This window comes from Pithys albifrons, chromosome 31 (assembly GCF_047495875.1).
Source record: "Pithys albifrons albifrons isolate INPA30051 chromosome 31, PitAlb_v1, whole genome shotgun sequence".
Lineage (NCBI taxonomy): Eukaryota > Metazoa > Chordata > Aves > Passeriformes > Thamnophilidae > Pithys > Pithys albifrons.
In genome coordinates, this window is record NC_092488.1 from 1,575,682 (window position 1) to 1,638,581 (window position 62,900).

General features: G+C 54.1%; 3 protein-coding genes and 2 long non-coding RNA genes across 7 annotated transcripts; 2 read left to right on the forward strand and 3 right to left on the reverse strand.

Annotated features, from left to right (window-relative positions):
• Positions 1 to 19,334: 19,334 nt before the first annotated feature.
• Positions 19,335 to 25,794, reverse strand: OSGEP (O-sialoglycoprotein endopeptidase). Its single transcript, XM_071579631.1, has 12 exons — positions 25,554 to 25,794; positions 25,351 to 25,470; positions 23,895 to 24,070; positions 22,569 to 22,664; positions 22,401 to 22,450; positions 21,902 to 21,980; positions 21,722 to 21,787; positions 21,299 to 21,389; positions 20,632 to 20,707; positions 20,444 to 20,542; positions 20,294 to 20,354; positions 19,335 to 19,624 (listed from the first exon to the last, which is right to left on the reverse strand). Exons 1-11 carry the CDS (start codon positions 25,666 to 25,668, stop codon positions 20,315 to 20,317), a joined length of 1,008 nt encoding a protein of 335 aa, XP_071435732.1. The 5' UTR covers positions 25,669 to 25,794; the 3' UTR covers positions 19,335 to 19,624; positions 20,294 to 20,314.
• Positions 25,780 to 31,209, forward strand: APEX1 (apurinic/apyrimidinic endodeoxyribonuclease 1). 2 transcript variants are annotated; one of them, XM_071579632.1, is made up of 5 exons: positions 25,780 to 25,927; positions 26,557 to 26,642; positions 27,339 to 27,496; positions 28,248 to 28,440; positions 29,570 to 31,209. In XM_071579632.1, exons 2-5 carry the CDS (start codon positions 26,594 to 26,596, stop codon positions 30,136 to 30,138), a joined length of 969 nt encoding a protein of 322 aa, XP_071435733.1. In that variant the 5' UTR covers positions 25,780 to 25,927; positions 26,557 to 26,593; the 3' UTR covers positions 30,139 to 31,209. The 2 variants fall into 2 exon arrangements, with proteins under 2 accessions (XP_071435733.1, XP_071435735.1); XM_071579634.1 differs by having other exon boundaries at positions 27,339 to 27,439.
• Positions 31,210 to 37,985: 6,776 nt separating this feature from the next.
• LOC139684038 (zinc finger protein 397-like) lies at positions 37,986 to 41,984 on the reverse strand. The gene is made up of 3 exons (XM_071579648.1): positions 41,926 to 41,984; positions 40,998 to 41,070; positions 37,986 to 40,809 (listed from the first exon to the last, which is right to left on the reverse strand). Exons 2-3 carry the CDS (start codon positions 41,041 to 41,043, stop codon positions 40,028 to 40,030), a joined length of 828 nt encoding a protein of 275 aa, XP_071435749.1. The 5' UTR covers positions 41,044 to 41,070; positions 41,926 to 41,984; the 3' UTR covers positions 37,986 to 40,027.
• A 37-nt stretch (positions 41,985 to 42,021) lies between these two features.
• On the forward strand, positions 42,022 to 47,640 carry LOC139684045 (uncharacterized). The gene is made up of 3 exons (XR_011699850.1): positions 42,022 to 42,060; positions 43,826 to 43,992; positions 44,281 to 47,640. It is a non-coding gene; the product is annotated as an uncharacterized lncRNA (long non-coding RNA).
• Positions 44,045 to 50,538, reverse strand: LOC139684044 (uncharacterized). Of its 2 annotated transcripts, none has more exons than XR_011699849.1 (3): positions 50,277 to 50,538; positions 46,000 to 46,181; positions 44,045 to 45,608 (listed from the first exon to the last, which is right to left on the reverse strand). It is a non-coding gene; the product is annotated as an uncharacterized lncRNA (long non-coding RNA). The 2 variants fall into 2 exon arrangements; XR_011699848.1 differs by lacking the exon at positions 50,277 to 50,538 and adding an exon at positions 49,099 to 50,211.
• Between the last annotated feature and the right edge of the window lie 12,362 nt (positions 50,539 to 62,900).

A 62,900-nucleotide genomic window follows, 5' to 3' on the forward strand; every position in this document is an offset into this window, starting at 1 on the left:
GGACCTGGGGGTACTCATTGACAGGAAGCTCAACATGAGCCAACAGTGTGCCCAGGTGGCCAAGAAGGCCAATGGGATCCTGTCCTGGATCAAAACTAATGTGGCCAGCAGGCCCAGGGCAGTGACCCTTCCCCTGTACTCTGCATTGGTGAGGCCACACCTTGAGTGTTGTGTTCAGTTCTGGGCCCCTTAGTTCAGGAAAGATATTGAGGTGCTGGAGCGGGTCCAGAGAAGACCAACGAGGCTGGAGAAGGGACTGGAGCAGAAGTCCTATGAAGGAAGGTTGAAGGACCCGTGGTTATTTAGCCTGGAGAAGAGGAGGCTCAGGGGAGACCTTATGAGACTCTACAACTACCTGAAATGATGTTGTAGCCAGGTGGGGATTGGTCTCTTCTTTCAGGCAACCAACAGAAGGACAACAGGGCGTTGTCATAAGCTCTGCCAAGGGAGGTTTAGATTGGATATCGGGAAGTTCTTTACAGAGACAGTAGTCAGACATTGGAATGGCCTGTCTAGGGAGGTGGTGGATTCTCTGACCCTGGAGGATTTTAAGGTGAGACTGGATGTGGCACTCAGTACCATGATCTGGTCACCACAGTGAGGGTTGGATTAAGTGTTGGACTTGATGATCTTGGAGATCTCTTCCAACCCAAGAGATTCTATGATTCTCTTTAAGTCCCACACCCACTGTCCTTTTGAAACAGGCCCTAATGAATCCCTTCCCCATGTAATTCTCATAAATCACCTTGAAGTACTGGAAAGCCCCAAAAAGGTCTCCCCCCAGCCTTTTCTTCTCCAGGCTGAACAACCCCAACTCTCTCAGCCTGTCTCCACCAAAGAGGTGCTTCAGACCACTGCTCATCTTGCTGGCCTCCTCTGGAACTGCTCCAACAAGTCCGTGTCTTTCTTTTTCTCAGCACGCCATGAAGCTGCATGAGATGCAGGGGCTGGCAGGGAAATCAGCAAAATGATTCCCATTCAGAGCAGGTGCATTACAGAGACAGAGAGGTGCCCAGAGTTGGAAGCAGCACTGCAGGTGGGATGTCAGCTGAGCAGAGCAGAGGGGCAGAACTCACCCTCACCTGCTGCCCATGCTGTGGGATGAGCTCAGAACATGAGCGTTTTCCAGATTGTGAGCTGCCATTGCTGGGTCACATCCTGCTTTTTATCCACAAGCATCCCCATGTCCTTGTGTGCAGGTCTGCTCTGGATCTCCTCACCCCCAGCCTGTACTGGTATCTGAGAGTATTTTACATCCTCTGGATCACTTTATACCCTGTCCTTTTCATCCCAGGTCTGGGCAGAGGACCCAGGGCTTACAGGCTTCCTGTGGCTCCCTTTCCCCTGTGCTCCTTCGGGATGCAGCTGATGAAGCCCTGGCAAGAACAAGTTTTCTGAAGTGTTCCCAAACCCAGGTGCCCCTGGGGCTGCCCCTGTGCCCCTCACCTTTCCTAGCCGCTGGGGGGATACAACAGAGTACCCAAACCTCCCTTCTTTGTGGGCACATGGAGGGGATGAAGATTTCCTGTGCAGAGACCCCCAGGAGCCCCCTGAGAACTCTGCTGGTTGTTGGAGTGTGGGCAGAAAGGCACTGGGTGTGCAGGGGCTGGAGAGGGGAGGGAAAAGAGACATGGGAACCCACATGGACATGGGGACACACTCACTGACACAGGAGAACACACATGGACATGGGAACAAACACACAGACAGACTCAGAGAATTACTTTGCTGAAGGGGTTTATTGATCATTCCTGGCTGATTCCAAGGGCTGCCAAGGGATCAGAGGTGTCTTCCAGGGATTCTGATCTCCTCATACCGCTGGAAAGAGACAGGACATAGATGTCACCAAGAGTTCCAATCCTGAAAGGCAGAGCCCAAAATATCAGCCCCAGTGTCCACTGGGACATGAGAGAGGCCTTGTCCCTACCCCATCTGTCTGAAGGGACCTGGAGCAGAGAAAGGAATTAAATCCTGACATCCATGTGGCCCCCAGAGTACCTCAGCCTGGGAGGCTCTGAAATCTCCCAGAGCCCCTCAGTGCCTTTCTGGTGACACTGGGGGTCTGCAGAGCCCCCTGAGTGCAAGGAAAGGTGTGGAGGCAGCTCTGTCCAGCTCAGCTGGGACACAGGTCAGGGACAGCCACCTCTGTGTCCATTTGCTGTGCACAAGATCTGCCCAACCCAGAAGGTTCAGTGATCACCCAGAACCCTCCCAGAACCATTTTGAGGATCTGAGGAGCCTCTGATATTTCTCACCTGGAGAGGCATCCAGAGAGGCAACTGAGCATCACTGGCGCAGAAGCTTCACCTGCTCAGCCACAGGGGGCTGTGGGGAAAGGAGGGATTAGAGACACTGGGATGTACTGGGGCATACTGGGATGTAGTGGGAAACACTGGGATGCCCTGGAGGGTCGTGGCCATGAGAAGGCAGAGTCTGGGCCCAGCAGGACTCGGGGTACCCACCTCAGACCTCTTCACTCGACCGATATGGACGACTCCCTGTAAAGAGACCATGAGGTGTCACTGGTTCATTCCCACTCCCAGTAAAGGACTAAATTGCGCCCCCCCCGCCCCCCCCCCGCCGCCACCCCTTTTCCCACTGTGGGTGCCCCTCACATCCAGTACTTACCCCAATACATGCAAGTGCACCTGATGCCGTGGTTGGCTGGGGAAGGAGAGCACAGGTTTAAGCAGGATTGGCCCCTGTGGGGCTGTGGGTGACACAGGTGTCCCCAGCCCCCCACGGACTGTCCCGTGAACTGAGGGGGAAAATCCCTTCTGCTCCTCCCAATCCCAAACTGCCCAGTTTCACCTGGGATCCCTGATCCTGCAGGGACCAGGGTGGGGATGGAGACAAGGAGAGCCAGGGAAAATCAGGGTGTCCGAGGAGGATGGGGGTGAGAGAGAGGGGACCCAAAGATGGTGAACTGGGGGAAACTGGGGATCAAACAAGATGGGCATTGGAGTCTAGAATGGACGGGACTATAAGGGAGGTAGTTGAGGAGGAAGGAATTCCAGTGGAGGGGAAATGGGGAATGAAGCAGGGGATGGGTGGGGTGAGGAGAAATGGGCAAAGGGAAAAAACTCAAAGGGATTGGGAGGGGGTTTGGTACTGGGGAGTCAAGGAAGGGGATTTAGAGGCATCACTGTCAAGTGAAATGGGAAAGGGAGAGGATTAGTGGGGAAAGAGGGGAAGAAATGTTCTGGGAATGATGTCCTGTGTGTGTGTACTGGGGCGGACTGGGGTGTGTGCTGATACACTGAGGGCCATGAGGAAGGGGCTTCTCCAGGAAACACTGGGGTGGACTTGGAAGCACTGGGATGCCCTGGAAGGTTGTGGCCATGAGAGGGCAGGGTCTCTTCCCAGAACAACTGCTGGTACTCACCATGCCAGGCCCAGAAGTGACAGTGCCTTCCTGCAGAGAGGCCATGAGATGTCACTGGTCACTGGGGTGTCTCCAGTCTCAGTAAGGGATAAGAGAACCAAACTGCCCCCCAGTTCCCCCACTGGGTGACCCCAAATCCAGGATTTACCTCACCACAGCCTCCACCAGCAGCATTGATGGGGGCCTGCAGAAGGAGAGCAAAGACTTGGTTGGGATTGGCCCTTGCAGGGCTGTGGGGGGCACACAGGTGTCCCCACCCCCCAGCCCATGGCTACACGCCGGTCTGAGTGCTTGGGATTGAGGGTCTCATGGAAATGAGTGACAGAGGGAAAATCAAGGGGTTGAGGTGAAAGACTGGAGGAAAGCCCTTGGGAAACATCCATGGTAAGACATGTTCCAGTTCAGCCTGGCTATGCCTTGCCCCAGTTCAGCCCAGTCTGGAGCTTGGTCCTGATTGTCCTAATTTGCCTCAGTTTGGGTTTGGTCCTGTTCAGCCCACTTTGGGTTCAGCCATAATTCTTGGATGGGAAACAAAGGTGATCCTGAGGAGATGCTTGAGAGGACCAAGAGGATGGGATGGGGAGGCCCAAAATGGTGGGATTTGGGGGCGGGTAGACCAGAATCTGGTGGGACTCTACCAGGACTGAGCTGAGTCCAAATCAAGGCATGAGGAACCAGAGCTCCAGCAGCAGGAGTTGAATTGTGGGAAGGGCAAGGACAGAGGAAATTGGGGCAGACAGAAAGTGGCACTGGCTGGGGCTCGGAGTGCTGCACGGTTATGGCAGAGCCCCTGGATTGGAAAACAGGGATGTGGCAGATAAGGGGTGTCACAGGCCATGGGAACAGCCTCGCATCTCCAGTCTCTGGTTAGCTCTGGGGAAACTGGGGAGTACTGGGGAGTGCTGGCACTGGGAGAGGAGGGCTTGGCTTTGGCAAGTGCTGGGGTGGTTGCAGTGCTGGGTCCAGCCCTTTTTCTGCCACTGCAGCCCCAAACTGGGCCTGGCCCAGTCACTTCCTGTCCAAGCAGAGCCCAAAGGAAAAGATCCCCTGCCCAGACCATGCCCCTGTCTCACCTGGGGACAGTGTGTCATCCTGAATTACCTGGGTCCTATCTCTGCTGAGCTGTCCCAGACAGGGGGTCCCAGTGACTCCAGTCCAGCAGGGCCCTGGTTGCAGACTGGTCTGGGACTGGGACACAGCTCCCACAGACCCCCCTCTCCTCAGGGATGTCCCTTTCCTTTCCCTCATACCACCACTATTCCTGAGCAGTACAGAACTTTCCCACCTGAGTGTCCCTTGCTCCCATCCCAGCTCAGAGGCCCCTGTCAGGTGTGACCCCATGGGCAGAGATCAATGACAGTCACTGATCGGGGGCTCCCGGGAGGTGCCAGAACCTCAATTGTCCACTGACATTCAGTGACATTTCTGGGAGATGTTCCACCCTTACGGGACACTGACCATACAGAGAGAGCAGTTGTGGGGCAGGTGGGAAAACATTTCAGGTGACTGACTTGACTATTTGCTTTGGATTTTCCTGAGGAGCTGGCACTGACCTGGAAGGTTTCCCTTTCTCCTCTTTCTTCTTTGTGCCTCATTTATTGGATAATTGAGGAACGTTGACTGAGCAGAGGCTCAGGAGAGCTGAAGCTGCTCAGGTGGGGCACTTGGAGCCCCTAACACAAAAGGTACCCTTCTGGACAATCCCAGTGGTGCCATTCCAGACCTGCTCATGGTTGTGAATCAGCAGCTCGTTGGAAGAGGGAAATGTCTGGAGTTTGGTGTGGAATGTTGTGGGATGGTGCTCAGCATATACAGGACAGGCCCAGCCATGTCCTTCGGGCAGAGCCAGGGCCAGGGCTCCCTCATTTCCAACCTCCTGATGCTCCCTCAGGAGCCCAAATCGTTTTTTGGGTTTAGGTCCCAAACTGTTGGAGGGGAAAACTATCAGAGGTACCCGCCTGTGTTCTGCATTGTCCAACAAAAATAATAGCAGGGCACAGGCCAGAGGAACTGATGGTCAATGGCACAGAGTCCCAATGGACACAAGTGACCAGTGATGTCCCTCAGAGCCCATCCTGGGACCTGTGGTACTTTATAGCTTGGTTAATGAGGTAGAGAAAGGGATTGAGGGCACCCTTAGCAGGTGACACTGAGCTGAGCAGTGCAGGTGACACACCTGAGAGACACAATGGCATCCAGTGGGACCTGGACAAGCAAGAGAAATGGTCCCATGGGAATCTCCTGAGGTTTAACAAGATCAAGGGCAGCTGCTGCACCTGGGTCAGGGCAATCCACAGTATCAATCCAAACTGGGGCATGAAGAAATGGGAGGCCTCTGGGACAGGGATCAGGGGGTGCTGTCAGGTGACAAATGAGACATGACCCAGCTCGGAAAGCCCCCACATCCTGGGCTCATCCTGGGCATAAGGGAAGGAGGGGAAACTGCCCCTCTGCTCTGCTCAGGTGAGACCCAACCTACAGTGCTGCCTCCAGCTTTGGGGTCACCAGCACAGGAAGGACATGGACCTGTTCCAATGGATCCAGAAGAGGCCACAAAGATGCTTTTAGAGCTCGAGTTCTGGAGACAGGCTGGGTCAAATGGGATTGCTCAGCCTGCAGAAGAGAAGGCTCCAGGGAGATCTTCCAGTGCCTAGAAGTGCTCCAAGAAAGCTGGAGTGATTTTGGACAACGACCTGTAGTGATGGGAGAAGGGGAAATGGCTTCCCACTGACAGAAAGCAGAGTTAGGTGGAAGTTGGGAAGAAAGTTTTCCCTGGAAGGCTGGTGAAGCCCTGGAGCAGGTGGATGACTACGAATTTAATGTAAGTTTAGAAGGTTTTAGAATCATATAGTCTCTGCTGAGTTACTCTGATTTTAAGAGTGCCTTTCTCACCAGCTGGGAGCTGCTTTCAGGCCTTGTCAAGGCCAAGCTGTTTTTTGAGCAGACACCTGCAATATAACAGGAGAAGGACCAACTGCCTGCCCATGAAGGAAGGGGTAGATTGAGAGACCTTTTGGGTGGGCGTTAAAGAGAAATGAAAATCCTTGTTGGATGTTTAAAGAGAGTATAAAAACCCCAAAACTTCCTGACCTAGGGGTCAAACCCCCCTGGGTTTGAACATGGAAGCTTCTACCAATAAAACCCTATATCTTTCTCCATTAACTTGTCTTCAGTGTGTCTCTGTTAACAGGGAAATGCGATCTGGAGCCATCAAGCTTACCCAGAGAAGCTGTGGCTGCCCCATCCCTGGAAGTTTCCAAGTCCACATTTGATGGGGCATGGAGCAATGTGGTCTAGTGGAAGGTGTCCCTGCCCATGGGAGAAGGTGGTGTGAGATGAGCTTTAAGGTCCCTTCACACCTAAACCATTCCTTGATTCTGTGATATTATGCTGAGATGAGGCAGGTCACTGGCATGGCCTGTAAACCAGTCAGTTATCCCAGTCACAACCCGTACAACAGGACAGAGACCTCCTGCTGAGTCCAGTCCCCCCACTACACAATGCACAGGTACTGAGGGACTCTGGGAACCAGATGGCACCAGGAAGTTGGGATGCACAAAGTAGAAAGAGGACAAAGGCAAACCTTCCAGGTCACTGCCAGCTCCTCAGGAAAATCCAAAGCAAATAGTCAAGTCAGTCACCTGAAATGTTTTCCCACCTGCCCCACAACTGCTCTCTCTGTATGGTCAGTGACCCGTAAGGGTGGAACATCTCCCGGAAATGTCACTGAATGTCAGTGGACAATTGAGGTTCTGGCACCTCCTGGGAGCCCCCGATCAGTGACTGTCATTGATCTCTGCCCATGGGGGTCACACCTGACAGGGGCCTCTGAGCTGGGATGGGAGCGAGGGACACTCAGGTGGGAAGGTCCCATCCTGCTTGGGAGAGCAGGGGGCTGAGGGCAGGGAAGGGACATCCCTGAGGAGAGGGGGGTCTGTGGGAGCTGTGTCCCAGTCCCAGCCCAGTCTGCAACCAGAGCCCTGCTGGACTGGAGTCACTGGGACCCCCTGTCTGGGGCAACTCAGCAGAGATAGGACCCAGGTGATACGGGTGACACGGTGTCCCCAGGTGAGACAGGGGCAGGGCAAGGGCAGGGGATCTTCTCCTTTTTGGGCTCTGCTTGGACAGGAAGTGGCTGGGCCTAGCCCAGTTTGGGGCTGCAGTGGCAGAGAAAGGGCTGGACCCAGCACTTCAACCACCCCAGCACTTCCCAAAGCCAAGCCCTGTTCTCCAAGTGCCAAAACTCCCCAGTGCTCCCCAGTTCCTCCAGAGCTAACCAGAGACTGGAGATGCGAGGCTGTTCCCATGGCCCCTGACCCTCTTTATCTGCCACCTCCCAGTTTTCCCTCATCCTGGGTCCTGGTGCCCCAAGCAGAGGGGTCAGTGTCAGCCCCCCATTCAGCCAAGGGTCTGGAGTGGGAACAGGGGTAATTGTGCTCCGATGTGCCAGGTGTCCCATGCAGGGAGCTGGATGGATGCCAGGGAAGGTGGCTGGATCCATGCCACGGCTGGCTTTGTTGCCAGGGCTGGGGTGGGTGCCAAGTCAGGCTTTTGCCTCTTGGGGAGGGTGCAGGGAGGAGTCCCGGCAGGGATAAATGTGCTCCTCACCTTTTCCAGCCTCACCCAGTGCTCCCCACTGAGAGAGGAAGATGAAGGTCGCTGTGCTCAGCGTGGCCCTGCTCTTCACCATCCTGCTGAGCCATCCGGCAGATGCCCAGGTGAGATTCTGGTGCCACCGGGACAGGTTCAGGGATGGGCCCCTTCCCAGTCCAGGGGCTCCCCCAGGACTGCCCAGCACTCCCAGGCCTAGCCAGTGCCACTTTCTTCCTGCCACAATTCCCTCTGTCCTTCCCCTTCCCACAATTCTACTCCTGCTGCTGGAACTCTGGTTCTTCATGGTATGGTTGGACTCGGCTCAGTCCTGGTAGAGTCCCACCAAATTCTGGTCTCCTACTCCCAAACCCCACCTTTTTGGGCCTCCCCATCCCATCCTCTTGGTCCCCTCAGTCATTTCCCCAGGATCTCCTTTGTTTCCCATTCAACACAAAGGCTGAACCCAAATGGGGTTTAACTCGTCCAAGGCCAAATTGAGTCATATTAAGACTAACAGTACCAAAGTTCAAACTGGCCCAAAGCGGGACATGTCCTCCCATGGATGTTTCCAAGGTTTTTTCCCCTCAACCCCTTGCCTTTCCCCCTGCCCCCAGTTTCCAGGAGACCCTCAATCCCAAGCACTCCTGCTCAGACTGGCGTACAGCCGTGAGCTGGAGGGGTGGGGACACCTGTGGGCCCCCCACAGCCCTGAAGGGCCAATTTTAACCAAACCTTTCCTCTCTCTCTGCAGCAAGACGGCAAGGCAGGCTGCGGTGGGGTAAGTCCTGGAATTGGGGCACCCAGTGTGAAAACTGGGGCACAGTTTTTTCCCCTTATCCCTTACTGAGACTGGAGACACCCCAGTGACCTGTGACATCCCATGGCCTCTCTGCAGGTAGGTGCCATGGCTGGAGCACCTGGCCAGGTGAGTACCAGCAGTTGTTCTGGGAACAGACCCTGCCCTCTCAAGGCCAAAACCCTCCAGGGCTTCTCAATCCAGCCCAGTCCACCCCAGTGTTTCCTGGAGAAGCCCCTTCCTCATGGCCCCCACTGTATTACCACACACCCCAGTCCACCCCAGTACACACACAAAGGGCATCACTCTCAGAACATTTCTTCCCCTCTTTCCCCTCTGATACTTTCCCTTTCCCATTGCACTTGACAGTGATGCCCCTAAATCCCCTTCCTTGACTCCACAGTACCAAACCCCTCCCAATCTCTTTGAGTTTTCTTCTCTTTCCCATTTCTCCTGACCCCACTCCTCCTCTACTTCATTCCCCATTTCCCCACCACTGGAATACCTTCCTCCTCACTTGCCTCTATTATAGTCCCATCTCTTCTAGACCCCCATGCCCATTTCATCTGGTCCCCAGTTTCCCCCAGTTCACCATCTTTGGGTGCCCTCCTCTCACCCCCATCCTCCTTGGACACCCTCAATTACCCTCTCTCTCTTTGTCTCCATCCCCACCCTGGTCCCTACAGGATCAGGGATCCCAGGGGAAACTGGGCAGTTTGGGATTGGGAGAAGCAGAAGGGATTTTCCCCCTCAGTCCAGGGGACAGTCCGTGGGGGGCTGGGGACACCTGTGTCACCCACAGCCCCACAGGGGCCAATCCTGCTTAAACCTGTTCTCTCCTTACCCAGTCACTGACGGCAGCAGGTGCAGGTTCATGTGTTATGGTAAGTACTGGAGTTGGAGGGCACCAAGTCTGCGAAATTGGGGGCAATTTAGTCCCCCCATTATTTACTGAGAATGGAAATGAACCAGTGACACCTCATGGTCTCTCTACAGGAGGGTTTTGGCCCCGATCGAGTGAAGAGGTCTGAGGTGGGTACCCTGAGTCCTGCTGGGCCCAGACTCTTCCCTCTCATGGCCACGACCTTCCAGGGCATCCCAGTGTTTCCCACTACATCCCAGTGTGCCCCAGTACATCCCAGTGTCTCTAACCCTTCCTTTCCCCACAGCCCCCTGTGGCTGAGCAGGTGGAGCTTCTGCGCCAGTGATGCTCAGTTGCCTCTCTGGATGCCTCTCCAGGTGAGAAATATCAGAGGCTCCTCAGATCCTCAAAATGGTTCTGGGAGGGTTCTGGGTGATCACTGAACCTTCTGGGTTGGGGAGATCTTGGGCACAGCAAATGGACACAGAGGTGGCTGTCCCTGACCTGTGTCCCACTTGAGCTGGACAGAGCTGCCCCCACACCTTTCCTTGCACTCAGGGGGCTCTGCAGACCCCCAGCGGCACCAGAAAGGCACTGAGGGGCTCTGGGGGCCACATGCATGTCAGGATTTAATTCCTTTCTCTGCTCCAGGTCCCTTCAGACAGATAAGGGTAGGTAAAGGGCTTTCTCATGTCCCAGTGGACACTGGGGTTGATGTTTTGGGCTCTGCCTTTCAGGATTGGAACTGTTGGTGACACCCATGTCCTGTCCCTCTCCAGCGGTATGAGGAGATCATCATCCCTGGAAGACACCTCTGACCCCTTGGCAGCCCTGGGAATCACCCAGGAATGATCAATAAACCCCTTCAGCAAAGCAATGCTCTCAGTCTGTGTGTTTGTTCCCATTTCTGTGTGTGTTCCTGTTTCTATGTGTGTTCCCATGTCCATGTGTGTTACCATGTCTCCCCTCCCCTCTTCAGCTCCTGAACGCTCAGTGCCGCTCTGCCCACACTCCAACAATTAGCAGAGCTCTCAAAAGGGGGGTTTCTGCACAGGAAATCCCCTTCACCTCCTCCATGTACCCTCCAAAGAGGGAGGTTGGGTCACTCTGGTGTATCCTCCCTTGAACTAGGAAAGGTGAGGGGCACAAGGACAGTCCCTGGGGCTCCTGATTTTGGAACACGGCAGGAAACATCTTCTCGGCAGGGCTCCATGAGCACCATCCCAAAGGAGTACAAGGGAAAGAGAGGCACAGGAAGCCTGGAAGCCCTGGGTCCTTTTCTCAGATCTTAGATGGAAAGTACAGAGTATAAGAGGGAGCCAGATGATGTAAAATACTCCGATATAGCAGTACAGGCTGAGGAGTGAGAGGATCCAGAGCAGCCCTGCACACATGGAACATGGGGATGTTTGTAGATAAAAAGCAGGATGTGACCCAGCAATGTGAGCTTAGAGTCTGCAAATCCCCCATGTCCTGAGCTCATCCCACAGCATGGGCAGCAGGTGAGGGTGAGTTCTGTCTCTCTGCTCTGCTCAGCTGACATTCCACCTGCAGTGCTGCTTCCAGCTCTGGGCACCTCTCTGTCTCTGTAATGCACCTGCCCTGATTGTGAATCATTTTGCTGATTTCCCTACATGTCATGCTGCTCGATGGGGTCCTCAGCACAGGGACAATATGGACCTGTTAGAGCAGTTCCAGAGGAGGCTGCAAGATGATCAGAGAGCTGAACCACCTCTCTGATCGAGACAGGCTGAGAGAGGTGAGGTTGTTCAGCCTGGAGAAGAAAAGGCTGTGGGGAGACCTCCTTGGGTCCTTCCAGTACTTCCAGGTGGTTTATTAGAAATATGTGGGAAAAAGTTTCAGTTTGGCCTGTTCCAAAATGACAATTTAAACTAAAGGAGGGTCAGTTCAGAATACGGCTAAATTTTATGTTGAGAATGGTGAAAGATTGGAACTCATTTCCAGGGAGGCAGTGGATGCCCCATCCCTGGAAACATTCAAGGCCAAGCTGGATGGGACTTGCAGCAACCTGATGTGGTGAAAGCAGACCCTGTTCCGCCCTTCAGGTGAGCTCCTGCCCTCTGGTGTTGACTAACAGAGTGATAAACATCTCAGAAAGGATGCAAGTGCCCCAGAGAGTAGAGGGAACACACAGTAGCTGTGTTAGCAGGGGCATGTTCAGATGAAAATGGTGATATTTTGAATCAACACTCTCACCCTAGTCTGTTTTGCCTCTCTACATACACAGAACTATCAGCAGGCACTGATAGCCAGGAGACTGTACATTACCACAACGTCCAGAACTTCAAAGGAAAGTGCCTTATTGTGGCCTCAGTGGCAGAGGCACCTGCCAGAGCCCAGGGGACAAATCCCTGGGTGCCTTTGTGCTATTCAACCCTTCCAGAGCCCTTGGCCATCTCTCCTGCAGCCTGTCCTGCCTTGTCCCTGCTGCTCCTCTGGCCTTGCAGGCTGCACACACCCATCCTGCTTTCCCACCCAGCCCTCCCAGCAGCATTTCTGTGCCCTCACTGATGTCTGTGCACCCATCACTGCCTGTCCCTGGAACACAAAGCCATGGCATGGTCCAGACTCCCTCTGGGTGAAGTCTTGCACCCCAAGGCTCCCCTCTGAGTGACATTCATTATTAAATTTGATCCTGAGCCCCTGTGCCACAGGACATTCCTCACAGAGCCCAGGCCCTTCTCCTCAGGGTCACTCCAGAGCTGTTCAGGTCCCTGCCCTCAGCTCTGGGTCAGTGTGCCCCCAGTGAAAGACTGGACTCTGCCTTCCAAAACTCCATGAGGTTTGTATTGCCAGAGCCCAGAGCTCCTCAGGGCCCCTGAGAGGGACTCTCAGCTGGGGCAGCTCTCAGTGTGTGTGCACAGGGGGCTCAGCTGCCTCTGGGTGCCCAAGGCTGCTGCTGCCTGGCAGGGAGGTGACAGATGTCACCTGGCAGCCCCTTCCCAGCCACAGGCCCCCTGAGATGCTGAGGCACAGCTGACTTCTCACAGCATTGCCACCCATCTGCTCCTTGTGTCCCACAAGCTGATCAGGTCCAGGTCACCTCACATTCCTCTCCCAACACCTTGTGCCTGCTCTGAGCCCTCAAGGTCCTTGCCCAGCTCCCAAGGGCTGTGTGGGGGTCGTTAACTGTCAGGGGTTGGGGTTAGCCAATCGTTAAGTGCTGAGCCACGAACCTTGTGCATGAACCCTGTACCCAAAGGTATATAAGTGTTGTATGGACATTAATAAAACGTCTGATACAGCTAATTCATATTGGATCGTCTGTTCAGTCCAGACATGTCTCCCATACAGTCTAAATCTAACTTTGGTATCTCAAGAGGCTCCTGCAACTTTCCTCAAGGACTGATGTTCAGGGACTCAGCACCAAACCCCCCAGAGGGTCATTAAATGCCCTGGGCTGTTGCTGTGCTGCTGAGCTGGGCTGGGCTCCTGGCACACAGGGAAGCTCCTTCCCCGCTCTTCCCTCTCTGGATATGGCAGCACGGCCGTCAGGGGGGCGCGGAAAGTCCCCGTTAGTAAACACTCGTGGCTCCCTTTGTGGGGAGGCAAGTCTGTTGTTCGGGGGGCGTCTGAAAAGCAGGCGCTCACCGCCGATCCCTCGGCGGAGCAGTTCTGTGTTCAGGGGGTGCCCGGAGGGCAGGCGCTCACCACCGCTCCCCTGGGGAAGCAGCTCTGTTTGTTGAGCGGGGGCCCAGGAGGGGAGTAGCTTTGGGCCCATCCCGCCGCGGGTCCCAGGGCGCAGGATCCCGATGGCTTCCCTCGGGGGGAGCGACTTTGTGCCTTTCTGTGTCACAGCGTCTGTCTCACTTTCTGGCATCCTTTGAACCCACCCTAAAACAAGGTGTTTGTGTGACTGATAGTCAATCTCTTGGGGGTGGTGGGGGTGTGATGCAGATGCCCTGAGGTGAGGTGGGCCCTTGAAGATATTGCAAAAGAAGGCCATGCTATGTGTTAACACTCCATCTTTAGTTAATCTTATCAGTTTGAAAGGCCTTTGTCCTCTGCTTGGAGCATCTCTGCAGGGGGCTGAGGCATCTTCCTCAACCCATCAGGCCTTATCAGCTCATCACCCCACACCTGGCTTCTCAGACAGAGCACCACAATATTTTTCCTTCTTTCTCCACTACTCTGATACTGACTCTTGTTCTTTCAGTGAGGCTCTGGGATTTGCAGCATGAGTCAGGCACTGCCTTGTGATTCCTGCCATGCAGGTGTGTCCTTAGGAACGGAATGTTCAACCTTTCCTCTACGCTGTGGGCTGTGGGCAGTGTGTGTGACGGGAATGAGCTGACTCTCCCTTAACAAGATACCATCCTCAGTGCACTCAGGGGTCTCCTTGTAATGTCATTTCAAGAACTGAGCTGCAAATCCTGGATGCAAATCTCTCCTATAGCACATTTGTGCTTCCAGAATTCCCCATGGAGAAGCACAGAGATGTTATAACTGAGGAAACACTGTTGGGTTTGTCAAATGAACTGTGTCTTTGGCAGAATTGATTCTTCCCTAAAGACCTTAAGAAAGGCTGAGACATTCAGTGATCCCTCTGCTCTCAGCAGGGTCTGGTTTCTTCTCAGGGTAACATGGAGGAGGTGATTGTCCTCTGATCCCCAAAGGTGCAAACACAGGGCAGTGGGGAAGAAGGCTGTCCAGTTCTTTACCTTGCCCTGAGCTACAGGAATCCCTTTGCCTCCCACACCTCGCAGAGGCTCAGTCCAAATGCAAAAAAAATGCTGGAGATTTCTGATCTTGGAGAACCAGGCATGGAAAGTGGGTATGAAAAACATTCCGTAAATCCCCTTCCTGCCATTCACATGCTTTAGAACTGGGAGTGCAGATGGTAACAAGGATTTCTGCATTAGGAGTGATTCCATCTGAAAAATCCTGAATATCCAGACTACAGCCTCTGCCACATGGCCACAAACGCACCGCAGTGGGGCAGGGATGGCTCCTCCAGAGCCCACACACACAGGCCTGGCTGCTCTTGGCACACCCAGATGGCATAAAGGGAGCTCCAGTCAGGGACCTGGATGAAAGTTTTTCCCAGACAGGGAACAAGGGTAGATGAATCACATACAGTCTATGAGAAATGGCATCGGTTTAGCTCAAAGCAGCCTGACCTGACTTGTCCCTGTCTTTTTCTCAACGAACAGTTCCCCATATCCACAGGTAGCAAATGTCCAACAGCAGCTCCATCAGCCACTTCCTCCTCCTGCCATTGGCAGACACGCGGCAGCTGCAGCTCCTGCTCTTGTGGCTCTTCCTGGGCATCTCCCTGGCTGCCCTCCTGGGCAACGGCCTCATCATCAGCGCCGTAGCCTCTGACCACCACCTGCACACCCCCATGCACTTCTTCCTGCTCAACCTGTCCCTCATAGACCTGGGCTCCATCTGCACCACTGTCCCCAAAGCCATGCACAACTCCCTCTGGGACATGAGGGCCATTTCATAATAGGGATGTGCTGCACAGGTCTTTCTGCTTTTCTTCTTCCTTGGAACCGAATATTTTCTTCTCACCATCATGTGCTACGACCGCTACGTTGCCATCTGCAAACCCCTGCACTACGGGACCCTCCTGGGCAGCAGAGCTTGTGCCCACATGGCAGCAGCTCCCTGGGCCAGTGGCTTTCTTCATGATTTCCTACACATAGTCAATACATTTTCCCTGACCCTGTGCCATGGCAATGCCCTGGGCCAGTTCTTCTGTGAAATCCCCCACATCCTCAAGCTCTCCTGCTCACACTCCTACCTCAGGGAACTTGGTCTCATGGTGGTTAGTGCTTTTCTGTTACTGTTACTATGTTTCATTTTCATAGTTTTCTCCTATGTGCAGATCTTCAGGGCTGTGCTGAGGATCCCCTCTGAGCAGGGATGGCACAAAGCCTTTTCCACGTGCCTCCCTCACCTGGCTGTGGCCTTCCTGTTTCTCAGCACTGGCACATTTGCCTACCTGAAGCCCCCTTCTATCTCCTCCCCATCCATGGATTTGGTGGTGTCAGTTCTTTACTCAGTGGTGCCTCCAACACTGAATCCCCTCATCTACAGCCTGAGGAACCAGGAGCTCAAGGATGCTGAGAGGAAAATGATGACTGGAGGGTTTTCAGCAGACAGAGACTGCCTGCTTTGCTCTGTAAGTGACACACAGTGCATGTAATGAGAGACCAAGTCTATCCTCATTTATAAGTTTTCTTTTTTTTCCGTCTTCTGATTTTATCATTATTAAGAAGTATCATTATTTATTCCCTTCCACTTATTTAGGCCCCCCATCTTGTATGACCAAGCCCCAAGGGAACGGTGAAGGGGCACAGCTATCACTTGAGGCTCAATTATTTCGGTTTGATGGGAAATTTCTATGTAGTTTCTAAAACTTATACACAAGTTAGTTTCATTCACATTACAATGTATTTCTAGTTCACAAGGTGTGTTGTTTATCGTCTAACCACATGATAGAAGATTCTAAGGCATCTCAACAGACTGTAAGGGGTTAATCAACTTGAGGCAGTAACTAAAATCACTACTCCTAATAGGATATGAATTACCTGAGTACTGAAAGAACAATACAGGTTTTAAACACAGAAAATATCAAAGCTGAATAAGCTGAAAAATGTTACCAGGGGTTTATATTACACCCACTACTGTCATAATACATTGTGCTTGCTCCTCTGGGTAATGCTGGTGTCACTGGTAGTCTGTTTTCTCTTCTTGGCTCTGTTGCAGACCCTGGATTTCTGGAAGTGGAATCTGCAGCTCATTGTTTCACCTCATGATAAGGCCATATATATTTAGCTGGCAACTACCCAGGTCCTGTACGAAGAACACAAGCATACCCTCTTCTTCAAGTAATTAGCTCAACAGGTCCTTCCCACTGATGTGTCTCAGGATCTTTAAACCAGACCTTTGTTTTAGCTGCTGAAAAGGGATTTGAGGAAAAATGTTGTTGTACTGCAGTAGTTGGAGAGATATTGTCCTGAAATAATGAAAAATGTAGGAGATGAGACAGACATTGGGAGTTCAGCAGAAAACATTATAGCACCAAAGAAGGTAAAAGGAAAAATAACCAATATCCAAAGAGAGGAAATATCAACACCAAGTGTAACATTGAAACGGGATAGAATAGAATACAGAACCCCAAAGAGAACAGCAGTGCCCAGCCGAGAAGGAAGTAGTAGCGATAGCGATGAATCAGGAGAAGGGACCAGTCACCTGTATCAGACTAGGTCGACAAAGCAAAAACACCAATAAAGGGAGAACAGGAAAAGGAATCACCGCTCAGTCCCGAGTAATCACACCCCTCAGACAAGTAATGAACCTTAAAGGTGAACAGGGGAGAGTAAAAGTACCTTTCTCCTCTGGCGACATGGATAGATGGCAAGAGGCTGTAAAAGGTTTCAGGGAAGACCCAGAGAGTATAGCCCAAAGATTTGAACTAATAGACAAGAACCAAGATATCGACTGGGAAAATACAGATCTTCTGCTAAACACACTCACTCCTACTGAAAAGGATTTAGTTTTGAATGCAGCAAGAACATACGCACGGATCCTGCATGGAAATTTAGCAGATATTTTCCCAAGAGAAAATCCAGAATGGGATGTTAATCAGCCAGCACAACACGAATTGTTGAGACAGTATAGGGGTATAATTGCAGAAGGTTTAAGGAATGCAATACCCAAAGCGATAAATTGGGCTGCTTTATATGAGACCCAGAAAAAGGCAGGGGAATCGCCCTCAGACTACTTAGATAGACTTAGAATAACAATGAGAAAATTTACCCCCATGGATCCAGCTTCAGAGATAGGCACAGCACAATCAGTAAGATTATTTATACGACAAAGTAATCCAGACATTAGAAGAAAATTGCAGAAAATAGAACACCCAGACAATAAGAACCTGGAAAAACTGATGACTGAAGCCTGGAAAGTATAATAATAGAGAGAAAGAAGAAAAGAAGCCAATAAGAAAAACGCATTTAGAAGCCATAGCCCAGGAGGTCTCCAGAACATATAGTCAGTGCCCTATGGGACCTAGTGGGAAACTCCCTGGACCTAACATTAGGGGTGGGAGCTGTGGCAACCCTGTGCGAGGGAGAGGAGGTGCCCAAACACAGCCAAGAATAGGGATGAATCAGTGCTCCTATTGTTTGAAAATAGGCCACTGGAAACAAGATTGTCCCCTTTAAGTAGCGAACTTTGAAAATTCCCCCACCATTGCACATCAAAGTGATCAATGAGGTGGCGCCGTTATAGCCACGCCCTGAAGCCCTTATAAGGGAAGCCCCGCCCACTCAGGGCGGGGTTGTGCCTTTTTAGGGCATGGCACCGCCCACGCCTTAAGGGCAGGACACACCCGCCAAGTGATGTATCATGCCCTTATAAGGAAGGGCCACGCCCTCAGCGGCACCGCCCATCTCGCCCTCCCATCCCCAGACCTGCTCGAATTGGGTCAAAACAGCCCAAATTTGAGTCCAAACGGCTCAAAATTGCGATTTCCCTTCAAGTCTCCCTTTTCTGTGCAACTCCACCCCCCCCCCACCTTAGTTCGGTTTTTAAGCTGCTCCTCAGGGTCTTCTTTTAGTATTATTTTCTCTCTACTGCCTTTTTTTTATAACGTGCTTTTTTTACCACGGTTTTCTCTTCTTGTAAAGGTAAAATAGGTCAAAAATAAGGGGAGGGGGAAGGAAAGAATAGTTAAAAGAGGGGGAAAAAGGAGTACAAAGGTTTAAATCCGGGAAGAAGGTAATTTATAAGGGGGAAAATAAGAGGGGAAAGAGAAAATGTTTGGAAGTGAACAAACCCAGGGTGTAAAGAGAAGAAAACAGATGGAAAACAGTTTTAAAAGAAATAAAAACGATATAAAAGGAAAAAACCCCACAAAATAAGTGGGGAGAAGCAAAGGATAGTTAGGAGGGGAAAAAAGAGGAAGAAAAATGTTTAAATGCGGGAAGGTGGTAATTTATACGAGGATAAATAAGAGGGAAAACAGTTTTAAAAGAAATAAAAACGGTATAAAAACCCCACAATTTGCCCTATTTTACCTTGTTCCTTTTGCTACCACTTCTCGCCCTTTCCCTCATGTTTTCCCGCCTTTTTTACATAAAAAATATAAATTTGTATAACAGCCACTTTTTCCTTCCTTTAATATTCATTAAATTTCACTCTGAATTACTTTTTCAAGGTTTCTTTTAGTGCTTTTATTCGAACAAGTATTTTTAATAACCTTGATTTTTCCTTCTCAGAAAACACGCCACAAAACCTTCCCCAAACATAAATTCAACAACTAAATAGCAATTATTTTCCGATTAATAAATTACAATAATTAAAACATTAAAAAGGCGTGAAATAAATGGAAAAACGTTTTTAAAATAAAAAAGGAAAAACAACAGAAAAGGACTTCATGGATCAGAGGGGGGCAGTTTCTGTTCCCGAACTTTTAAAACGAGGTAAAAATCCACCACCACCGAATTCAGGAAAAAAAAGCCCCAAAACCTCATTAAAAAATATGGCACTTAATTAAGAAAGCGAAGAAATAATTTAATAGAAAATGAAAGGATAAAAAGTCGAGGTTTTGGTGCCGGAATCCTGCTGGTGTATTTTCCCAGAGTCTCGTGAGGAGAAACTTGACGAAAAAAAGATAAAAAACCACGTTTTAAATCGACTTTAAAAATTCGAAGGAAAACACGTTTTAAAAGTTTTGTAGATCTGTGTTTTATTGTATGTTTTAGGCGACATGATAAGGGGTGGACACGTGAGGGGGTGAAGGTGCGGGGACAAACCCTTTGGGTAAAACCCTGAGGTAAATAACACTCACATTAAGCCCAAAACTCCCAAATTAAGTGGAAAATCCCCAAATTATCGCTGGAAAAAAACTATTTGAACGTTTTTAGAAGTGAAAAAAACTAAATTAAAAGCATAAAAAGGCACTTTACGTGGGAAGGATCCTCATGGCGCCGTTTCCCACCGGCGGCTCCACCTGCGGGGAAGAGAAATGGAGTCAGTGCCGGGACTGCCCCCGAGACCCTCCCGGAGCCTCTTTGTGTGACACCCCCCCCTCCCCGACTCCGGCGGAGCCCCGAACGAACCCTCCGCTGTTCCTCCAGGAGGAGGCGACGCTGCGACCCCTCTGGAGGCTTTGTGCGACCCCCCAAACTCCAGCGGAGCCGCGAACGAACCTCCGGGTGAAGGAGGCGCCGCTGCCGCTGCTCTGCGGCGCCGCTAAAACCCCGCCGGCCCGCGGCTGGCGGCAGCGAGGGGAACGCGGATCGGCATCGCGCTCGGCAACCATGTCGCGATAGAAACAGGCGCCTCCCAGCCCCTCCCGCGCATCCCGCCTGCTCCCGATGCTGCCTCTCCGCAGGCTCCTCACAGACTGAGCCGATCCGCCCCTCGGCCGCGCGTCTCCCAAGCCGCACCACGCCCCCCGCGCTCTGATTGGCAGTCGCCCCCGCCCGTCAATCTTATTGGTCGAGACACTCCTGGGCGTGGTGAGTCTTTCAAAGAGGTGGGCGTGGCTTCCCCACTGACAGCCGAGGGCATCCCTTCCCCGAGGGGGCGTGGCTTGCCTGGACGGCAGCAGCCTCGTAATTAACATAATTAACCCACAGATAACGAGGCAAAGCCCAGAACTGGGAGGGGGCATAACCTTTACTGGGGCGTGGCCACCTCAGTCCCTCCAGGTCACCTCCACCTCGTCCGTCCTGTACCTGTTGGGGAGGAGGGGGTGGGGAAACAGAGGTCAAAGGTCAGGGTCATGCCCCACGCAGGTGTGCACCCCACTGGCCACGCCCCTTACCTCTGGGTGATCCCTGATTGGCTGAGCTCTGTCACCTGCCCCACCCTCAACATCTCCCACCCGGCCTGGGCGATCATGGCCCCGTTGTCGATGCAGTACCTGGGGCAGAGATCAAAGGTCAGAGGCCACAGATGTTTCCCCTCTTCCCCCACCTCCCAGGGCGCGTCCAGGTGTGGCCCCGCCCCCACCTGTCATCGGTGGGGCACAGCTCGGCCCCCCTGGCCCTGCACATGGTCTGCAGCATCTCCTGAAGCCGCCGGTTACCTGCGGGGGAGGCGGCTCTGGGGGCGTGGCCAAACCCCTGGGCACACCCTGTGCCCCACAGGTGGGGGTCCCACCCCCACAGAAGGAGCTCACCCCACACTGGGTGCCATTCACTGGTGTGGCCACGCCTCCCCCAGGTGTCCCCACACCCCTCCCAAGTGTCCCCACCCCCCCCCCAGGCGTCCCCAGGCCCCCCCCCAGGTGTCCCCACGCCCCCCCCCACGTGTCCCCACACCCCTCCCAAGTGTCCCCACCCCCCCCCCCAGGTGTCCCCACGCCTCCCCCCCAGGTGTCCCCATGCCCCCCCAGGTGTCCCCACGCCCCCCCCCAGGTGTCCCCACGCCCCCCCCCACGTGTCCCCACGCCCCCCCCCACGTGTCCCCATGCCCCCCCAGGTGTCCCCACGCCCCCCCCCAGGTGTCCCCACGCCCCCCCAGGTGTCCCCACACCCCCCCCAGGTGTTCCCACCCCCCCCCCCCCCCCAGGAGTAGCCCCACCCCAAAATCTGGGTTCCCCCTTGAAATTTGGGCCACGTCCTCAAAATATGCGTTCCCCCCCCAAAATTTCGGGGCCGGGGCCACGCCCACTCACAGGCCACGCCCCCAACGAGCAGCAGGTGTCGGGCCCGGGTCAGCGCCAGGGCACGCTCGGTGACCTCGGTGAGCATGGCAAACACCGTCTCCTGGGCCCAAAAACCCCCAGTTACCCCAAAATTAACCCCAAACACCAACATTAACCCCAGCACCCCAAAATTAACCCAAACTGACCCCAAAACTAATCCCAACACCCCAGAATTAACCCCAAAACCAACCCAAAATTAACCTCAACATCCCCAAATTAACCCCAACACTCCAAAATTAACCCAAATTAACCCTCAAATTAATCCTAAACTCCAAAATTAATCCAAACCCCAAAATTAATCCCCGAATTATCCCCAAACTGCCCTTGTCAGACCCCAACCCCCCTAATGCCCCCTAACTAACCCCCCCAGCCCTAATTAACCCCAGCAATTACCTGCAGGGAGAAGCAAAGATCCTCTGGTGTCGCCTCCCCTGACTCCAACAGTTTGGGGGTCACAGACTTTGGGAGGCACAGGGGGAGAGTCAGGGGGGAGTTGGGGTCCTCCCCGGGTTTGGGGGACTTTGGGGGGACTTTGGGGGACCAGGGAAGATGATTTTGGGGTTTTTTGGCTACCTGGAGATGGGAGAGGAGGCCTGAGAAGGACACGTCGAGACCCTTCACCACGTAGGGCAGCGAGAGCAGGCGGCGACCCCTGGAGGGGTTGGGGGCCCCAAACAGGGGTTGAGGGTCCCAGAAAGGGGTTGGGGGGGTTACAGAGGGCTTTGGAGGGTCCTGGGGGGGTTGGGGATCCCCCTAATGGTCCCAAAAAGGGGTTGGGGGTTACAGAGGGCTTTGGAGGGTCCTGGGGGGGTTGGGGATCCCCCTAATAGTCCCAAAAAGGGGCTGGGGGTCCCAGAGGAGTTTGGGGGTCCCAGAAAGGGTTTTGGGGTCCTGGGATAGTTTGAGGGGGTCCCTGAGGGTGTTGAGGGCCCCAGAAAGTGTTTGGGGGTGCTGGAGGGGTTTGGGGAGTCCCAGAAAGGGGTTGGCTGTCTCAAAGAGGTGTTGGGGTCCCTGAGAGGTTTGGGGGATCCCTGAGGGGTTTGGGTTGGATTTTGGGGTGGTTTGGGCTCACCTCTTGGCCAGCTGCTCCACATTGTACCCAGGGCTGGGGTCATTTGGGATCTGGGGGCAGGGGAAAAAAGGGGGAGTTGTTACGGTGGGTGTGTGGAGCCTCATGGAGAAAACTAATTAAACCTTGTAATTACCCCCCCATTAACCCCAATCAGCACTAACGAGGCACCTGCAGTAGCCTGGCCAGGCGGTCGATGCAGTTGCCCACGGCCACATCGAGGGTCTCGCCCAGGATCCGGTACCGACGCCGCGAGAATGAGATCACCTGGCACATCACAGACAGGACGTGACGTCATATGGGGGCGTTACGACATCTTACGGTGGAGTGTCACATCATATGGGGTGTGTCACATCACGGGGTAGGGTGGGGTGTGACATCATATGGGGGAACATGTAACGTCATGTGAGAACATGTGACATCATGCGGGGCGTGCGAGGTCACATGGGCAGGGTGTGACATCATAGGGGGTATGTGGTGTCATACGGGGTGCGCGATGGGGGTGTGTGACATCATACAGGTGGGTGTGACATATGGGCAGGGTGTGTGATGTCATATGGGCGGGGTGTGACGTCATACGGGGCGTGTGAGGGCAGGTGTGACATATGGGCAGGGTGTGACGTCATACGGGGCGTGTGAGGGCAGGTGTGACATATGGGCAGGGTGTGACATCATAGCAGTCAATGTTTTCACGTTATGGGCCCGAAAGCACCTGAAATCATCTAAAACCAACCTGAAATCACATGGCATCTACTCGGTATCCCTGTGGCAGCACCCGACATCACCTGTTCCCACCTGTGCCCCTCACCTGTGTCCACCAGCTGTGCCCACCTGGGTGTTGCCCCCACTGATGTAGAGCACAGCCGATCTCTCCTGTGCTCACCTGTACCCACCTGGGCCCACCCATGTGTTGCTCCTTCTGGCACAGCACACAGCAAGTCTCCTTGTGCCCACCCACACCCACCTGTGCCCCTGCCCTGCACACACCTGGGTGTTGCCCCCACTGATGTAGAGCACAGCTGATCTCTCCTGTGCCCACCCACACCCACCTGTGCCCCTGCCCTGCACCCACCTGGGTGTTGCCCCCGCTGACGTAGAGCACAGCTGATCTCTCCTGTGCCCACCCACACCCACCTGTGCCCCTGCCCTGCACACACCTGGGTGTTGCCCCCACTGATGTAGAGCACAGCTGATCTCTCCTGTGCCCACCCACACCCACCTGTGCCCCTGCCCTGCACACACCTGGGTGTTGCCCCCACTAATGTAGAGCACAGCTGATCTCTCCTGTGCCCACCCACACCCACCTGTGCCCCTGCCCTGCACACACCTGGGTGTTGCCCCCACTGATGTAGAGCACAGCTGATCTCTCCTGTGCCCACCCACACCCACCTGTGCCCCTGCCCTGCACACACCTGGGTGTTGCCCCCACTGATGTAGAGCACAGCTGATCTCTCCTGTGCCCACCCACACCCACCTGTGCCCCTGCCCTGCACACACCTGGGTGTTGCCCCCGCTGACGTAGAGCACGGTGGGCGCGGGTGCCGCCCCCAGCAGCCGCCCCATCTCGATGTGTCCCAGGCAGTGGTTCACGGCCAGCAGGGGCACCCCCCACAGCTGGGCCAGCGTTCGGGCCACCGTGGCTACCACGGCCAGGGGGGCACCCATACCCGGCCCTGCACACAGGGGGCACAGGTGAGCACCAACACCCCCTGGAGCCCCCACAGACCCCCAAACCACAGCCAGGGGCAGCCCCCACAGCTGGACAAGAATGGGGTGAATTGGGGGGGTCTCTGGGGGTGATTTTGGGGTCTCAGAGTGATTTTGGGGGTCTCTGAGGGTGATTTTGGGGATCTCTGGGGATGATTTTGGGGGGTCTCTGGGAGTCATTTTGGGCATCTCTGCAGACGATTTTGGTGGTCTCTCGGAGTGAATTTTGGGGGTCTCTGGGGATTCATTGCGGGTCCCTGGGGGGTGATTTTGGGGGTCCCTGGTGGTTCACTGGAGTCCCTGGGAGTGATTTTGGGGGTCCCTGGGGATTCACTGGGGGTTCATTGGGGTCTCTGGGGGTTCACTGGAGTCCCTGGGAGTGCATGGGGGGTCCCTGGGGGTTCATTGGGATCTCTGAGGGTTCCTTAGGGGTCCCTGGGGGTTTATTGGGGTCTCTGGGGGTGATTTTGGGGATTTCTTGGGGAGATTTTGGGAGTCTCAGGGTTATTTTGGAGGTCTCTGGGACTGAATTTGAGAGTCTCTGGGGTTGATTTTGGGGGTCTATGGGTTTGATTTTGGGGGATTTCTGGAGGTTTATTGGGGGTCTCTGGGACTGATTTTGGGGGTCCCTGGGAGGGGATATTGGGGGCCTCTGGGGGTGGTTTTGGGGATTCTGGGGGTGATTTTGGGGTCTCTGGGGGTTTATTTGGGGTTTCTGAGGGAGCTTGGGGGGTCTCTGGGGCTGATTTTAGGGCTCTCTAAGGATGATTTTGAGGGTATCCGGAGGTCATTTTGGGTGTCTCTGGAGCTGATTTGGGGGGTCTCTGGGAGGGGATTTTGGGGGTCTCTGGGGGTTCATTGGGGTCTCTGGGGGTCTCTGGGGTGATTTTAGGGGTCCCTGGGGGCTCATTGAGGTCCCCAGTGGTTCACTGGGGGGTGTCTGGGGGTGTCTGGGGGTTCACTGGGGTCTCTGGGGGTCCCTGGGGTGATTTTGGGGGTCCCTGGGAGTTCATTGCGGTCACCAGTGGTTCACTGGGGGGTCTCTGGGGGTCCCTGGGTGTTCATGGGGGTCTCTGGGGGTCCCTGGGGTGATTTTGGGGGTCCCTGGGTGTTCATGGGGCTCTCTGGGGGTCCCTGGGGTGATTTTGGGGGTCCCTGGGTGTTCATGGGGGTCTCTGGGGGGTCCCTGCCCGCTCTCCGGAGGTCCCGGGGGGGTCCCTGGGTCCGTGCCCTCTCCCCGGGGTACCCTTGGTGAAGGCCACGCCGTCGATGCCCTCGGGCCCCACTCGCGCCTCCCGCAGCGCCGCCTCCACCAGGCCGAGCAGCCGCTCCCGGTGGTGCCTCCCGGTGGGGCCTGGGGCGAACCCTGCGGGGGAGCGAGGTCTGACGTCACACAGGGCGGCGCGTGACGTCACCGAGGGGAGGGAGCAGGGGGGCTCATGACGTCACCGTGTCCCGGCGGTGTGACGTAGGTGGCGCGGCGGTTGCTGAGCACGGCGCCGTCCCGCACGATCCCCGCGCCCACCTTGTTGGCGGAGCCCTCCAGGCCTAGCACGGTCGGCATGACGTCACGGATGACGTCAGCGCCCAGCAACGATGCAACGAAGCCGCTCCCGAGGCCGCCGCTTCTCTTTTCCCCTCCTCAACGTCACTTCCGCCCTCCCCACCTTGGCTCCGCCTCTGCCACTCGCGTGTCCGTTTCCGGCCACGCCCACTTCCGGCGCACACGGCCCGATCGGTAGCGCGCGCGCGGGCGGCACTGATTGGCCGAGAGCGGAAAGGCTCCGGTACGGCGGGCGCTGATTGGCTGCGAGCGCTCTGAGGTACGGCGGGCGCTGATTGGCTGAGGGTGGAATTTGATTTGCCGGCGTGGGGAGGGTCTAACCGGGAGAGCGGCGGGCGCTGATTGGCCCCGCGGGCAGTGATTGACAGGCGGCGGGGCGGGTCTAACCGGGAGAGCGGCGGGCGCTGATTGGCCCCGCGGGCAGTGATTGACAGGCGGCGGGGCGGGTCTAACCGGGAGAGCGGCGGGCGCTGATTGGCCCCGCGGGCAGTGATTGACAGGCGGCGGGGCGGGTCTAACCGGGAGAGCGGCGGGCGCTGATTGGCCCCGCGGGCAGTGATTGACAGGCGGCGGGGCGGGTCTAACCGGGAGAGCGGCGGGCGCTGATTGGCCCCGCGGGCAGTGATTGACAGGCGGCGGGGCGGGTCTAACCGGGAGAGCGGCGGGCGCTGATTGGCCCCGGTTCGGCCGCCGCGGGCTCTGATTGGCCCCGGGGCCTCCGGTTGAGCTGCACGTGGGGGCGGCAGGCGTTGATTGGGCGGTGGCGCTCGGGGGGAGGAGGTGTCTGTGGCTGCGCGCGCTGTGATTGGCTGCTGGGGCGGTGAGGGGCGTGTCTAAGTCTCGGGCGCTGTGATTGGCTGCGCTGATGCCGTTGTGTTTCCCGGACAGGGGGCGTGTCCTGTGTCCGGTGGGCGTGGCCTCGGCGATGCCGAAGCGCGGGAAAAAGGAGGCGGCAAAGGAGGGCGAGGAGGGAGGTGAGTGACCAGTATGGACCAGTCTAGACCAGTAAGGCCTGCAGTGACACAGTGTGGACCAGTATAACACAGTATGGGCTACTAGGACCAGGTATGGACCAGTATAGACCAGTATGGACTACAATGACCCAGCATGGATCAGTATAACTCAGTACAGACCAGTACGGGCTACAAGGACCCAGTATAGACTAATGTAACTCAGTGCAGACCAGTATAACCAGTGTAGGGCAATATGGGCCAGTATGAGTCAGTATAACCCACCAGAGATTGACAAAACCCAGCATAATCCAGTCTGCACCAGTATAACTGCACATGCCCCAGCACGAACCAGTATAACCCCATGTAGTCCGGTATAAACCAGTATGCCCCAGTATAAGCCAGTATAGCCCAGTATGCCCCAGTACAACTCGGTGTACCCCTGTATATTGCAGTATACAGTAGTACAACCCAGCACCCAGTATAGCCCAGTACAATCGACTAAGCCCCAGTATAACCCAGCATAGGCAGTATGCCTCACTATGCCCCAGTACAGCCCAGTATGCCCCAGTATAACCTACTGTAGCCCAGTATAGCCCAGTATGCCCCAGTATGCCCCAGTATAGCCCAGTATGTCCCAGCATAACCAAGTATAGCCCAGTACGCCCCAGTACAACCCAGTACAACCCAGCATGCCCCAATATAACCTGTCCCCCCCAGGTCCTGCCCCTACAAAGGTGCCCCGGGCAGGGCCAGCCCCGCCCTACGAGGACCCTCCAGCGCGCGAGGCCACGCCCGACGGGCGGCGATGGACCCTCAAGGTGACCTCGTGGAACGTGGATGGGCTGCGGGCCTGGGTCCGCAAGGGGGGGGCACAGGTGGGTCTGGGGGGCACAGGTGGGTCTGGGGGGGCACAGGTGGGTCTGGGGGGGCACAGGTGGGTCTGGGGGGGCACAGGTGGGTCCGCAAGGGGGGGCACAGGTGGGTCTGGGGGGCACAGGTGGGTCTGGGGGGGGCACAGGTGGGTCTGGGGGGGCACAGGTGGGTCTGGGGGGGCACAGGTGGGTCCGCAAGGGGGGGCACAGGTGGGTCTGAGGGGGCACAGGTGGGTCCGCAAGGGGGGGCACAGGTGGGTCAGGGGGGGCACAGGTGGGTCTGGGGGGGCACAGGTGGGTCCACAAGGGGGGGGCACAGGTGGGTCCGCAAGGGGGGGCACAGGTGGGTCTGAGGGGGCACAGGTGGGTCCGCAAGGGGGGGTCACAGGTGGGTCTGCAAAGGGGGGGCACAGGTGGATCCGCAAGGGGGGTGTACAGGTGGGTCTGCAAGGGGGGGGCACAGGTGGGTCCGCAAGGGGGGGGCACAGGTGGGTGTGGGGACACAGGTGGGTCTGGAGGGCAGAGGTGGGCCGGGGGCACAGGTGGGTCTTGGGTACAAGTGAGTCTGGGGGCACAGGTGGGTTTGGGGACACAGGTGGGTCTGGGGGCATCCCAGATGGGAGTTTGGGGGATTTGAGGGTCCCATGGCTGGTTTTGGGGGGTCTCAGATGAGCTGTTTAGTGGTCCCAGACTTGTTTTTGGGGGTCCCAGAGCTGGTGTTGGGGTCCCCTCTCTGAGGGTCTCTCCCCCACAGTGGGTGCAGGAGGAGGCCCCCGACGTGCTGTGCCTGCAGGAGACCAAGTGTGCAGGGTCCGCAGTGCCCCCCGAGGTCCGGGCACTGCCGGGGCTGCCGCACCAGTTCTGGGCCAGCGCCGAGGGCAAGCCTGGCTACAGTGGGGTGGGGCTGCTGGCCCGGACCGAGCCCCTCAAGGTCACCTATGGCATAGGTGAGCCCCCAGATACCCCTCAAATACCCCAAAATATCCCCCAAATACCCCAAAATACTCCTAATTGGGAGAAATTGCCCCAAAAATGGGTGAAATCGCCCCAAATGCCCTGCTGTGGGGATGCTGGGCAGGACTGAGCCCCTCAGGGTCCCCTACGACATAGATGAGACCCCACAGCTGCCCCCAAATACCTCAAAATATCCCAAAATATGCCAAATGTGGAGAAATAGCACCAAAAATGGGAGAAATTGCCCCAAAACTGGGATAAACTCCCCCAAAATAACAATCCACACCCACTCCCTCCCAGTCCCTCTCACTCCTTCCCAATCCCCTCCCGGTCCTCCCCAATCCCTTCTCACTCACTCCAAATCCCTCCCACTCCCTCCCAGTCCTTCCCACTTCCTTCTACTCCATCCCAGTCCTTCCCAGTCCCTCCCACTCCCTCCCAGTCCCTCCCACTCCCTCCCAGTCCCTCCCACTCCTTCCCAATCCCCTCCCCGTCCCAATCCCCTCTCACTCATTGCAAGTCCCTCCCACTCCATCCCAGTCCCTCCCACTCCTTCCCAGTCCTTCCCAATTCCCTCCCACTCCCTCCCACTCTTTCAAAGTCCCTCCCAGTCCCCTCCTACTCCCTCACAGTCCTTCCCACTCCCAGTCCCCTTCCACCTCCTCTCAATCCCCTCCCACCCCCTCTCAATCCCCTCCCACTCCCTCCCAGTTCCCTCCCACCTCCTCAATCCCCTCCCACTCCCTCCCAGTCCCCTTCCACCTCCTCTCAATCCCCTCCCACCCCCTCTCAATCCCCTCCCACTCCTAGTCCCCTTCCACCCCCTCTCAATCCCCTCCCACTCCCTCCCAGTCCCCTCCCACCTCCTCTCAATCCCCTCCCACTCCCAGTCCCCTTCCACCCCCTCTCAATCCCCTCCCACTCCCTCCCAGTCCCCTCCTACCTCCTCTCAATCTCCTCCCACTCCTTCCCAGTCTCCTTCCACCTCCTCTCAATCCCCTCCCACTCCCTCTCAATTCCCTCTGAATCCCCTCTCACTGCCACCCACTCCCTCGGCTTCCCCCCCAGCTCACCCCGCCTTTGCCCAGTCCCCCCCAGCTCACTCCCTGTCCTCATGCCCAGGTGACCCCGAGCACGACTCCGAAGGGCGCGTCATCACAGCTGAGTTCCCGTCGCTGTTCGTGGTCAGTGCCTACGTGCCCAACGCGGGGCGGGGGCTGGTGCGGCTGCAGCCTCGGATCCGCTGGGACTCCTCCTTCCTGACCTTCCTCAAGGGCCTGGATGCCCAAAAACCCGTCCTGCTCTGTGGGGACCTCAACGTGGCACATGAGGAGATCGACCTGTGCCACCCCAAGGCCAACCGCGCCAGCGCCGGGTTCACGCCCGAGGAGCGCCAAGGCTTCTCGCGCCTCCTCGGCGAGGGCTTCGTCGACTCCTTCCGCCACCTGTACCCTGATGCCCGAGGGGCATTCACTTTCTGGACATACCTGGGCGGTGCCCGTGCCCGCAACGTGGGCTGGAGGCTCGACTATGTGGTGCTGTCCCAGCGGCTGGTGGGGAGCCTGTGTGACAGCAAGATCCGCAGCAAGGCCATGGGCAGCGACCACTGCCCCATCACAGCCTACCTGGCGCTGGAGGAGGGTGGGCAGGATGGGCATGGGACGGGCCAGATCATGGCAAAATTGACCTGAAATGGCCTGAAATTGGCTTGAAATGGTCTGAAATTGGTTTAAAATTACTTGAAATTAAATTAAAATGGCCTGGAATCTATTTAAAATGGTCTGAAATTGGCTTACCATGACCTGAAACCAGTTTAAAATTATTTGGAATTGGCTTAAAATGGCCTGAAATCCTTTTAAAATGGCCTGAAATCGGCTTAACGTGGCCGGAAATTGGTTTAAAAGGGTCTGAAATCAGTTTAAAATTACTTGAAATTGGCTTAAAATGGCCTGGAATCCTTTTAAAATGGTCTGAAATTGGCTTAACATGACCTGAAATCAGTTTAAAATTATTTGGAATTGGCTTAAAATGGCCTGGAGTCCTTTAAAAATGGCCTGAAATTGGTTTAAAATGGTCTGAAATTGGTTTAAAATGGTCTGAAATTGGTTTAAAAGGGCCTGAAATTGGCTTAATGTGGCATGAAATTGGCTTAAAATGGTCTGAAAACAGTTTAAAAGAACCTGAAATCTGTTTAAAGTGGGTTGAAATCTATTTAAAGTGGCCTGAAATTGGCTTAAAATGGCTTCAAATTGGTTTAAAATGGGCTGCAAGCAGTTTAAAATATGCTGCAATTGGCTTAAAATGGGCTGAAATCTGTTTAAAATGGCCTGGAATTAATTTAAAATGTCCTGAAATCTGTTTAAAATGGGCTGCAATTGGATGAAAATGACCTGACATTGGCTTAACGTGGCCTGGAATCAGTTTCAAAGAGCCTGCACTTGGCTCAGCTGTGGCGCCCACTCGCGAGGGCTCTGCCGCCTCCTTGCCCCGATGCCCAAGGGGCATTCCCCGATGGCTGTACCTGGGCAGGGCCAGGGCAGTGGCCACTGCCCCGGCACGGCGTTCCTGGCAGGGAACAGCCCCAAAATGGGTTGAAATGGGCTGAAAACCCTCAGCCCTTGTGGCCCTCCAGAGCTCTTCCTGCTCCAGGGCCCATCCCAAAGCTGGGGCTGCCGGAAAGCTGTTGTTATTTTGTGTGCATTCCTGCTCTGGTGAGGATGGATCTCAGACAAAAATAAATTGTTTTACATTTATTTTATTCCACACAATGTGAGTATCCTCATTCACACAAAGTCTCTGTGTCACAAAAGATGGGAGGATAATTAAATAGATGGAAATAAAACGGTTTTTAAAGGCAGCAAGAAGAGAAAAAACTATTACTAAGGAAAGACACACTTGGACTGTCATGTCACGCATTTCCTCAGGGCATCCTTGAGCTCCTGGTCCCTCAGGCTGTAGATGAGGGGGTTCAGGGCTGGAGGCACCACTGAGTAGAGAACTGACAGCACCAGGTCTAGAACTGGGGGTGAGGTGGAGAGAGGCTTGAGATTGGAAAATACGCCAGTGCTGAACAAATAAAGTCACCACGGCCAGGTGAGGGAGGCACATGGAAAAGCCTTTGTGCTGTCCCTGCTCAGAGGGGATCCTCAGCACAGCCCTGAAGACCTGCACATGGGAGAAAACAAAACAAAACAACCAAAAACTAAACAGACACTACAATAAGCCCAAGTTCCCTGAGGTCAGAGTGTGAGCAGGAGAGCTTGAGGATGTGGGGGATTTCACAGGAGAACAGGCCCAGGGCATTGCCCTGGCATCTCATCCTATTTGAAAGATGTTCACCCAAAATGTCGTCAGTCACTGAACAGGCTCCTCAGGGCAGTGGTCACAGCACCAAGGCTGACAGAGCTCAAGATGCATTTGGATGATACTCTGGGGCAGAGGTGTCACCCTTGGGGATGGTCCTGTGCAGGGCTGAGGGTTGGCCTCCATGACCCTTGTGGGTCCCTTCCCACTCAGCACATTCTGTGATTCTTTGATTCATTGAAACGAACATATAGACCTGTGGTGATGGTGGATGGCCATCATGGGCTGGTTTGGGCTGGGGTGGAGTTAATTTCCTTCACAGGGGCATCTCTGGGGCTGTGTTGAACCCTGAACACAGGGTTGATAATACAGAGATGTTTCTGTTATTCCTGAGCTGAGCTTGCACAGAGCCAAGCCTGCTCCTTGTGCTGCCACATTGGGGAGGGACAGGGGGTGCCTGGGAAATTTGGAGGGGACACAGCCAGGACAGATGACTTAAACTGACCCAAGGGATGTTCCAGACCATGTGACATCATGGTCAGTATATAAAGTGGGAGGAAAGAGAAGGAAGGGAGGAAGTTTGGAGCGATGGCGTTTGCCTTCCCAAGTCCCCAAGGCCCTGCTCTCCTGAGGGTGGCTGAACTCCTGCCCAGCCCATGGGAAACAGTGAATGAATTCCATGTTTTGCTTTGATTGCATGTGAAGCTTTGGCTTTCCCTGTTAAACTCACTTTATCTCAACCCACAAGTTTTCTCACTTACAGCTTTCCTGTTCTCTCCCTGATCCCACTGGTGGGGAGTGAGCGAGTGGCTGGGAGGGGCTGGGGGGCTGCTGGGGCTAAATCATGGCAGTGACCCCTTCTTTTAACCACGTACATCTCTCATTTTCCCAAAAACCACCAGACTCAAACTCATAAAAGTCAGGACTTGAATGTGCTTTAGAGATTTACCACTCACCACTGAGTCCTTCCTTACTCCACAGCTCAGGGTGAAAACCTCCACTGAGGGCAATTGGGATGTCTGGAGCTCAAAAGGGCTGGAAGGGGCAAGTGACCTCGTGTGATGGAATCATTGAATGGCCTGATTTGGAAGGGACCTTAAAGATCATCCAGTTCCAATTCCTAAACAGGGACAATTTCCCCTAGACCAGGTTGCTCCGAGGCCTGTCCATCCTGGCCTTGAGCAGTGACAGGGGTGGGACAGCCACAGCTTCTCTGGGCAAGCTGTGCAAGGGCCTCACCACCTTCATGGGGAAGAATTTCTTCTGTATCCCATCTGGGGTTCCAGGTCCCATCTGGGGTTCCAAATTGTGAAAGAAAATCTTAACACCAGGCTCTCATTCCATCTGGTGGGTTTATTGGCACAGGTCAATCACAATACCTGGCAGCTCCAGCTGGTGCCTCTGCAGAGGGACCTGAACAAAGAAATCCCTGGGCAACTCCACCCTTATGATCTAAACTGCCCATCCTGCACGCAACAGTCCAGACCAATAGAAACAGGTCTTGTCACTCTGCAATGGCTTTGCCATTTTGTTACCAAGTAGTTGCCACAGGATCACCTGCACACCTCCTGAGGTGGGTTTTGGTGGGTTCTGCTGTAATATGGTTGTTCCAGTTCACAGACCATGATCTCTGGTCTGTAAATTACAATTGTTAATTTTTAAATAATATTTCAGCTGTAGCTTTGTCCAGTCTATTATTTTTGTGCAGATTCTCTGCTCCAGATTCACTGTGATTCACTTTTGACTGCCATAACACAGCCATAAAATTCTGAAAAACTTCAATAATCTGTCTAACAATTCCAGACACTTCTGTCTACTCTCAAAGTACAGAAACTTTTGCACACCTCCTGTGGTCACAGCACGGACACACAGCAGGACACACACCAAGCAGGCAGAGAGCTGAGGGCAAACACAAGGGCACAGATGGAGAGTGAGGAAGTGGAAAGGGCAGCTCTGAAAGGACCAAGTGCTGGTACTGCCTGGCAGTGCTGCTGGGCTGGGTCTGTTTCTGTCCCTCTCTGCACAGAGGCTCTGCCCTTCCAGATTCACAGGGGCTTTCGAAGGAAAGATTTTTGATAAACCAGATGCTGCAGGATCCTTTATTTTGCTAAAGTGCACAGACAATTCCTCATTTACACAGTCTGTGGGTAAAATCTAAGGCATAAACTGGGAATTACAGATGAAATAAATAATCAAGTTTCATCTTCATGAAAAAGAAAAAGTAAAGCACATAGAAAACTGTAACGAGAAAAAATTCAGATGGCAGGCTGAGCCTCTGATGAATTCCAGTATATGCTATGGAGAAGAAATCAAGCAGTTCGTTGTTTCTGAAAAGCATCCAGTCATCGTGTTCCACAGGGAATCTTTGAGTTCCTGGCTCCTCAGGCTGTAGATGAGGGGGTTCAGTGCTGGAAGCACCATTGAGTAAAGAAAGAAAGCACCAGGTCTAGGGATGGGAAGGAGATAGAAAGGGGCTTCAGGTGGGCAAATGTGCCAGTGCTGACAAACAGGGAGGGCACAGCCAGGTGAGGGAGGCACGTGGAAAAGGCTTTGTGCCATCCCTGCTCCGAGGGGATCCTCAGCACAGCCCTGAAGATCTGCACGTAGGAGAAAACAATGAAAATAAAACAACTAAACAGTAAACCAACACTAACCACAAGAAGTCCAAGTTCCCTGAGGTAGGAGCGTGAGCGAGAGAGCTTGAGGATGTGGGGGATTTCACAGAAGAACTGGCCCAGGGCATTGCCTTGGTACAGGGGCAGGGAAAATGTATTGGCTGTGAGCAGCAGAGCAGTGAGAAAGCCACTGGGCCAGCTGCCCAAGGCTGTCACCTCTCTGAGCTGCAGGGAAAAGACACCCAGGTGTGTTCCCCTGAGCAGAAACTGGACAGTGCTGAGAGCTGATGACTCCAGTTTCCAAGTGCACATCTCCAAACTCCTCATCCTGTCTCCTCCTACCTGAGGGAGATCTCAGCTCTCCCCTCCCAGCCAGGGGCACACAGGGCTCATTGCAGCTGCCTGCACACACCTTACAGCCCCACTGCCATGGCCTCGGTGCTGAGGGGCTGTGGGGAACACAGAGCTGCAATGGCACAGCTGTGCCCTTCAGGAAGGCAGCCTGCAGCACAGCAGGATCATCCAGAGAAGGAACTGAATGCCCTGAAGATGTTACATCCTGAGCAAGAGTCCTGCAGACTCATTGCCAGGAGCTCCCACCTGAGCTGGGAAAAAAGGCAGCATGAATAGGAGGGGGAAATGGAGAAATTCCCTCCCACTCCTCTTGAGGCCCTACAAGAATAAGCAGATGGGCAAAAGGATTTATCCCTCATCAGGGGTCCATCTGCCAAGGATGTAACTCCTGCCTTGGAAGTAAAGCCTCTGCTGGGTGGTGGAAGAGATCAGGGGCTTCTTCTGGGCAGAAATCAGCAGTGCAGGGGTGGCCCAGAGCTGCCCTAAGCCCCCTCCCAGGGCACTTCAGCAGCAACTCCCTCTCACTCCCTGCCCAGGGCTCTGCTGCCTGGAGATGTCCCTGCCAGCAGCTGCTTCCCTGTGCCCAGGGCTGTGCCCTGGCAGTGCTCCCAAAGCCCATCCCGGCCCTGGGTGCTCAGCTCTGCCCTGTAGAGCCATCCCAGCACAGGGCACTGCCCAGGGGCAGTACTGGCTGTACAGGCTCTGGAGGCAAAGTCAGAGCAACTCAGGAGGCTGGAAAATCAACACTGATCTTGTGTGTATCTGGAGGATCCTCCCACATTCTTTCACTAGTAAGTGTAACAGATTTGACTTTCAGAGGTTGCTCTGGCTGTGCAGGGGCTTGGAAACAGCTCAGAACTGTCTTAGAAAGAACAGAGGTCTCAGTGGCTTCACTAAAATGGAGAAATACATTTTTATTTCTCACTGCCACCCAGCCAAAGTTGAGTGGAAAATTCAAAGCATTCTGCCTTTCAGGTAAATGCTGCCTTGATGTTTGTCTTAAAAGGACCCTGGGGTGGTGATCTGGAGCTGTGAGCAGTTCTGAGCCCACTGCACCCATTCACCTGCAGAAGGACACTGCCCTGCCAGGTGTCACACCTTCACTCAGAGCCTGTCCCTGGAACACTCTGGGGAGATCCCCAGGAAGGCTGAGAGTGCCCCTGGCAGAAGCAGAGCCCCTGCCCTGACACTCAGCCCCTGGAATGAAGAGACCCTGCTCTGATAGACAAGCCCTGGGCACCCCTGGCTGAACAGCAGGTACCTTCCCACCCTTGGAGCCGTCCCCACAAGGAAGATTTCATGCTCTGTCTCTCTGATGATACCACAGGGAGTCCCTGCTCTGCAGCAAGTCATTCCCCACAAAAAGGAACCCTGAGAGCCATCCTGCCAGATCTGAGCTGCGACAAGATATGTGAGCTCTGGGACAGCCCTCCAGCACACTCCTGTATCGCTCGGCCCCCCCAGACTGGTGGGAGAGAGGAACTCGAGGGCGGTGATGGGGTCGGGCGATGCCACCACTTCAGTCCCCAAGAGCTGCTCCTGGTGGGCAAACTGAGGCAGGAAGTGAGGGCGGATGGGCTGGGAGGGCATTTCTCGAGGCTCTGGTTGGCTGCTGCCCCACCACTCATGCTGGGACCCCAAAAGGAGGGAGGAGAGGCTTTTGGGGGACACTCAGCTCCTCCTGCTCCTGTGCAGAGGGGTCTGCAGGGACTTGGGGAATCTCACTAGGGAGCTTTGCCCCAGGACACCCTGCCTCGGGGTCTGGGGGTGGGGGGTGATGGGTGCTCTTGAGACCCCCTTTTTTACATCCCCCTTCCTTGAACACAGGATCTGGCATTCCAGGACCCGGAGCGGGGGGAGGGGGGTTCACCACAGGAACCTCCCTCCCCTGCCGCTGTCCCTGCTGTCTCCTCGGGGCCCTGATGGCCTCCCTGGTGTTATCCCTCATGCTGGGTGGGGAGTTGCCCCCACAGGCTTTTTTGGGGCATAGTGCCCCTTCCCACCCCATCCCTGATATCCCCAATGGGGCTCGGCATCCCCCTCTGCAGGATCCTGGTGGGTGGCAGAGAGGGGACAGCCTGGAGCTGCGGAGGACACTGTGCCCCCTGCCAGGTCACCCAGCCCCCGGGGTCCCCTCAAGGCAGGGACAGGGTCTGACAGCCCGGGGAGAGTCACACAGAGCCCGGAGAAAATGGGGTTGGGACAGACACTCAGGGGGGATGTGGGAACCAAAGGGATGGATGTGGGAGCTGGGAGGGGATGTCGCAGCTGGTGTTGCTGTCCCTGTCCAACAACCACCTGCACAAATGAATGAAGCCCTTTCCTGGCTCTGCTCTCTGGTGTCCTCAAGCACCTGAACAGGGAGCAAAATCCCCTGACACCCTCCCACGTCCCCTTCCTGGAGGTTTCTTCACCCCCTACCCACTTGGGGTTTGTCCTACAGCTGCTTCCAGGGTTGCAGCAGCACCTTTGGGAGTCAGGATTAGAGGGGCCTTGAGAACCCTCGATGCAGCCCCAGGTGAGCAAAGCCGCCCTGGGCACACCCAGGTGTGTCCCTGCCCTGCTGCAGGGACAGACCCCCGGCCCCAGCACCACCTCTGCTCTCCCCAGCTCTGCCCCTCCTGCCCCTTCCTCTGCACTGGGCAGAGGGCACAGGAAACATCTACATCCTCCTCCTGCTTTCCAGCCCAGGAACAGCTTTGGAGCTGCAGCTGCTGCTCAGCACCCACAGCTGGGGCTGCTTTTCCTTAACCTCTTGTTGTGGAAGAGAAGGAGCCTTTCCCTGGAGCAGAGGCCCTGCCCAGGGCTGTGAAATGGTTCTGTGTGGGGAAGGCTGGTGGGCTCCATCCCCCCTGACTCACTGCTAGATGTGGGTGGAGGGGCCCTTGGGAGGGGTTTGTGAGCTGCTGTCCCCCCACCCAGAGGAATTTACTGGAGCTTTGATCCAAAACAGGCCTGTGGGTGGGGATAGGAGTCAAAACATCTGGGAGAGAGGAAAGGAGGGGGAAAGCTTTGAGGGAGGGAGATTTCTGTGGCTCCCTCCACCTTTCCCCCCCACACACACACTTGGTTTTCACCCCAAAACACCCCAAGCTGCAGCCTGGAGCAGGAGGAATTTCAGGATTGGAGACAGTAACAAACTGCTGCATCAATGAAACCTTATTAAAAATTCAAGCATTTGGACAGAGAAAAAAACATCCTTTTGGGTCTTCCCTTTGCAAACACATGCAGGGGGTTCGCACCTGGAAAATATTTACCTGTGGGGGAAGTACCAAGTGCAGACGCTGGTAATAATTTTATTTACAGTAGTGATGACAAGAACACCTGCTGGGCATTGATGTGTGGAGTTTATATAGTTTTGGTAAGTATAAAAACTTTGCAGTGTCCAGTGACTCAACAGCAGCATCAACAGGTGTTTCTAGTCTGTGTCAGTAGATCCTTGATCTGGTTTTGGCATTGTTTTTCCTTATAAATCTTCCACAAATCGCTCCTATGGGACCAGTTTTGCTTTGCTGAGCAGAGCTGTGACTGCCTGGGGAGATTATAAGCTCTTTGCATTTTTATTTTAGGAGCACAGGAGCACCCTGGCAAAGCCCTGGGATGGAGCAGGAGCTGTGCAGGCCCTGGGAGCTCAGAGTGTTGTCTGAGACCAGCTTGTGGCAGGAGGAGCTGAGGGTGCCCCTGTCCCCTCTGTGCCCCTCCAGGGGAGGCAGAAGCCCCTCGGGAGGCAGATCCAGAGGCACCATCCCCTGTCCTGAGGGCCTCACGAGCTGCCCTGCACAGGGTGAGAAGACTCGGGGTGGGTTCAGGTGGGGCTGAAAGGCCATCCAGCATCTTCTGAGGTGACCTGGAGGGGCTTGGAGTGGGAACTGGGGCTGAAAGCACCAGGCAGTTGTGCAAGTCCTTGAGACAACACCTTTCCACGTGTGGTCGTGCATTTTCCCCTCCGCAGACCTCACTGTGATCTGAGAAATGCTCGTTAGACCTTGGCCTTGATGAACAGCCCTGGGCTGAGCTGATCCTGAGCTCACCAGAAACACTCTCTGCTCCAGCAACTGATGCTGTCTTAGGAGCTTCAGTTTGAACCAACAGCCTTGGAAACTTTCTTCTTGCCTGAAGAACAACTCAAATGGAATCCTACTTTTGTTCTCCAACTTTCAGAAAAAGTCACCAACCTAAACTGGGGCCAGAATCGACAATTCCTGTACCTAAAGCCCCCTCTGTGTGGGCCTCACAACCAGCGATGCTGAGTGAAACCATTTGAGTTCTCTGGGGCTGCAGCAGTTGCAGGGACTCTGCTCCAGGATGGGCTTCCCAAGGGCTCCCATCCTTCTTTTTAAGCATCCCCCTGCTCTGGGTGGGCTCCTCCTGGGGCTGCAGAAAAATCTCAGCTCTGGCACCTGAAGCAACTCCTGCCCCTGCTCCTGCACTGCCTTTGGGCTCTGCAGAGCTGTTCCTCTCCCATGTTCTCCCTCTGCTCTTCTCTGCACCCAATTCCATCTGCTCAAGGACATTTTCCTTTTTCATTACATTCTCCCAGAGGTGTCACTGCCATCTCTGTTGGGCTCAGCCTTGATCAGCGGCGGGTCCGTCCTGCAGTCAGCTGGCATTGCCTCTGCTGTACACGAGGGAAGGTTCTGGCAGCTGCTCACAGAACCCACCCCTGCAGCCCCCCCGCTACCAAAACCTGGCCATGCAAACCCAGTACACTGCCCAGCATGGATCACATGGAACATGGATTTACCAGGCCTGTGCTCAGCAAGGACGTGTTAGTTTTGGCTCTAGTTTTAGCTAGGTCTCAGTTCAGCAGGCCCAGAGAGTCTATGTAGATTAGAGGGGACACCTGACTTAAGCAACCAAAGAGATATGTCGTATCATTTGACATCAAATCAAGTATAAAAGAAGGCGTAAGAGGTGCCGAGCTCAGTCCCCTTCATGGTCATGTGCTGAGCAGACCTGCTATCACCATTGCTGGGGGTTTTGGGCCTCGTCACCACAGCTGTTTGGTTTGGGAAGTACTTTTTTTTCTTTTGTCGTTGGCTTTCTCCTCTCAAGCTGGGTGTTTCTCAGCTGGGGTGGTTGAATCTGCATTAACTTGGTGGGTAACTCCTGTGGAGTTTACATTTGTGTGGATATGTTATATTGTAGTTTGGTTTTTATTTTCTCTCTTCTATGCAAAATATAAAAACATTTCCATTTGAAGTGTTAGTTCTAGGGTTTTTTCCTCAGGGTTGTGGGGGGTTTGTCTTTCTCTCTGTATTGGGCAGTTGGCATTTTGCCAGCTCAACCTAACACACTGGCTCTTCCCTTACCGGTGGGTCTGTTGGTGTTTGGCCAAGGCAGACCTTCTGCAGAAGCACTTCCCACACTTGGGACACTTGTAGGGCCGTTCCCCAGTGTGGATCATCTTGTGGCGGATCAGGTTGGAGGTCTGGTTGAAGCTCTTCCCACATTCCAAGCACTTGTAGGGCCTCTCTCCTGTGTGGATCATCTGGTGGCCGATCAGGTTGGAGCTCTGGTTGAAGCTTTTCCCACATTCCAAGCACTTGTAGGGCTTCTCTCCCGTGTGGATCATCCAGTGGCGGATTAGGTTGGAGCTCTGGCTGAAGCTCTTCCCGCATTTCTGACACTTGTAAGGCTTCTCCCCCGTGTGCAGGAGCTGGTGGGCAATGAGGCTGGAATTCCCACTGAAGCTTTTCCCGCTTTCCAAGCACTTGTAGGGCTGTTGTTCTGTGTGCAGGCATTGATGGCTGCTGAACTTGGAGCTCTGGCTGAAGCTTTTCCCACATTCCAAGCATTTGTATAACTCCTCCCCTGTGTGTAGCCCTTTGTGGAAGAACAGTTTGGAGATCTGGCTGAAGCTCTTCCAACATTCCAAACACCTGTAGGGCTTCTCCCCAGGGTGAAACTGAACATGGACCACCAAGCTGGAGCGCCCTGGGCTGGGTTTGGAGCCGCTCGTTGCATGGGATCTCTGTGGCTTTTCCTCCCCAGTGACTTCCTGTGCTGTAGAGCTGTTCAAAACGGCCTCTGCCATGAGGTTCTCCCAGGGGGATTTGTCCTCTGAGCTCTCCATGCTCAGCTCAGGGCCTGGGGAAGGAAGGAACAAGGACAGGCAGGGCATTTGCCTCTGGCCCACGGGGAAGGCCAAGGAGATGCCCCCAAACCCGGCCCCAGCAGGACGGCGTCGGCAGCGGGGTTGTCCTGCAGCCGGGGCGATGCTCGGCTCGAAGATGCAGCACAAGAGAGGGGCAAAGGGGCACTGACTTCCTCCTCACCTGCCTGGGGGTCGTGGGGCATCTTCTTCGCAGACTCCTCTTCCATATGGCAAAGGTTTGGGAACGAGAAATCCTGGTTTGGGGGAAAAACAAGGTGTGAGCCCAATGAGTTGGGGGTTCTATCCCTGGAAGTCAACCAGGTGGCTTCTGGCCATAAAAACCTCTAAGACTCCAAGATTCAGCCCAGAAAAACCCAAATCACTGAGATTCAAGCAAAAATCTCCGAGAAACAAGATCAACCCAGCAAATCTACAAAACATCAAGACTCAGAGAAAAAGTAATCCAAACTCAGTCCCAAAAATTCCTCCCAGAAGTTCCCTGTCTCTGGTCTCTCCACTCTCAGGTTCTGGGCATCTGGTCAGGATGCTGGGGGTGTTGGGGGCCACAGAGATCCCTTCTCCCCTGACTCTACTCCAGGGTGCCATTTCCAGAGATCCCACCTCTCTGGGTTCTCTACTTTGTTGTCTCGGGGGTTCCAGGGGTTCCCTTGTCCAGTCTCCCCCTGACCTGGGTCCCCGTTTCCGGGTCCTGGGGGTGCTGGGGCTCCCCCTTTTCCACACTCTCCCCTCTCCAGGCTGCCGGGGATCCCCCAGCTTCGCTCTCGCCCCTCTCCGCTCTCCCCACCCCGGGGGTCCCCGGATTCCCACCCACCCCCGGCTCTCCCAGGGGTCCCCAAACCCGCTGTGTCCCCCCCGCCGGTCCGGGCTGGCGATGGAGCCGGCGGTGCTTGACCCGGGAACACCGACCCCCACCCGGGGGGGACCCGCATCCCTCCGCCCCCGGCAGCCCCACCGGAACCCCGCAAAAACACCTCCCAGGGACCCCCAATATCCCCCCAAGGGGCATTTGCGGCTCCGCTTTGGAGTCCTGCAGGATCCAAACACCCTCTCCCACCCCAGAAAAACAACAGCAGAGACCCCCAAAATACCCGGGCCGAGCTGACCCTGCCCGGGCACTCGCGGGATGGGGGAGCGATGCTGCTCCTGCTCTTTCTCCTCCTTCTCCTGTTCCTCCTTCTCTTCCAGCTCCTCCTCCTCTTTGTTTCCCCACGAGGAGCTCTCGGGTGAGCGGGAGGGACACGATGGCAAAGGGGGTGAGGGGGAACGAGGGGCTGGGACCCCCAAACTCCGCAGTCCCCGCAGTGCCCACAAAGGGCCGTGCGGGGTGTGCGATGGGACAGGAGAGCCGGGATGGGCCAGGCAAAGGCCGGGAAGGGCCCAAGGAATGTGCCGCTCCTTGGATCCCGCGCCGGGGCTGCCGCGGGGCGGGGCCGGAGCTGCAAACAGGGACGGCAAAGGGCCCCGAGAAAGCGCTGCGGGACCCCCGAGCCGAGCCCCGAATAGCCCGGGGGGCTCTGGGGGGGTTGGTTTGTGCTCGGGGGGATGTTTGGAGCTTGAGGGACCCAAAACTGAGCCACCAATGCTCCTTGGGAGATATTGGGGGTCCCCGTGTGGTGTTATTGGGGGTCCCCGGGTGGTGTTTTTGGGGGTCCCGGTGTCGGTTTCCGGCAGAGCCCCTTGGTGGGTGGGGGGATGCGGGGACCCCCCTTGGGGGAGTTGGTGTGCCTGCGTCAAGGCCTTAATTGGCAGCCCGGAGAGGGAGTACCCCCCTGGGACCCCAAAATAGAGAGCCTGAAGAGGGGGCACCCCCGGCATCCTGGAGACTGGGGGCACTTGGGAACCCACTCCCCCCCCCCAAGCAGAGAGTCAGGGGAGAAGAGACTCCTGTGGCCCCAAATCCCCCCCCGATATCCTTAAACCGGGGACCCCAGAGAGGGGGGAATCCCAATACATGTGGGACCCCTGAAAGCTCGGAAAGGAAGGACCCCCCCAAAACCCAAAGTGGAGAGACCAGAGAGGGGGAACTCCTATCAGGGTTTCTTGAGCTGAATCTTTGTGTTTTGGGCTCAGTCTTGGGGGTGCAGGGGACACAGTGCTGGGGAAGGGTTTTGTTTTTCAACAGGTCACAGGGCCAAGGAAAGGAGGTTGGAGGGGCTTGGAGAAGTGGGATGGGGGGCCCAGGGGGACCCTGTGTCCAGGAAAGGGGGGTCTAGGGGTCCTCAATGTCAGGGAAAGGGCGGTCATGGGGTAGGGGCACCTATAATGGCCAGAAAAAGGGGTTCAAGGTGTGCCCCAGTGCAGGGAGTCTGTGGTCTGGGAAATGTAGGAGTGGGGATCCTGAGGGTTGCAGAGTCAAGGAAAAGGGCAGCTCTGTGGACTGGAAGAGGTAGGATGGCCAGGAAAGAGGGTGCAGGGGGGTATTGGCGCAGGGTAAGGGGATGCAGGGGCATCCCAGTGCCTGAGAATGGGGGATCATGAGGGACCCAAGGTCAAAGAAAGGCAGGACTAGGGGTGGGGAGAGGTGGTTGGGGGGTCCAGGGGGTCCCTGTGCCCAGAAAAGGGGGATCCAGGGGGTGCCAGAGTAAAGGAAAAGGGAGTGTGGAGTCTGGGAGTGGCGGGATGGGGTGGGAAAGTGGGATCAGGGGGTGTCTTGGAGTCAAAGAAAGGCAACCTGGGGGTGAGGTGAGCCAAGGTTCATGAACAAAGACTCTCAGCCAATTAAAAATCATACGTGTGTGGACAGAGACAGAGAATATAAAGAGTTAAGGCTTCTGTTCGTGAGGGCTCTTTGGGGCTTTTGGGCCTCTGGGCTTGTTTGCTACTCGTAGTTCAGTTGTTAATGAAGTTGTTACTTTGCCAGCAGTTGGAGTTTCCCTTTTAATAGAGAGACTGCAGCATCACTATGCAAACAGGGCAGGGAGGAGGATTGGGAGAGTTACACACTGGACAGGCTCAGCAGGGAAATGAACATGGCAAATCCTCCTGCAGGCACCTCCGGGCATGGGAAGGACAAGGCAAGGATTGCAGAACCCATATGGGAGGAAAACAGAAGGGGATGTTGTGTGCCCAGACTTTAGCAAGGCCTTTGACATGGTCTCCCATAGACTTATTATGGGCAGATTGGTGAGAGCTGGACAGAAGAATTGGAACATGAGGTGAGTAGGAATTTGGCTGAATGAAGAGTGTCAAGTCAGATGCATGGTACAAAGTCCTCTTGGCAGCAACTTCCTGGTGAAATCCGTCAGTGATCAGCCCTTGACCACAAATGCAGAACATCTTTATTATCTCTCTGTACAATGGGACAAAATGCATTTTCAAGACCTTTGTGGATGATGTCAAACTGTGGGGAGCCCTGGAGGAACCTGTCTTGGCTTGAAGACAAATACTGGGGTGGGAACTCCAGTAAAATAAACTCACTCCCCTTCTTTTCCCCACCAATACAGGGAGAAAAAATATGATGAGATGTAAGTTAAAATCCCCCAGTTTACTGACAATACAGCAGCAGAAACAACACCACCAACTGAACAGTTCAAACCAACAACACAGAGAGAAATTGCTTTGTCTCTCCCTCCCTCTGCCCCAAATCCCTTTTGTGTACAGATAAAAACAGTGATCAACACATGTTTCTCTTTCCTCTTTTAGCCCTGGAAGAACAAAAAACAAAAAAATAAAACCATGGGAAAGAGGAGGCAAAGCAAAATCTGGTAAACTATCTCATCAAAGACAAGTTCTGCTGCCGAAGCAAACTCTTGACTCCAGAGGGGCCCAAGCGGCAGCAGAGCCGCAACTCCGCTCTGTACAGTGGCAGAGGGAAGGCAGCAGGTCTGCTGATCCCATAGAGTTCTGGAGTCACAGTGGCCCCTTAGTTCCTGAGGTTCTGAAATGCCTCAGGGTTCCAGGGTTCCTTTTCTTCCCTGAGGCCCTGCATGTCACAATGGCCCCTTGATTCCATGAGATTGCACATACTCCCCATATTCACTTGGTTCCACAAGGCCCTGCAGTGTCACAGTGGCCCTTTGAGTCAACAAGGTTCCTCAGTGATGCTCTGCTACATACAAAACCCTGATACAGAATCAGGTCATCTACCAGTGATTTAGGGCCAGGTGCCCCATGATCATGCGGTACGTGACGGGGGAGAGGCGGCGCCGCATCCGTCCGCCCCTCCGTTCCCGACCACAACCCCAACTGCACCATGGGGAAACATCAAAAAACTGGATAAAACAGAGAGCCTTTACAAAGGGGCAATATCTGCACTTCCAATGATTACTCAGTCTGGAGTGAGGGAAAGTAGCAAGGCTCCTCCTAGAGGATTTAGAGTCCATGACGTGTGACATACCACTCCAAGAGTTCACTCCCATAAAGATGGGAGTGACCTGGAATGCTTCAAAGCTTTGAGAGATTTCATTCAAAAGGACAGGCTGACAACAATGCCTTCCAAACCATGATCGCGGCAGAGGAAATTTCCAAGGACATAACGAAGATGACTAAGAACTCTGCTCCAGGTCTCAATGGGATTACACTGAGGAACCTCAGCAAAATGGACCCCAAGTACTCCCAGACCACGGAAATTTTCAACTTCAGGAATGATTCTGAACATGGTGAGGGGCTGCCGGACTGTTGATCCAAAGTGATCCAATGTCACTGCTCCTATTCCATCTCGCTCTGGATCCTGTGCTATGCAAACTCAAAGAATGTTGAAAAGGATTCCAAGAAGGAAGTAACACCATGACAGCCATGCCTTTGCCGATGACTTGGTACTGCTCAGTGGATCCTGGGAAGGAATGAAAAACAATGTAAAGATCCTAGAGACCTTCTGCAAACTTAGTGGTCTCTGGACACTGGATACGGCATCTGTATCAAGGCAACTAAAGAGTCTTATGCCATCAATGACTGTCCAGCATGGACAGTTAACAGCACACCCCTCAATATTATTTACCCCAGCAGTTCTGAGAAATTCCTGGGCCTTCAAATTGACCCTTGGACCAGCATAGCTACATCAGAACTATCTGAACATTAAGGACATTGGTTACAATGGCTCAGTAGAGCACTGCTGAAGCCACTGCAAAAGGTGGATATTTTAAAAACATTCTCCATCCCCAAAATAATCTCTTTGGCAGACCATACAGACATTAAAGCAGCCTTCCTTGAGTCCCTTGACTTACAGATTCGATCAACTGTCAAAGAATGGTTGTACCTTCCATCGAGCACTTGTGACGTCATTCTATATTCCAGCACAAAGGATGGAGGTTTGTGCATTGCCAGATTGATGGGACTGATTCCGAGTGTTCAGGCCCAAAGACTGCAGAGATCTGTGCAGTCTTTGGACAAAACAATCAAGACAATCCTGAAAGAAGAGCAGATTGAAAAGACATATGAAAAATTATGGATAAATGCCAGAGGGGATAAAGGAAAAGTGGCGTCCATTTAGGAACACAAACACTGGTTTGTACTGGAATCCTCTGACTATGGGGATGAGGGAAAAACATTGGAATGGGAGGTACGCACACAACAAACCAGTTACCTGAGACCCTGCAACTGGAGAAAGGTAGAATTCAAAAGGTGGGCTAAACTGTTGTCCCAAGGCCAGGGGGTTTGATAATTTTGAGACTGACAAAATCAGTAACTTCTGGATAGAACATAACAGAGGCAGACCTCATAGGAAACTCCCAACAGCACTTCAGTTAAGAGCCAACATCTACCCCACAAAAGAATTCCTGGCAAGGGGTAGATGGGAAAATTGCTTCAAATCCTGTGGACACTGCCAATCCAAAGATGAGTCATGCTCTCACATTATCGGAAACTGCTGTGACATTCAGGACACCAGAATCAAAAGACATAATTATTTATGCCAATTGTTGTCAGAGGTTGCTAAGAAAAAGGAGACTCACATACAAGACAACAAAAATCAATTATACAAGCTGGATCCGATATTTGTAAAGGATAACTAGGCCTATGTGGTTGGTGTGACAGTGTGGTTTGAATACAACATCACAACTTTGGAAGCAGCCATGAATGAAAAGGTGAAGAATCATAGAATTGTTGAATTAACCCAGTTGGAAAAGACTTTCAAGATCATCAAGCCCAACCTTTGTTCCAACCTAGTGCTTACTAGACCATGCCACTAAGTGCCACACGTAGTCACCTTAAAACCCCACATGGACGTTGAATCAACCACTTCTCTGGACAGTCTTTTCCAATTCCTGATTACTCTCTCCGTAAAAAATTTCTTCCTAATATCTAACCTAAATCTCCCTTGGCACAGCTGAAGACTGCGCCCTCTTGTCCTACTGCAGGTCGCCCGGGAGAAGAGACCAACCCCTCCCTGGCAACAACGTTTCAGGTAGCTGAGCCTCCTCTTCTCCAGACTGAACCCCCCCAGCTCCCTCAGTGTCTCCTCACAGGTCTTGTTCTCCAGTCCCTTCACCAGCCTCATTGCCCTTCTCTGAAGCCGCTCCAGCAACTCAATGTCCTTCCTGAACTGAGGGGCTCAGAACTGGACAAAATACTCAAGGTTTGACCTCACCATCACTGAGTACAGGGGAAGGATCACTTTCCTGGTCCTGCTGGTCACACTGTTCCTGATACAGGACAGGATGCCATTGGCCTTCTTGGCCACCTGGACACACTGCTGGCTCATTTTCAGCTTCCTGTCAATCAGAACTCCCAGGTCCCTTTTTGCTTGGCTGCTCTCCAGACACTGTGCCCAGCCCATGCTGCTGCTGGGGGTTGTTGTGGCCAAAGTGCAGGACCTCGCATTTGGTCTTATTGAACCTCGTGCTACTGAAATCATCAATAAAGATGTTAAACAGGACTGGGCCCAGCACTGCCCCCTTGGGAACACCACTGGTGACTGGCCACCAGTTGGATGCAGCCCCGTTCACCAGTACTCTCTGAGCCTGGCCCTCCAGCCAGTTCCAAGCCAGCAGAGAGTGTATCTGCTGCTGTGAGAAAAATCTCGCTTTAAGAATTTTTAGAGAGGCGAGTTTAAATAGCAAAGCAAAAGGGTTTAATGGCCAAGCTGCGTGGGCAGGGTGTCTCGCCACAGTGTTGCCACCGGGGGAGCACACAGAGGAGAGGGGGTTGCTACAGTTCCCTCCCCTCCGGGAGCTCAACCCTCCTTTGTCCATTTTTGGCATCTCGCCTGCTGATTTGATGTTGCTTTGTCACCCCATTTCTTCTTTCCTTTTTTGGGCAATTTCTTACTGTGCCATCGATGCTGATTGGTGCATCCAGCCGTCCTATCAGGCCCTACCACCGGCCGCAGACCCTGACAACAGCCCCTGGCTGGGACTGTTGCCTCACAGACTTCCTGCCAATTTCGCCTGTCTAACCTACATATGGAAAAATCCCCTCCTAAAAGTCCAGCCCCATTTCCCATAAACAATTAACACAGAACTTTTAATTAACCTTAGGAACCATCAACCAAAACCTCTTACTCCATATTCCCCACAACGAACCCTCTCTCTTCCCACTTCTCACACCGCTTTACTCAGAAAACACAGCAAGAGGCAAAACGGTCCCTCATATTTAATTATGAAAGCAGAATTCTGTGCTTCCCACGAATTTAAATACTGCACATGACAGACATACTATCCTATACACAGTTCAAGTGAAAAAAGCTTCCCTGAGGGATCCTCCCAGCACAGATGAGACCATCTGCACATGCAGTGCTGGAGGCACCCGGGGCCCTGTTGGAGTTGGAGGGGCCTGGAGTGGTGTTTGTCTTTTGGGGTTTGTTTTTTGGTTGGTTGGTTTGGGATAATTTGTTGCTGCTGGTTCGAATTTTAAGTTTGGGGGGACAAGTTGTGGTTTCATGTGATCGTTTTGTTTTTTTTGGGGGATGGGGGGGAAATCAAAACTATCACAACATTTTAAAACATTCCAAACCCATCCAAACCCACCATTTTTCCCAGCTTCCCTCCCCACCATTTTTCACCTGCTTCCAAAAGGAAGGAAATAATTTTGTTGACATTCACTCAACTCACAGGTGTCATTTCTGTACTTGCCTGACTTACAAGTCACAGGCTTCCAAGCACACCCAAAAAATGAGCAGAATGTGTCATAAAAATGCAAATGCATAGAATCACAGAACAGTTCAGGCTGGAAAGGACCTTTAAAGGCCATCACTCCCACCCCCCTGCAATGAGCAGGGCTCAGCTCAATCACACTGCTCAGAGTCCAATTGTTTGAAACGCTGCTCTCAAGGTCCCTGTGCATTCCCTCCCTTCCCTCCAGCATGTCAAGCCCAGCACAGCTCTCACCTCAGTGTTCTGAAATAATTCCCTCTTTCTGCTCTCCCCAAATTGTTCTCCCTGCTGTCCCTTCCCAAACCTCTCTGAAACAGAGGACATGGTCATGGGGGCAGCTGCAGATCCAGCTGTGCTTGGAGTGGCCCAGGGCTGAGCTGATATTCCTGGGGCTGAGGCACACACAGGGCCCTGCCCTGCACCTCAAACCTGCAATGCAGAGTGGGGCACAGTGAGAAAGGGAAGAAAAGAAGAAAACTATCTCCAGAAATTAAGAAAAGCTGGGGCTTCCCCTCTAGAAGAGAAGGGGCAGCATTTGGCTGAGGGTCTCTGATTCTCTAATTGAGGGTTGGTGGGCAGTGACCTCAGCCCATCCCAACCCCTCCATGGAAAGCCAGAAGCTGCCTGGACACAGGGGCAGGAGAAGGTTCCCATCCCAGGAAAAGTGATCCCAGAATCCATAAAATCTCTTCCGGGGGGAGCAGCCCCCCAGGCCCTTTACAGTCACACCCAGAGGGAGCCCTGCCCCCGGTGTCAATCCCAGGTTCCAGCACGGACAGAGGGACCCCCCTGGGTTTGAAGGCTGTGCCACTGATCCATCACCAGCCCTTATCCCTCTTTTCCAGTCCAAGCAAGTGGTGCCCTTCACCTTTACAGTTAGAATGAAGTCCTGGAAAGCAAAGAAACATCAGGGTGTGGCCAGTCTTGCCTTCCCCACCTCCTCTTTCCCACCTTTGTCCATCCCTCACCCCGAGATGGGGCTTTTTCCAAGGTGTTGGCTCCAGGCTCCAGCACTGGGAGCAGTTTGGGGCCAGGCAGGTTTGGGGCTGGGTTTACGCTCTTTATTTGCCCACATTTCCCACCCTGATGGATCCTGGGGGAGCAAACAGCAGGACAAGGCTGGGCTGGGTCCTCTCCCTTCTGCTTTGCCCTCCTCTGCTGGATCCTGAGTCCATCCTGAGCCCCATCCACGACAGGTACCCTCTTGGGGCTCATTAGGACAAGAGGGCCGATGGGGATCTATCACAGGCACCAATGTGTGTCTGAGGACCTGGAGATGGATCTTCAGTGTTCAGAGATGGGCACAGCATGGAATTTAGTGTAGGTGTGCCTGGGCTGCCCCTTATCCACCCAAGGCCTCCATCCCCACCCCACCGGTGCTCCCCACAGCTCTTCTCACCCCCTGCCCTCACCCAGAGCGTTGGTTTTCCCAGCATTGCCCCATTTGGACTGTTCCTCGGGATCACTGCAGGTGTTCAACGCTTCCTCTTGGCCTGAGTAATTTGTCCCTTGGGTCTCTTTCTCCATCGTGGCAGAGAAGCCTCAGAGCCCAGGCCCGACGTCCCCCGGCCGCTGTGGGTGAATCCCCGGGGGCGCCTGTGCCAAGGGCAGGGCTGAAGCTCGGGGGAAGCCGGGGGGACACGCGCGGCCCAGCGCGCCATGGCCGAGACGAGTGCCCGCCCATCCGCCGGCGTGACCAATCAGTCCTCAGGAACGATGAGTGACGTGCAAAGCAGCCAATGGGCGCTCGGCGATCCCACAGCCCCGCCCACAGCCCCGGCACCGCCGCTCGGTCTGGCGGCGCCATCTCGGGCATCGCTGGTGGGGGAGACCCGGGGGGCCCGCCAGGTCCCTCGGGCCGCGGCGAGCAGAGCCCGCACCGGCTGGAGCCTGTGGGGTGAGCGGGGCGGCCCCGCAAACCGGGGCTCTGTGCTCGGAGCTGCACGAGGGGGATAAAAGATCCCCGCCCCCCCCGCCGCCTCCCCGTGCCCCCAGAAGCGGCTCTGCCTCCATGAACTGTGCTGTGTCACCTCAGAGCAGGGCTGTGTCCCCTCAGGATGGGGCTGTGTCCCCTCAGAGCAGGGCTGTGTCCCCTCAGAGCGGGGCTGTGTCCCCTCAGAGCGGGGCTGTGTCCCCTTAGAGCAGGGCTGTGTTCCCCAGAATGGGGCTGTGTCCCCTCAGAGCGGGGCTGTGTCCCCTCAGAGCAGGGCTGTGTTCCCCAGAATGGGGCTGTGTCCCCTCAGGATGGGGCTGTGTCCCCTCAGGATGGGGCTGTGTCCCCTCAGAGCGGGGCTGTGTTCCCCAGAATGGGGCTGTGTCCCCTCAGGATGGGGCTGTGTCCCCTCAGAGCGGGGCTGTGTTCCCCAGAATGGGGCTGTGTCCCCTCAGGATGGGGCTGTGTCCCCTCAGGATGGGGCTGTGTTCCCCAGAATGGGGCTGTGTCCCCTCAGGATGGGGCTGTGTTCCCTCAGGATGGGGCTGTGCCCCCCCTGAGCGGGGCTGTGTCCCCCCAGAATGGGGCTGTGACCCCTCCAAGCGGGGCTGTGACCCCCAGAACGGGGCTGTGTCCCCTCAGGATGGGGCTGTGTTCCCTCAGGATGGGGCAGTGCCCCCCCTGAGCAGGGCTGTGTCCCCCCAGAATGGGGCTGTGACCCCCCTGAGCGGGGCTGTGTCCCCTCAGGATGGGGCAGTGCCCCCCCTGAGCGGGGCTGTGTCCCCCAGAATGGGGCTGTGTCCCCTCAGGATGGGGCAGTGCCCCCCCTGAGCGGGGCTGTGTCCCCCAGAATGGGGCTGTGTCCCCCCAGAGCGGGGCTGTGACCCCCAGAATGGGGCTGTGACCTCCCTGAGCGGGGCTGTGCCCCCCCAGAACAGGGCTGTGCCCCCCCCAGGTGGGACTGTGTCCCCTCAAAGCGGGGCTGTGTCCCCCAGAATGGGGCTGTGTCCCCCAGAATGGGGCTGTGACCCCCAGAATGGGGCTGTGACCCCCCTGAGCGGGGCTGTGACCCCCAGAATGGGGCTGTGACCTCCCTGAGCGGGGCTGTGCCCCCCCAGAACGGGGCTGTGCCCCCCCCAGGTGGGACTGTGTCCCCTCAGAGCGGGGCTGTGTCCCCCAGAATGGGGCTGTGACCCCCCTGAGCGGGGCTGTGACCCCCCTGAGCAGGGCTGTGTCCCCCCAGAGTGGGGCTGTGGACCCCAGAGCGGGGCTGTGGCCCAGACCTCACGGCCCATCCCGACGGACAAACTCCGTCCAAATGGTAGCACTTTCCACCACCTGCTATTTCTCCTCTTTTCCACGACGAATCTCACAGCGCTTCCTTTCACCCCAAAGGTCTGCAAAGCAAAGTCCCGGCTGCTCCACGGCCGCCCCCATCGCCTTCCACAGCTCCAGCCTCATCCTTCCTCCTCTGCCCTTCGCTTTGCACCAGTTTCTCCCTCCCCCTCTCCCTGCCCGCTCAGAGGAAGGAGATTTCACCCCTTTGTGAGAAATGCTCACATTTTACCAATAAAATTTAGAGGGGACAAAGTCGTCAAAGCAAAACTAAACTTTTGTTTAACAAATTCAGCTGAATCAGGTGTGTCTAGGAGACAGACACAGACCCAGAACAAAAGGAAACAGAACCTTTTATACTTCCCCCCACTCCATCCCCCCCCCCCCCCGCGGAAAGGTCCCTGCCCCCTCTTCCTATTGGTTGGGAATTGGGGCTCACAGTCTGGCCCAATTCACTGCCTGCCCCAGACCTCCCCCCCTCCAAAGGCGCCAAAACCAGTTGGGAACTTAAATACCCCACCGCCCTATTCTCTTACAGTTCCTTCAGCTTCAGCAAAACCCTAATTCTGTTTCTAACAATTCACCCCTTCTTTTCATGTTCCTTTTTTGCTGAATCTTACCCTATCTGTCCAGCATGGTTCAGCTATTTTGCTCACTGGTCTTGGGCTGGCATTCCATGTCAGAGTTCATCTTATGAAGGATGAGCTGTATTTCTTCTTGCTTTTCCTTTTTCTTCTGTCCCTCGAGTTGTTGTCCCTTTTGGGTCCTCACTCTTCAAGGAAAAATCTAGGGCTGTGGTCTGGGGTAACAACTCTTAGTGGCTACTAACTTTGGAGCTAAATAAAACAGGGGGAGACAACAGTTTAACAATATAAAGAAGTTCACAGCATCACGGGTGTTATGGGTTCCCCTCGGTGGGCCTAGATTTGGGCTCTGAAGTGTGGACTAGGCCGAAGCTGTCAGCTGACTTGAGCTGGGCTGAGCCAACAGCTGACCTCTTCTAGCCAGTAATTCTGTATTCCATACCACACTATGGCATCATCTCCAGGGAAGGAGGAACCAGTGTGGGAGTGGTTAAGGCAGTCGCTTCTCAGCCCTCCGCTTGGGAGGACGCACGATGCTGTCCCAGGGGGGATGGAGAGGACCAGGCCCACCACTGGCTCACAGGGTACCTCGGGAAAGTAAAATGTGTTGTTCTGGGTCTCTCCTTTCTGCTTGGGTTTGTCTCCCTGGGGAATAAGCTTCTTCTTAAGTAATGTGTAGTTAGGACAGTAGAATTTGTGTGTTTGTTAAGAAGTTGAAGTGGGGAACTTGTTGCTGCAGACTTGTGTGAGTGTATATTTGTACTCTCTTCTAATTGTCTCTTTCTTTCTGTGAAAAATATATGTAGATTTAGTATAAATGCAGTTTGAAGTGTTTTTTTTCTTTCCCCTCTCTTTTCCTCCCTTTCCCTGGTGTTAGGAGGGAGGCTTTTCTCTCTGTGCTTGGGGGGGTTGGCAGTTGCTTATCTCAAACCAAGACAACGGGGTACAAGGGTCAGTACATAAGTGAAATACAACTTAAATAGAAGTATTTGAACATTGCCTTTTCAAAGCTAACTAAACTATTCTTGCTCTGTGCAGACTGTCATACAAGCACTGGGAGCTTTACCCCAGGGGACAGTTCTCTCCTAAGGGGCATGAAGGCAGGTCACACTTTGAGAATTAACACCTGTGTACCCCTGGTGCAGCTAAGAATGGCATGGCAGATACTCTTGGATCATTGACACAGCTCCATGGCTCAGGCAGCACTGAACACTGCCCTGGCTGTGTCTCTCCATGGAATTCTGCCTTTGCCACCAGTCCCCTGCAGAGCTAAAGGAGTGTTTTCTACTCACCACATAACTTACTACAAACATCAAGGCAAACAATCTAACCCAAAACTTTAAAAGCAAGTGTAGCTCCAAGGAGATGGGGAAGGGCACAAAGGTAGGACAGGGAGGCACATTGGGAAAGGGTCTGAGAGCCAGCGGGGTGACAATGACTGGGTTCCCCAGTCAGAGATGGCAGGAGTTCACAAGCACTCCTTGACCTTGAAATCCACCAGGGAGTGGGATAAGGAGCTGTTTTTTGTTTCGAAGGGGGGAGGGGGAGGCTCCAATTGGAAAAGCTCTCCCTGCACTCAGCGGAGGGCTGCTCAACTGCACATGACTTTTCAGACAGGCTTGTTTTTAAAAGTCCATCTGGCTCAGAGCCTGCTAAAATCAGCACCTGCAGGGCAGAGCCTTAGCAGAGACAAACCTGGACGTGGAAGGGGCTCTGGGTTGCATCTTAACTCTTTTCCTGCCTGGCACTCAGGAACAACTTCACCCCTAGGGTCCATCCTGTCCCACCCAGGGCTCAAACAGGCCCTCAGGCCCCCAGCACTGCCTTTCTCACATCAAACTCAGCCCTGCAAAGCTGTACCCCAAGTGTGCTCTCCAAAGCACACCAAGGAGCTAAACTATTCCTTAATCATCACCTAGGGGAAAGAGCCAGTGTCCTAGTTTGCTGCAGCTGAGCTGAGCCAGAGGATGGGCATCTTCCAGTCCCTTCACCTCCTCTTTTCATCTCTGGTGGACCCTCTTAAGCTCAGGTGCTGCTTTCACAGAGGCTTCCAAACTTCACGCTCAGCCTTCTGCCCCAGAAACATGTTCCTGCTGCTGCCTGGGGGAAAACAAGTGGCTTGTGACAGATTTAGCTATTTAGAGCAGCTGATTCTCAATGCTGCATCTGGCTCCTGAAAGAGTGCAGACTGCCATGAGCCATCCCCAAGCCAGCCCATCAACTTTCCTGCCTTTCCAGGCTCACCAGCAGGACCAGGGGAGTTGACCCTGCCACAGAGCATTCCCCAGGAGTGTCCCACCTCAATACCTTCTTGCCACTACCAGGGAGGGAGTCGGTGAGTGCTGGGGCACCCCATCCCTCTGGGAAGAACCTCACGCCTCCGTGTAAATGGAGACTCACGGAATTTGAGGGAGCATCTGGTAGATCTGAGACACAGAAGGAAAGGATTCTTCTCTCCCAGCCCCCTGGGCATGCTGGCCAGTGGCTACTGGGTGGGAACGCAGTGAAGTCCTGGAACACATTGTGCTTTTAATCCAAGGTTCCCTCTGATCAGGATCTTGGCTTTCTGAGCAGCCCCAGAACAACCCTGTCCTTCTTTACTCGTCCTGAAATGGACTCTTAACAGTTTTTTGCAAAGGCAACATTCCTAGTGGGATTTTGTGGCTCAACAGACTGCACGGTTCCCTTGGATTTTCCTTCTCACATGTGTGGGCAGCCATGGGCTGGGTGGAGTGGGGGCATGTGTATCCCCCCACAGTCCCACAAGAGACAATCATGACCAAAACTTTACTCTATTTTCCCCAGACCATCATCCACATGGGTGGAAGTTCCTGCATCAGGGTAAGTCCTGGAGTTGAGGGGCTCACTGTGTGGGAATTGGGGGGCAGTTTGGTTCCCCCATCCCTTAGTGGAACTGGGGACACCCCAGTGACCAGTGATGTCTCACGGTCTCTCTACAGGGAGGCATCATCGGTATAGGGACAAATGACCAGCTGGGTGCCAGGAGTGGTTCTGGGCCCAGACTCTGCCCTCTCAGGGCCTCCAAGGGACCCAGAGCATCCCAGCACACCCCACTGTTTCCTGGGGAGGCCCCTTCCCCAGGGCCCCCATTGTATTCCCTCCATTCCAGCACACCCCTGTAAACACACATAGGGCCCTGTTTCCAGTCCATTTCCTCCCTTCTTTCTCCCCAGTCCTTTCCCTTTGCCCATCACATTGGTGTCCCCAAATCCTCTTCCTTGACTACCTCACTCCAAATCCCTCAGTTTTTATCCCCTGTCTCCCTATTTCTCCTGCATCCCCACCCACACCCTGCTTCATTCTCCAGGTCCCCTCCACTGGAATTCCTCCTGACGTGCAGATCCCACAGCCCCATCCCTTCAACATCCCCATCGCCATCATTTATGGTCATCAATTCTCCCCCCCACCAGTTCAGTGTCATTAGGACTCCTGCACCCTCAATCCCACCTTCTAATCCCTTACTGGGACTGGGGACAACTCTGTGACAACTCACAGTCTCTCTACAAAGAGAGATTAAATCCAGTCAGGTGAAGAAGTCTGAGGTGGGTACCCCGAGTTGTGCTGGGCCAGACCCTCCCATCTCATGGCCATGGCCCTCCAGGGCATCGCAGTGTATCCTAGTAGACCCCTAGGCACCCCAGCATGTCTCCAACCCTGTTTTTCTCCCCAGGCACCCCTGGCTGACCAGGTGGAGCTTGTGCATGAGTGACACTCAGCTGCCTCTCTGGATGTCCAGGTGAGAAATATCAGAGGGTCCTCAGCTCCCTAAAGGGTCCTGAGAGGTAAGGGGGAGGGGAGATGCTGAAGGAAATCCCTGACCCCCATGTGGTGGTCAGATCTTGGGGACAGCAGAGGGACATGGAGGGGGCTATCCCTTGTCCATGTCCCATGTAAACTGGATAGAGTGCCCTGCAAACCTTTCCTTGCACTTGGGGAGCTCTGCAGACCCCCAGGGACACTGTGAGGGCAGGGAGGGCCTCTGGGAGATTTCAGAGCATCCCGAGGGGGGGGATCTGTGGGCCACATGGATCTTAAGACCCAAGTACTGTCCCAGGTATATCCCCTCTCTTGCCCCCAGTCCCTGCAGAGAGAGGGGGGGGGTCAAGTCCTGGTGGACACTCAGGGTGATTTTGTGGTCTGTCTTTCAGGACTGGAACTGCTGGTGACACCCATGTCCTGTCCCCCTCCAGTGGCATGAGAACATGATTAAGCCTGGAGGAATCCCCTGATTTCCTGGGAGCCCTGGGAATTTCCCTGGAATAACCCCTTCAGCAAAGATATATACTCTGCCTCCCTGTATGTATTCTGTTTTCTGTCTGTGTTCTCATATTCATATGTATTCCCATGTCCATGTGTGTGTTCCCATGTCCCTGTGTCTTCCACGTCCATGTGTGTTCCTGTGTCCCTGTGTGTGTTCTCATATCCATGTCTGTTCCCACATCCCTGTCCCCCCCCTCCAGCCCCTGCACAGCTGGTGCCTCTCTGGCCATGCCCCGTGATGAACAGAGCAGCTCAGGGGACTCCTGGGGGTCCCCCTTACACTGTTAAGGGAGCTTCCCAGTCTCACCATTCCCAAGAATCCCTGGCAGTCACTCTCCCACCAGCCAAGACCGTCACTGCTGGCAATGAGGACCCTTTGCAGCAGCAGCTCCAGTGACCCAACGGGTCTTGTGTGCCTCCCCAGAGCCTGCACTCTCACAGTCAGACCAGGTTTCTCATGACGGTCTCATGTTGTAAAAACAATAAAACATTTTATTCCTGGTTCAGTAACACAAAAGCAGCACGACCTGGTGTCTCAAGGAGGGACGCTCAACAAAGGACTCCATGGGATTGTATCTCCTCACAGTCCAAGCACAAAAACCACTTGCTCTTCCTCCCGAGTCCTTGGCTCCTACTGTGGACTTACTTGGATATGTCTCCAGATCTTCTAATGAATCTTTTCTCTGTGAGTGTATCTCAGTTATGTGATCAGGTCATAGCTTACTTCCCTCATCATGCTTTGCTCTGACACACAATCTTAGTTCTCAAAACCAAGACATCTGCAAGTACATTAATCACTGATATAGGGAAATAAGGAAGCAATAGCTGGCACAAGGCTATTAGTCACAGATGGAGGGATCAAACAGTATTGTACTACTGTACACTATTGTAAGTTAAAGGAATTTTCCAACATCTTTCCCACTGCTACATAGACTCTTGTTAAAAATTATGACTCCTTTGGTACCTGTGCTGCTTTCAGCTGAGGGAGAGTTGATTTTCTTCCCAGTGGCTGGTACGAGAGTATGTTTTGCATTTGTGCTGAATGCAGGGTTGATAATACAGAGAGGTTTATGTTATTGCTGAACAGGGCTTACACAGAGCCATGGCCTCTTCTGCTTTTCCTAAAGCCACGCTGGCAAAGAAAGTTGGGAGGCTGGGAGGAGACACAGCCAGCAGAGGGGACCCAAACTGACTGAGGGGATATTCCAGAGCAGATGACATCCTGCTCAAAGGAGGAGAAGAAGAAGGGAGGGGAGGTTTTGGAGTGTTGGCATTTGTCTTCCCAAGTAACCTTTCCGTGGAATAGGGCCCAGCTCTCTTGGAGGTAGCTGAACACCTGCTTCCCATAGGAAGTGCTGAATTCATTCTATGTTTTTCTTTGCTTGTGTGCGCAGTTTGGCTCTCCCTGTTAAACTTTTAACTCATGAGTTTTCCAGCTTTTATTCTTCGAAGTCTCTCCCTGATCCTGCTGGTGAGGGAGTAAGTAATCATCTGTTTAGTACTTGGTTGCTGACTGGGGTTAAACCACAACAGAGTTCTGCAGTGTCACAATGGCCCTGTGATTCCATGAGGTTCCTCAGGGATAAGGGTCCCTTTGTTTCCATGACTTTCTGCAGCATCCCAGGGTCGCTTTGGATCCATGAGGTCCCGCAGTGTCACAGGGCTTTAAACCAGGTATGATGGGGGAGGGGCACAACATCAGGCTTTTCCCTGGAAAACTGTGGGATAATAGGAAAACGTTAGAGGGACAGAGGTACCTGGGAGGGTCCTCTGTGGTGGTTCTGAGATGGACCAGCCACACTGGGGTACACCTGATGTCTTACACAGACAAGGCCTGGAGTCCTGGGATAATAGAAGCCAACAGGGAAACATCAGAGAAACCTTCTCTTAGCAAAAAGAGGCTTAAGAGGGAACATCTGCGTCAAGCACAAGCAGCCAAAGAGACAACCACTACACAGGACTCTGGGCTACTCCTTTGCATTCTCACAGGGATGTTGTCCCCATCACACACTTCTATTAAGTGGCTGTACACCAACACACCCCACATGGGGAGCAAACAGGAGGAACCAGAGACCTGTGAGCAGCCCCAGGGCTTCGATCCCACTGTAATTACAGAGCCAGGGTGGGACAGCTCCCATGACTAGAATGTTGTCATGGACAGCCCCACTGCTTGGGAGAGACGGTCCAGGAAGGGCTGGTGATACAATTGCCTGTATGTGAGGCAACACTAGGAATGGTCTGAGCTCTGTCTTGGTGAGGATGATGACCGAGTAAGACCTTGTTGGTCAGGATTAAAGGGCAGGCAAGTAAGGGTGACTGCTGTGGGTGTTTGATACATCCTAGATCAAGAGGAATAAGGCAACTAGAAAGACTCAAAGTCACAGGCCCTGGCTCTTTTGAGGACTTTCACTGCCCAGGCTTCAGCTGGAGAAACATCACATTGAAGCAGAAACTGTCCAGGAGCATTGATGACAACTTCCTTTCACAGAGAGTGGAGGATCCCACAAGGAATGGGGCTGCTCCACTTCAAACTATGGAATTACAGAGTTCAGAGTGGAATAAAGAGGCAGCAGAACAGTGACCCAGATTATGATCACAGAATTCAGGGGAGCCAACTTTAGCTCTTTTAGGGATCTTCTTGGAAGAATCTCATGGGAAAAGGCCCTGCAGGGAAGAGGGATCCAGGAGTGTTGGTTGATATTCAAGGTTCATTTCCTCCAGGTACAAGAATGATGCATCCCAGTGAGAAAGAAGTTGGGCCAAGGGCATGAAAAACCTCCATAAATTGAGATCTGTCTGTATATACAAGGAATACACAGGAGATGGAAGTGGACTCGGGCCACATGGAATGAATGTACAGAGGTGCTCAGCATATGTAGAAAGGGGACAAGGAAGGTCAAGGCCCATCTGGAATTAAATGTGGCAAAGAATGTCAAGGAGAACAACAAGGGCTTCTTCAAACACAACAGCAAAAGGAAAACAAAGGATAATGTGGGCCCATTCCCAACTGGAGTGGGGACTGTGGAAAGACAGAATGCAGAGAGGCAGTTACTGAATACCTTCTTTACATTAGTTTGCACTGACAAGACCAGCCCTCAGTGATCTGTGACTCAGCAGACCAGGGTATAGGAATCCTGAAAGGAAGACCTTCCCTTGGTCAAGAGAGCACCTAAACAAATTCCACATCCCGAAGTCCATGAGCCCTGTCAGGATGCAGGCACAAGTGCTGAGAGAGCTGAAGGACACCATTGTGAGGCCACTCATGATCATCTTTGAAAGGTTGTGGGGATCAAGTATAGGTGCCTGAGGTCTGTGAGAAAGCCAGTGTCACCCCAGTTTTCCAAAAGGGAAAAAAGGAGGACCCAGGGAACAACTGGCCAGTCAGCCTCCCCCCCATCCCTGGACAGGTGATGGAGCACCTCATGCTGGAGGCCATCTCTATGAACACGGAGGACAAGAGTGGTCAGCATGTATTCACTAAAAGGAAATCATGTTTGACCAACCTGATGGCCTTTGACATTGACACAACCACCCAGATGGATGGATGGATGGAGAGATGGATAGATGGATGGATGGATGGATGGATGGATGGATGGATGGATGGATGGATGGATGGATGGGAGAGCAGGAGATATTGTTCTGCTCAGCTTCATCAAGGCTTTGAACACTGTCTCTCCCAACCTCCTCCTGGGCAAATTCAGGTGGGCTGGGCAGGATGAGTGGACAGTGAGGTGGGTTGGGAACTGGCTGAAGGGCAGATCCCAGAGGGTCAAGGATCAGCAGCACAAGGTCTGGTTGGGGCCTGTCATCAGTGGTGTCCCCCAGGGTTCTGTAATGGGACCAGTGTTGTGAAACTAATGGTGTCCATTAGTGTTTGGATGGGGTGTTGATGCCTCCTCAGCAACTTCGCTGCTGACACAGAGCTGGGATGAGTGTTATCCCAAAACAACCGCAGCAAGTTGGAGAGATGGGCGCAGAGGAACCATCTGAGGAACCATCTGAAATTCCACAAGGGCAAGTGCAGGTCCTGGGGAGGAATAATCCCAGTCCAGGCTGGGGGTACCCTGCTGGAGAGCAGCTCTGCAGAGAAGGACCTGGGTGTCCAGGTGGGCAATGAGCTGTCCCTAACTAGCCATGTCTCAAGGGGGCAAGAGGGGGCCAATGGGATCCTGGAGTGCATCAGAAAGAACTTTTCCAGCAGGTCAGGAACAGGATCCTTCCCATTCTGCTCAGCCCTAGGGAGGCACATCTAGAGTGCTGTGTCCAGCTGTGTGGGCTCCTTAGGACAACAGAGCCCTGGAGCTTCTGGAGGAGTTTCCAGCAGAGGCTCCAGAGATGTTAAAGGGATTAGGGCACCTCTGATGGGGCCAGGGGGCACTTGGGGAGAAGTGAGGGACTTGGAGGGCTGAGAGAGAATTGAGGGGATGAGACTTTCAGGGACCCTTGAGGAGTGGGAAATAGTTGGGGGTCACTGGGACCTCTATTGGAGGAAGGGTCTGAAACCCCTTGCTGGGGATGGGGAGGGGCTGGAGCCTCTTTGAGGATGGGGGAGGGGCTGAAAACATCTGTTGCCAGAGTGGAGGAGGGGCTGGAAAGCCAGGGGACTCCCCAAGAGCCCCTGTGACTGCAGCCCATACTGAAAACCCCAGTGCCTGTACTGGGAGCATTCGTGACCCCATACTGGGCACACTGGGAGTATTGGTGACACCATTTTGGGAGGACTGGAGTACTACTGTCCCTATACTGGGAGAACTGGGGGTACTGGTGTCCCTATACTGAAAGCACTGGGTGTACTGAGAGCCCTGGTGATCCCATACTGGGAGCACTGGGAGCCCTGGAGCCAATAATGGGAGCACTGGGAACACTGGAACCCACAAAGGGAGCAGCAGGAGTGCTTGTGATGCTATACTGGGAGCAATGGGATTACTGGGAGTGTTGAGTGCTCTTATACTGAGGGTACCAGGGATTCCCATAATGGGAGTACTGGTGACCCCATGCTGGGAGAACTGGGAACTCCTATACTGGAAGCCCTGACGCCCATACTGGGGGCCATCGTAGGAGCCCTGGGAGCCCTGGTGCCTGTTCTGCTGCCATACTGGTGTCACTGGTCCTGGTCTGTACACGTTCTGTACTGGTGCCAGATGGGTCCATTTTGGCCCATACTGGTACCATTGCTGTGCATTCTTGTAGGGTGATGACCCTGATAAGGCCTGATGGGTTGAGGGAGATGCCTCAGCCCCCTGCAGAGATGCTCCAAGCAGAGGACAAAGGCCTTTCAAACTGATAAGATTAACAAAAGATGGAGTGTTAAGACACAGCAGGGCCTTCTTTTGCGATATCTTCAAGGGCCCACCTCACCTCAGGGCATCTGCATCACCCTCCCAATATATTGACTTAGTCACACAAACCACAGGGAAGAAAAAAAATGGTATAAAAAGTGTTTGAAGTTTAAACTCCAGTAGGAGAGGGAAATATGCCAGTGTCTCTGCGAGGGGAACTGCTGCAGCTTGTCTGGAGCAATGTAGGGGTGAGGAGACCATGTGCTTTCCATTTTTTCTAACTTCACTTTCTTCCTTTCTTGGTTTGATTCTTACTTTATAAGCATTTCTTTTACTAACTGTGTTTTGCTACATTAATACTAATAGCAGTAACTTGCTTCACACTTTGCTACTTTATATTGGTTATTGCTTTTTGCTATTCTTACTTTGCAACTACAGTAACTTGCTTTAATTTCAAGGTGCAGTTTCTTTTTTCAACATGTGTTTTGATAAGAAGCAGCTCTGCTCTTCCCTTTTGTTCTGTGTTACAGAGAGAGTGGTGTGCAAGATATTTTATTGTCTTATGTTATTGAAAGAGTGTCTAGATAAGTGTTTTAGGTGGCTGTGTTTTTAATTAGTAGTTCT

Coding starts and splice junctions, on each gene's coding strand:
- OSGEP (XM_071579631.1), bottom strand. CDS start 25,668: ATGCCGACCGTGCTAGGCCTGGAGGGCTCCGCCAACAAGGTGGGCGCG. Junction 22,665..23,894: donor TCAGCGGGGGCAACACCCAG/GTGTGTGCAGGG, acceptor GTGATGTGCCAG/GTGATCTCATTCTCGCGGCG. Junction 21,788..21,901: donor GCCTCCTCTCCCATCTCCAG/GTAGCCAAAAAA, acceptor TGCCTCCCAAAG/TCTGTGACCCCCAAACTGTT.
- APEX1 (XM_071579632.1), top strand. CDS start 26,594: ATGCCGAAGCGCGGGAAAAAGGAGGCGGCAAAGGAGGGCGAGGAGGGA. Junction 26,643..27,338: donor AAAGGAGGGCGAGGAGGGAG/GTGAGTGACCAG, acceptor TGTCCCCCCCAG/GTCCTGCCCCTACAAAGGTG. Junction 28,441..29,569: donor CAAGGTCACCTATGGCATAG/GTGAGCCCCCAG, acceptor CCTCATGCCCAG/GTGACCCCGAGCACGACTCC.
- LOC139684038 (XM_071579648.1), bottom strand. CDS start 41,043: ATGGAAGAGGAGTCTGCGAAGAAGATGCCCCACGACCCCCAGGCAG. Junction 40,810..40,997: donor GCCCCACGACCCCCAGGCAG/GTGAGGAGGAAG, acceptor TTCCTTCCCCAG/GCCCTGAGCTGAGCATGGAG.